We start from the raw sequence: 60948 nt of genomic DNA, 5'->3' as shown, positions 1-60948 counted from the left end.
TATGCAGAATGTGAATGCGTCAAATGCTCCACAGCAATAAATTTCACAGTATATAAATGAACCACAGAGTTACAAAGTAATACAACTCACCACACATTACTGTCTATGAATGTCTACTTTCTATTAAATTAATGGCTAGAGCAAATGTTTAATTTTCTACATAAATTCAATCAAGAACAAAGCATTTTATTTAGACAAATATATCTGTTCAAAGACCCGTCACTGCGATTTCCACTGAAGATGAAGCTTTGTGACACACTCACAAAATACATTTATGTTAATATTATTGATATGAACCTCTGTTATGGTATCACACCTAATATGTTTCTGTGTATCTCCGCAGCTATTAAATGTGAAACATGGAGGTGTGCCAGGTTACTTCTTAAACACTAGTAGACATGTATGTAAGTCATGTGAGAAACAGAAAAAAGCAACCTATAGCAAGATAATGATAGAACCTAAAGTTTTATTAGAAAAGGTATAAAAAAATAGTTTGGACCAAACACAATTAAAATCTTAGAGATTTATTGCCATTGATCTGTGTTGAATATGTATGCAAAGTTATTGCTGTGGAACTATTTTTCATGCACAAATAACTGTAAATTGTAAAATCTTGAACTTCATAAATGAACAACATTTTGGAATCATGATGGGATGAATGACTTTCTTCCAATGAAAAATGATCATTTATAAAGAGAAGCAGCATGCATGGTTTATAAGGTATAAGTGTGTCATTGTCCTAGGGCAGATACTAGCATGCCACAGCCTGCATAATCTATTACTTCAACAAGGATAGAATCAGGAGATCCTAACAGCTGTGAGGTCCATTTCTAGGACCAGTTGCTTACTCCAGAGTGGGAATGGAGTGAACCCTTCAAAAAAGTTGTTGAGCCCAGCATGTAGACTCTCCTCTATGTACACAAAGCAGATAATGCTTCCCCCAGTGGACAATTTCTTCACAGCCTCCTTTAACTGGTATAGTACATGTATTTTGGCAAAAGACAGGTCAGTTCCAAATAAGTCTATATCCAGGCGGTGCTTCCCTTCCCCTAAGGGCACTGGAAACATAGGGGATCCAAGGCTAAGAAACCCTAAAAAACTTTTGGATGATGCAGGAAAAGTAGAAGCAGTGATGTCATGTTTACTTATAGTTTCATTTGTTTGTTTGATACCATTATTGACATTAAAGCTAACTTTGACATCATGCAATTCGGAGGAGCCAGTGACATCACCTAATTCATCACATGGGTATGAGCAGAACCACTGGACCTTCCAGCGCTGCATTAAATCAAGATTGGCTTTATTGGTGGTAATTGGCAGCCAGGCTTGCATCAGGAAGCCTCCAGGAAGAAGATCCTCTTCTTTAAGACGTCCAGGAAACAAATTGTGCACCTCCGAATATTCAAGGAAGACAGGAGGAATGCAATTATCACATGTAGCGGATACTCGAGATTCCAAAATCTTGATTGTCTCCTCCAACTCCCCAGCAGAAATGAATACAGAAATAACAGCCTGGATAAGACATAAATTAGAGATCAGGACGAGTAGGACACCTTGAAAAAAAGCAATGAGACCAGGAATAATTCTAGTTAAATATACATCTTAGGCAACCCTCAGAAAAAATAAACAAAGCGGCTATAAATGAAAAGTTCCTTGTGATACAGTGTATCCTTAGGTATGTCCAGCTATTAATTGTGCTGATGCATTTTTAAATGGTGAGCTGCTAAGCATGCTTACAGAATACTCTGTAAAATTTGGAAAATATATTTAGCATTTAACAAGCGGCCATGTAGCCAAAAAACAAAACAAATCCACACATGATGCAGATATTGCAGTACTCCAGGTACACACAGTAGGATATTTGCTGTACTGACATGGACTCTTTCACCTGTGTGAAACATGGAGGTGTGCCAGGTTACTTCTTAAACACTAGTAGACATGTATGTGAGGCACAATGAGAAACAAAGAAAAGCAACCTATACCAGGAAAATGATAAAGCTTAAAGTTTTATTAGAAAAGGTATAAAAAAAAAAATAGTTCGGTCCAAACACAATAAAAATAACCTTGATCAGAAGGACTTAAAAATATGTTCATTGCCAACTTATCAATGTGATGCAAGATACAATTGATTACTGTGCAGCAATGTTACAAAAATTAAGTAAATGACTAGAGTTGAGTGAACCCGGACTGTAAAGTCCGGGTTCGTACTGAGCATTACGTTTTTTGGACCCCGGACCCGAACACGGACATTTCAGTGTATGTTCGGGTTGGTGTTCGGTGTCCGGCGATTTAATGGCGCATTTTGAAAGGCTGCAGGGCAGCCAATCAACAAGCGTTTGACTCGTGTGCCCTTAGAAGCCATCACAGCCATGCCTACTAATGGCATGGCTGAGATTGGCCAGTGCAGCATGTGACCAAGGCTCTATATATAAGCTGGAGTCGCGTAGCGCCGCATGTCACATGAGCCCTTATTAGTGTAGGGAGAGGATGCTGCCGCTTTCAGGGACAGATAAGGAAAGAATTCTGCAAACTAGTACATTAGTGGGGTGCACTTCATATCTAAGAGTCAAATAGAAGCGTCAAATACTGCTGTCACATTGCAGTTTTAAAACTTAAAATTGTTTGGGTGCTAAAAAGTACATTAGTGGGGTGCACTTCATATCTGAGAGTCAAATAGAAGCGTCAAATAGTCCGGTTACAGCGCAATTGTAAACATTCTTATTTTCTGGGTGCTAATCTGCTATATAGTAAATTTGGGGCATGCTCTTCATATCTGAGAGTCAAATAGAAGCGTCAAATAGTGCGGTTACAACGCAATTGTAGACATTCTTATTTTCTGGGTGCTAATCTGCTAAATAGTAAATTTGGGCCCTGCACTTCATATCTGAGAGTCAAATAGAAGCGTCAAATACTGCGGTTACAGCGCACTTTTAAAAATTCTAATTGTTTTGGTGCTAATGTGCTAAATAGTAAATTTGGGACGTGCTCTTCAAATCTGAGAGTCAAATAGAAGCGTCAAATACTGCGGTTACAGCGCACTTTTAAAAATTCTAATTGTTTTGGTGCTAATGTGCTAAATAGTAAATTTGGGGCGTGCTCTTCATATCTGAGAGTCAAATAGAAGTGTCAAATAGTGCAGTTACAGTGCAGTTGTAAAATGTCTAATTGTTTTGGTGCTAATCTGCTAAATAGTACATTTTGGGCGTGCTCTTCATATCTGAGAGTCAAATAGAGGCGTCAAATAGTGTAGTTACAGCGCAATTGTAAACATTCTTATTTTCTGGGTGCTAATCTGCTAAATAGTAAATTTGGGGCGTGCTCTTCATATCTGAGAGTCAAATAGAACCGTCAAATAGTGCTGTGACATAGCATTTTTAAACATTCAAATTTTTGGGCTGCTAAATAGTACATTTGCGGCCTGCGGTGCACTTCAGTTCTGAGAGTCAAATAGAACCGTCAGATACTGTGCTTACATTGCAGTTATAAAAATTCTAATTCTTTAGGTGCTAAAAAGTAAATTTGATGCCTGCACTTCATATCTGAGAGTCAAATAGAAGCGTCAAATACTGTGTTTACAGTGCACTTTGACAAATTCACATTTTTTTGCTCCTAAGAAGTGCTGTGACATAGCAGTTTTAAACATTCACATTTTTTTTTGCAGCTAAATAGTACATTTGCGGCCTGCGGTGCACTTCATTTCTGAGAGTCATATAGAACCGTCAAATACTGTGCTTACAGCGCACTTTGTAAAATGAAAAATATTTTGGGTGGTAAATAGTACATTTGCGGCCTGCACTTCATATCTGACAGTCAAATACAACCGTCAAATACCAATATAACAATATTGTAATTCGGGGGCAATACCCTCACAAGTCAAACTGAGAGGTCAGTTTATAGGGAAAACTGTTGCCTGGAAACAATTCTAAAACAATTTCCATATGTCCTTTGCAGAGTTTATATGCAGGAAAAACACAGGTGCCAACTGCTGTGGCTTTCTGCAGTGTGCAGAACGGCAAGGAGGGCAGGGTTGAGGAGTGGGTGGAAGATGATGTGGAGGATGATGAGGTCCTAGACCCCACATGGAATCAAGGTCATGCAAATAACGTGTGCAGTTTGGAGGAAGAGGCGCTGGTTGCACAGAGGCACCAGCACAGCATAAGAGGGAGCAGGGTGCAAAAGTGGAGCGGCTGTTCCCTAGCGCTCGTCGGCATGTATTATCTTTAGAATTCCCACAGTTATCCAAGTAACAGATGGAGCGATAAAAGGAACCATAACAGATTTAACAAGCCATTCACAGTTTCGCAGTCCGGTAACCGGGACCCAGACATTGTCTGGGCGGCTGTCGGACGACCGGGACCCAGCATGCCTGATGTTGAAGTTAGAAGTCACAGTGTGGAATGGATTAGCAGGGTCTGGTGCAGGGTAACCGCACGCCCCCTGGTGTTGAGCACCAGCAAATTGTGTGGCCACATATCAGGACCCTGATGCAGCTTCAGTAAAAAGAGTACTTGAGACCAGAAGCCATCATCAGACTGATCTGCAACATGGAACAGGATGTGACATTCACTGTAGCGGCTGTGCGCGCTTTCAGCGTTCTCACCCTGCTGCTGCTCGCCTGTCTGCGCTGCAGCATAACTTTGGCCTTCTCGCTCACCGCCTCATATGCGACGTGCCCACAAGGTGGAACTCCACCTTGCACATGCTGGAGAGACTGTGCGAGCAGCAGCAGGTGACAGTGGAGTTTCAGCTGCAGCACACACGGGTCAGTCGCTCTGCACCAGACTTGACCTCCAATTGATCAGAGTTAAAGGATTTCAAGTGGACTCATTACAATTACAGGGCCTCTAAAGAGTCCTGTATTGTTATTTGTCGTCACTACCTTCCCGCGTCGGGAGTGGGTCATTTGCGCGCTTGCTGCCTTCCTTGCATGTGGTAGCCGTTTCTCAGGCTCCCTCTCTGGAATCGAACCCTGATTCCCCCGTTACCCGTGGTCACCATGGTAGGTGCAGAAAGTGGCATCGAAAGTTGATATGGATGACATACGAATGCGTTGTCGACTTGTCGTTGGGGAGCCTATTGAAAAAGTGCTCTACCATGACGAGCTGGGTTGATCTCCTCCCGGAACTTGGCTTGATGGCAGTTGAGCCGATTCTGGGTAGCCCTTGTGATGTGGCATGCCCACTCCGCATGGGAGTCCTTCTCCCCTTTCCGAGTCTCCCTTAACTTTCAGCGGTATTGCTCGGGGGTGACCGCATACCGGGCCAGGAGGATTTGGGCAATAAAGGGATAGTCTCTGATCTGCTCTTCTGGTACAGCATGGTAAATATCCGCTGCCTTCCCACTAGTTTGCTGGCCAGGATGGTGACCCAGTCGCTGGGGTCAACGTCTTGGAGTAGGCACTGGTGCTCAAAGTCTTAAAAAGTCATCAATGCGTTCTTCTGCTTCCTTGAACTCATTGAAGGCATTGTATGGTAGCTTGTGGGCCAGGGTGGTTGTACTTCCCGGTGCCCTCTGCTCCCTTCCTCCTTCATCTGGGTTCATGGAGGTCTCCCTCTGTCTATTGGCAAGGACATAGGCTTGCACCTCCAAAAAGGTCCTGCTGACAATCTCCTCTGAGGGTGGCTCTCGGTAATATGCCAGGCGCCGTTCCACCTCCTTGTGCACTTCCTCCTCATCTCCGGCCCCTGGCTGGGGTTCGTTGCCTCACTGCGTGCCAGGTCGTCCTCCATGAGCGCAGTAGTCAATTCGACCTTGTTACGCCCACCAGTCGTTATTCCTCTGGTGCCACACAAGTCCTGCAGTGTAGGTCGCTTTAGAGCACTGTAGTCCATGGGTCTGTTGGCAGGGACATGGGATCCCGCCGCTTGCCACCAATTGAAGCGGGACCTGGGTAACCGATGGTTATCCCCTTTGATTAGAATAGGTCAGACCCATTTCCCCAGTAACCGGATGGGACACAGTTCCATGATACAATGTTTGACAATCTTTATTTGGGTACACAGCTTTGCCTCCTGTTGCCTCCTCCTCCTACTCGGCTTCTTCCTCCTCCTCCTCTACCACCTCCTCATCCGGTCAGCGTAACACCTTCACCACCAACTTCAGCACAGCCAGGGCGAAACAACAGCAGACTGTTTTCAAACTCATATGTTTGGGGGAAAAAACCCACACTGCACAGGAGCTGTGGACGGGCATGGAATAACAGACCGATGAGTGGTTGTTGCCACTGAGCCTCAAGCTCGGCCTGGTGGTGTGCGATAATGGGCGAAATCTCGTAGCAGCTTTGGGCCTAGCCGGTTTGCCGCACATCCCTTGGTGGTGCAAAAATTCCTGAAAAACTACCCAGGTATATCAGAGCTGCTGCAGAAAGTGCGGGCCGTCTGTGCTGCAGCGTAACTTCGGCCTTCCCGCTCACCGCCTCATGAGACTGTGCGAGCAGCAGCAGGCGATAGTGGAGTTTCAGCTGCAGCACGCAGGGGTCAGTCGCTCTGTGGAACAGAGTTTTCTTTCTTTATATGTCCCAATATTTTGGAGGCTACCCCAATTAAAATATATATATATATATATAAAAAACAATGTTGGCTACCTCCTCCTCCTCCACCGCTGCTTCCACGTACACCACCACGGTCAACTCCTCCTCAACCTATGGGTCACTTAGTATAAACTATGTACACAATAGCAGAGGCTTGTTGAGCATTTCTCCATGCATCAGGACTGCAGGAAATGCACCGCAGGCTGCAAATGTTTCTTTTTTTATATGTTCCAATATTTTGGGGGCTACCCCAATTAAAAAAAAAAAATATATATATATATATAGAGAGAGAGAGAGAGAGAGCGAGAGAGAGAGAGAGAGAGAGAGAGAGAGAGAGAGAGAGAGAGATTATTAACAAAGGCTTGCACTCACGGTCTGTTGTAAAAGTTTTTTCTTTCTGTATTCCATAAATTCGTTAAAAAAATCGACGTTTCAGCCATCGTCCATGGCTTTCAAACACTTTTTTGTTTAACTGATCCTGATGAAAGCCACGGACGATGGCTGAAACGTCGATTTTTTTAACGAATTTATGGAATAAAGAAAGAAAAAACTTTTACAAAAGACCGTGAGTGCAAGCCTTTGTTAATAATTTTTCACTCTGTTGTTTTTTGGCTGTGGCTGATATGAAAGTGTGTGTCCAGGGAACAGAAGAAAAGTATATATAGCTACCCCAATTAAAATATATATATATATATATATATAAAAAACAATGTTGGCTACCTCCTCCTCCTCCACCGCTGCTTCCACCTACACCGCCACGGTCACCACCTCCTCAACCTATGGGTCACTTAAGACAAACTATGTACACAATAGCAGAGGCTTGTGAAGGCCTTTTCTCCATTCATCAGGACTGCAAGAAATGCACCGCAGGCCGCAATTTTCTTTTTTTATATGTACCAATATTTTGGGGGCTACCCCAATAAAAATAAAAAATATATAAAAAACAATTGGCTGCCTCCTCTAAGGTCACCACCTCCTAAACCTATGGGTCACTTAGTATAAACTATGTACACAATAGCACAGGCTTGTGAAGGCCTTTTCTCCATGCATCAGGAGTTGAGCTCAGTTTGAACAATGAAAGAATACCCTGCACTCCAACCCTCTCTCAAATGGACATTTCTGGTGATCCTCCTATAACCATGTTTTAGATTTTGATTTATGTTCTTCCAAAGCTAAAATCAAAGATTCCATCTAGTGCTATTTTATGGCTCAGCTGTATTTTTAATTTGTATGCTATTTTAAGTGATTTCCCTATCCACATTTGTTCGCAGGGCACTTGTCCTACTCTTACCCTCATTTTACTTCCTTTTGCAGCCCTCTAGCCCTTTCCAGGACTTTTTTAGATGCATTTTTGTGCCCAAAAGTTCGGGTCCCTATTGACTTCAATGGGGTTTGGGTTCGGGGTCAAATTCAGGGTCAAGTTCGATCCCAAACCCGGACTTTTTTTTTCAAAGTTAGACCGAACCCGCAGGACCCGAACATCCAGGTGTCCGCTCAACTCTATAAATGACATTTAACAGTACTTATAATGTAACCAGCTAATGACACAGTGATACAGTTATCACTGTGTATCGGGGTGTGTAAAAAGGAAGCATAGTTAGATATCAGCAATAGTAAATAGTTAATTTGTTATATTCCCTCAATCCCAAGCATCTCTTTGATACTCTCAACTCCCTACTTCGTCCTGATGTGGTCAACCCCCAACTAACCTTTCAACTGATGCATCGTCTCTGTTATCCTTAAACATACTGACCAACCTAATGTTCATTCAGTGTCTCCTTTTTTAATGATACCTCTTCCCCTCGTCCTGTCTAAGTGCATTTCCCCTCTTTTGTTATCCTAGACTCTGTTTTTAGTCCCTTTTTGTTTTCTTTTTAATCTGCATGTCTTGGCAAACTTTTTCATTCCTTTGTATTTCACTACCACCTGTATCCCCTACTGTCCTAGAATGCATTATCAGTTGACTCTCTTCCATCCTTGTTTGGATATCCTCATACTTTCTAAAACTCAGTCTCTCTAAAACTGAGCTTCTTATCTTTCCTCCTCATTATACTAGTCCTCCCATTTCCCTCTCCTAGTTGATGGTAAGTGTATCAGGCCATCCTTGCAAGCTTGGTGTCTTGGTGTTATCTTTTTTTCTGGATTCACCTTTACACTTAATATCCACCTAGTCTTTTGCTAAATTCTGCCAGTTCCACGTAAAAAACATTGCCCTCATTCGCCCCTTCCTTACGCAAGGTCTTACTAAAAAACTTGTTCACGTCCTTGATATTTCTTGTATTGATTACTGTAAATCTGTCCTAATTGGTCTCTCCAAAAATCATATTGTTTTGCTACAATCTATTTTGAATGTTGCTTCAGTGCTGATTTTTATCTCCTGTTGCTTCTCTCACACCTTGCCCCTCTGTCTATCCTTATTAGGGATGTACATGAGCCAAAAATTTGGTTCGGTTCGGCACTTCCAAAATTCGGTAGGGATGTGCATGGGGAAAAGTTTCAGTTCGGTTCCGCTTTCCGTAATTCGGGACTTTGGCAATTCGGAACTTCGGCACTTCTGCACTTCGGAATTTCGGCACTTCGGAACTTCGGCACTTTGAAATTTAGGAATTTAGGAACTTCGTCATTTCTGAGTTTCGGGACTTTGGCACTTCGGGATTTCTCTTTCAGCCGCTTAGTAGATAACTACCTAATTCCATCGGTATTAGGGAGTTATCTACCAAAAGGCTGAAAGACCTAAATTGGTCTTTCAGACAAATTTACTAATACTAAGTAAAAATTACTTAGTATTAGTAAATTTTGCCCCTACGCGCTAAACTACGAGTAGGGGCATGTCTAGTAAACAGTGCGCAGTGTAAAAAAAAAAAAAATGCCCCCACCCCTGAACGGAGGGTGGGGGCCCTAAAGTAAAATAGGGGGGGGTGACCTATTGTCCTCCCCCCGGCTCCCACCCATGAGTGGCGGGTGGGGGCCCTAAGTTAGAATAAGGGGGGGACCTATTCTCCTCCCCCAGCCCCCACCCCTGAGCAGCGGGTGGGGGCCCCTAAAGAAGAATAAGGTGGTGAACCTATTGTCCTCCACCCCGCCCCCCACCCCTGCGCAGCGGGTGGGGGCTCTAAAGTAAACAAATGGGGGGACCTATTGTCCTTCCCCCGGCCCCCACCCATGAGTGGTGGGTGGTAACCCTAAATATCAATAAGGGGGGAGACCAATTGTCTCCCCCCTTATTGTCGCCACCCGTGAGCGGTGGCCCTAAAATAGAATAAGGGGGGCCTATTGTTCTCCCCCCTGGCCCCCACCCCTGAGCGGTGGGTGGGGGCCCTAAATACCAATGGGGGACTTATTGTCCTCCCCCCTGGCCCCCACCCCTGAGCGGTGGGTGGGGGCCCTAAGTTAGAATAGGGGGGAACCTATTGTCTTGACCCCCACCCCTGAGCGGTGGGTGGGGCCCCTAAATAAAAATTTTACCTCCCCAGGTGACTAGGGGTCCCCAAACCCCTAGTCACCCCCCTCCCAAAAATAAATAACCCCCTACCTACCCCCCTCACCCAAAAAATAATGAGGGGGAACCATTAACTAGATAACTGTAAAAAAATAAAAAATAAATAAACTTACAATTTGATGTCTTCTTTCTTCTAAAATCTTATTTTTTTCAGCCCCAAAAAAAGCCAAATAAAAATCCACAATAACCGAGGCACTGTGAGAAAAAAAAAAACCCGAGCACAAAAAAAAATTAATCCATGTTCACCCCTGGAGGGCTCCGCACAGACTAAGCAGGGCAGGGAAAGGCTTATAAAACCTTTTTCAAGGACTGACTCCTTTGCAGTATCTTTATGATTAGTGATCAATTATTCAATGTATTTGATGAATTTTCATGTATGATTAGTGATGTATTATTCAGTGTATTTGATGAATTTTCATGTATTGAATGAGATCATCAGACCTTTTTGTGTAGATATATGTATTTTGATTCCAAGAATTTACTCTATTAAACTATATATATTTTTTGAATATTGAATAGTATCTTATTCATCAATTTGCCTTACATATAACTATAATTTTGAGTGCGGTATTTTATTTATTTTTTGAAGGCTTATAAAGCCTTGCCCCACCCTGCAATTAGGCTCAGAGCACTCTGGTTGGTTGGTTTAAGCCAGCCACTCAGAGTGCTGTGACAGGTAAATGAAGAGACTGACATGTAAGTCTCTACATTTACCTGTCACAGCACTCTGATTGGTTAGCTTGAAATGCAGCCAAGTTCTTTGGAATTTTCCCACGCTGTGTAATTTGACTCATAACAACACTCTGATTGGTTACTTTCAATCCACCAATCAGAGAGTTATGAGTCAAATTACACAGCCGTTCAGGGGTGGGGTGGAAAGGCTTTTTTTTTTTTTATTGACATGCTAAGTAACTTACATTTTATATGAATGTGTGTTACTTGATTGTTGTAAGTGTTGCAAATGCTTACAGCTGAATCCTGGCTATGTTTGTAAATGTTTTATTTAAACGTGTATACAGTGTAACATTCTTCATTCTTCCACTGGGTAGGTATATTAGTACTTCGACAATACTGTGCTTCGGCACTTCAGCACTTCGACACTTCAGAACTTCGGCACTTCGGAACTTTGGTACTTCGGAACTTCGACACTTCGGAAATTCTGCAATTTCGGAAATTCAGCAATTTCAAAACTTCGGTACTTCGGCAATTCGGTAGTTCGGCAATCCGGCAATTCAGCTTTTCGGACATTCGGATGTATCTGAATGCCTGAATTGCCCAAAATTCGTCCAAATTGCAATTCTGAACGAAACAAATTGCACATGTCTAAAATTCGGGACTTTGGCAATTCGGCACTTTGGCTCGGTTCAGCACTTCTGAAATTCAGAACTTCAGCAATTCCCTAACCCCTACCTCTCCTTCTAACCCTACACCTTACCCTACAACTACCCCTAACCCTAACCTAACCCTACCCCAAACCCCTACCCCAAACCCCTACCCCTAACCCCTACTCCTAACCCTTCCCCTAATCCTACCCCTAATCCTAACCGCAATCCCTACCGCAATCCCTAACCCTACCCCAACCCCTAACCCCAACCCCTAACCCTACACCCTAACCCTACCCCAATAATAATAATAATAATAAGAAGAAGAAGAAGAAGTCAAATAACACTCCAATCAATTTATCCCAGAATGTGCTTTTGTGGGCACCTAAGCTATGATCCTGATCAAGACCTGTGGTTTCCATGGCCCACCAACAATCCAGGATTTATTTATTTCTCTTTTTTATTTGAATGGAGATACTAACAAAACCTGTACTGTTGATGAGCCTACCATAAGGACTGGTTTGGGAATGACTGATCTATTCTGTATTGGGCTCTGATGCTGATGGTCTGTATTTTCAGCAAATATGGATCTAGGAATTTGTAGTGGACCCCAGGTAACCCGACTGGTTACCTCTGCTAATACCCTTTCTTCAGCTGCTCAGGAACCTCTTAAAGTCTAAAGAGACCCATTTGCCCCCATTAACTGGACGATACACAATGCTGGAGTTACAACACAATTTTATTGAGCCACACTCGGCTTTTATGCATATCCCCGTGCAATGGGTTTTCATCCCAAACCAACAGGGGTCACATCCCAGAAGCCTCTGGAAGCCAAAGCGTGGGAAAGGGGTCATTGTCTCTATGTCTCCCAGGTACGGAAACCCCGCCACACATACAAGGGGTCTCCGCCCCAACGGACAGGGGTCTTCATCCCAGGATCCTCTGTGTCTGTAAGCCAAGGCTCGGGAAAATAAACTGTTCCTTTGTCTATCAGGCACAGAAAAGCCTGTCCAAGTAGCCAGTGCCCCAAAAGTGTCACCACCAATGTCAGGCATCTCCACACTGGCACATTCCCTAACCACTCTCCGGTCGCAAGGTTCCAGTGCAGAAACCTTCAAGGGAGGCATCTCCTTTCGGGGTATGGTTGGCATTCAGCTATACGAAATGGCGGCCACCCAGGGGAGCACTCATTAATTACCTACCATGCGGTTTCACACTTATGTTGCCAGTGCGAACGTTGTGGTTCCACACTTATGTTGCCAGTGCGATCATTGAGGTTTCACATTTATGTTGCCAGTGCGAACGTTGCGCTTTTTGACACCGACAATCGAGGTGAGAACGTTCTATCTAAACGTTCTGACTCGCGTTCTAAATGGGATATTGGGGTGGCCCCCGTTCAGCAGATGAAAGTTTTTTTCGTGGGAGCACTCTCGAATGGGGAGTGACGCACAGTATATGAAAATTACAGGGGAACACACACAATATAGAAGGAACTCAACAAATAGGCGGTTGTTCTGCCACAGTATTGTTACATCATGTTTGGTTGGAACCCAGCTTACCTGATTGTAGACCATGGTCAATTTATCCAGATATATCAAAGATGAATCCTGGCACCCATGACATCAGGTGGATGTTAAATGACTGCACACCAATTTATTTAAGAGTAATGTACATTTAAAAAAAAAGTGATTTCAATGCCTTTGGAAATATAATTAAAATTGTATTAATCTTCAATAAAGTGATGTGCTGCCTTTTAGATTTCTTCCAGGTGCCGGGATGCATGGTCTGCAATCAGGCAAATGTAGCTTTCATCCAAAGAGGACTAACGGCCACCCCCAAAAGGTTAAACCAGTAGATAGAAAATAGGTCTTTACTTACATGTGGTGTACATTACAAAATAATACATATTATGATATTTAAAAAAAAAAAACATGTAAAATGTACCTGCCCCTTTTTATTTTTTTTAAAGTTTGTTTGGCAGTTTTTGTATAGTGGCTACTATTAAACATGATCAGCATAGACAATTATGAAAATGTTTAGTTTTGGAAATTGGAAAAATACAAAATAAATTACATATAAGCTTATTCTTTGTAAGAAGAAGAAAAAAGATATCGAAAGCCCTGAGCAATATCGAGAGGTTTGATAGTTCTAGTACTAAAGAGTACCAATACATGAACAAAAAATGTGAAATAAATAAATGTGTGTTCTAGACCCCGTATGGCAGCAGGGCTGTGGTGTTTAGGCATAGGAGTCATAAATTGTTCATACACACATCTCATGCTCCCCTCGTTTTATATCTCCTGATGACACCTGATGACTGGAACACTTCATGAATATTTTGTTTAGAATATATATCTATATTGCCTTTAATTTCCTGTTTACACTTCTAGTATTTGTACAGTTATATTTAAGAGTGGTCAACAAAGGATGAACACCTTAAAATATGTAGCATTTGAGAGATCCCTCTCTACATACCTAAAAACAGAATGCACCTGTTATGGTTGGTTATATATTTCCTACCTGTTCTATATTAAATTTTATATTTATTGTGTATTCATATTGTTTTGTATTTTATTGTACCCTATTGTATCAATGCAATGATTTGTGGACCCAGGACATACTTGAAAACGAGAGAAATCTCAATGTATCTTTCCTGGTAAAATATTTTATAAATAAATAAATTTGAAAGAAAAGATAGAAAAAATGTTAAAGAGAGATAATGGATTAGATGCAGTGAGTTTACCTTGGAGAGAATAATGTGGTACGTATTCAACATGGTGGCAGGTGGGTTTTGTACCATAGTCAGACGAATTCTGGTGACATTGGGATGGTCTGAACGTAAGGTTTTAAAGCAAAACCTTTGAAGTACTCCAGCCACTCCACAACCTCTCATCCAATCGGCAACACGAAGTCCCTGCACGACAGCTGTAACACCACCATCAACCAATAAGAAGGAGTCAAATCCCACCTAAAATCAGAGACCACAATCATGTCAAGAAAGTTTCTCCTTACATCGCAAATCAATCACTTCTATTGATTTGATATCCAGTAAGTTCAATCAGGTGTCAATCTTTAACCCCTTAAGGACACATGACACGTGTGACATGTCATGATTCCCTTTTATTCCAGAAGTTTGGTCCTTAAGGGGTTAATTAATGTAATCCCTCACACTCACCACTTTGCCCTCTGATTTGGCAACGAACATCCTCCTCTGAGGGTCCTTCAGCCATATGTGGTATCGGTATGGCAAGTAATCCACTCCAGTGTAGATCCCTTCTGAGATTGCCATGACCCCTTCATAATCTCCAGCAGTGGCCAGAAAGATCTGTACATCAGAGGTTAAAAGAGAAGACATGATAAGAAGAGGACCTTTATCAGCTTGCTTTATAACGGAGAACCTTTATCAGCTTGCTTTATACCGCTGAAAACACTGAAACAATGTCTAAAATATGAGGACAGAGTCCAAAACTGAAAACCTCCCCCTTGGCCTGAAATGCTCTGCAAGCAACTCCTCCTTATACTCTGAACTCATACAGACCCATCCCCTCTGAGATTGCCAAGATCCCTTCATTATCTCATCTGTATATCAGGCGTTAAAATGAAACATATATGATAAGAAGACAATTATTCTCATTGATACAGCTGAAAGCACTGAAATATCAAGTGGACAAAGTCAAATCTCAAGACAGAGTTGCAAATCTCTCCGTAGCCCCCTGAATCCTCTTATTCATCCTAATACACAGGTATCAGGATTTATATCTTTCATCATCTCATCCTAATACAGAGAACTCAGAAAAAATACCTCTCACCTACTAATGCAAAGACACCGGGAAACATCCCTCCCACCTTCTCCTAGTACACAGACTCAGCGATCCCTCTCACCCAGGGTTCGAGTCCTGTAGGAACGTAGCATTAAGGCACTTTTTCCACAGCAGGAATGTTGTTTCTGCTTGTAAAAAGTCTCTTTAATGGGCCGGTGGTGAGATCAAAGATCTTTGTAACTGACCCAGCAAACGTTTATGTTGTGCAGGGTGGAGACCTGAGAGGTCTATGCCTGCCTGGCAAGGCTGCACCTCCTGCAGACTCCAGCTCTTGCAGTGTCTGAGCGTTACCATTGTGGCAAATATCCATATAGTTATGTAACACTAAAGTGCAAACCAGTATAATCCAATCTGACATCTGATAACCGAAGGGTTAACGTGCAAAAGTGTATGCTCAGCAGTATAATTGCTTAGCAGTATTATGTAACAAAACTTTCACTTTTTGTGACTAATGCTTTCTAGGCCAGGAGACGTACGAGGAGTTCTCCCAATGTGAAGAGTTTACCCTCCTTCTTATTAGAAGAGTCTTCTTTCCTTTTAGGAGAACAGACAAAGAATGGTGCATGCTAAGCCTGACAAGATAATCATCTTTTCTTTTTTATTCTCTTTCACTGATATGTACCGTATATATTGAAAATTTTAATTTGTATGCTCTCATAACCAGGTTTGACTGCTTCGACTCTATTGCAATAAAGACTTGATTCTATACTTCCACAACTCTGGCCTCTGACTGGTTAATTGGAAAAGACTTTGTAGAGGGTAATCGACTAACATTCTGGTAACCCATGGCAACACTCTGACAATAAATAAGTGCCCGGCAGAGAGAAAGAGCATGGCAGGAATAGACTAAGTTTCACCCAGTGGACAGGCAGCTCACTGGACCACCAGGGACCTGAAGGACTCCCATCCCTCCTGCCTAACAACCCTATATATATATTTTTTCCCCTAACTCTTTATTTCATAGTTAGAAATGTTTGTCTGCTGATTTGATCATTGTTAATAACTTTTAATCTTGATACACCTGTATAGCTCACAGTTACACTGATTAACCACAACATTAAAACCATCTGGGGGGCCGGAGTCTAGCCACAGAGCAGAGCAGACATGTGGTGCCTGATGATTTGGGAGCTCAGGCACCACATGTCTGCTCTGCTCTGTGGCTAGACTCCGGCCCCCCAGATGGTTTTAATGTTGTGGTTAATTAGTGTAAAATCCTGGGATGATTGTGGGCTATTTACCCCAGTTATTAAGCAGCTACACCTCACCCCAGCTACCTCATAAGCTGGGGGAACACTTCTGTGCACATCGACATCTCTTGGGGGCACTTCTGTGCACATAGACATCTCACTTGAAGAGGCATTTAGCTGGAGACCTAAGGCGCCCTGCTGCGGCCTACTATAGACGGAACTGGGGAGAGGTGGCCGATCTCCCTTGACTCCTGTCCTGTAACCTATCAAGGCTGCTCCCTTACCTCCGCCCCCCCCCCCCCTTCTAGACTGGCGGGTGTTATCCCGGTCCCCACTGGGCTAATTGGTACCCCTCATCCTGCACTCCCTTGCAGCACACCGCAGGGATCTGCGCATAAGATGGAGACCTCTCTTCTATCAGCCGCACAAGGCCTAAGCCCACCTCGTAAGCCTCCCCATGACAAAGCAGCAAGTATCCTGCTTCACGTAGATTAAATATTTGTGACCTCCTGAGAAAGGATTCAGCAATGTCACCGAGCGGGACTGCCACATCACAATTTTTGAGTGGATAGTGAGCTGCATGGGAAAATTAAGATCTCTCAAGGTGATCATGTCACCACAATGCCTCCCAACACTGTCACTCACCTTCTTAGGCCAAGAGCCACCCAAGGCACTGCTTCGCTGCATCACCCACGTGTGCAGAGGATCCCACGCCACCGTTGGATTACCCCAACTAGGTTCCCCACTTCCCCCGGATGGAGAAAGGGCTTGATCCCTGAGAGGGTCAGAGTCCGTGGATACGTGATGCAGGCCCTCATACAGGCCTAGGGTCAGAAGAGTGCCCTATTCTCGTGTGAATATGCAGATCATCACCTGCACCTCCTGGGCTGCATGAGTTCTATACAGGACTTTCCGGTATCTACTCTGAGCTTCAACACTGGAAGCCAGCTGACTTTCCCATCAGGCCTACTACTCTAGATCTGAATCATTCCTGAATGAAGCAGACGCTGTTTAACTTACTTACCTCCTTTTGTTCCATCGCAATTTGATTTATTATCTTCTAATTTTAATTTTGCTTTTGTGCTTACGACTCGAGGGATTGACTGACTTCCTGCTCTCCCCCCAGCATGACAACCTAATGACTAGGCTCTTCGCTCCTACAGTTTGGTAGATGCCATCTTGTATCACGCTGTTTGTTATACTTTGTGATGAGTTTTGTCCCAGTGGCTACAGCCTGTAATTCTAGCTTGACTATAATTGTTGTTTAAATATATTACACTCTTCATGTGTATTCCATTTTCTTGCTCTGACACAGCCTTTTACTTATCCTGGTTTTAGACATGACTGACTAGATAAGATTACAACAAAATCGTGCAACTATTTCTCATGCCATACCAATGTTACTATATCATTGTGCCTATGTGTACTTCAAAAATTTCAAAAAACATTAAAACCATCTGCCTAATATTGTGTAGGTCCTCTGCCAAAGCAGCTCTGATGCTTCAAGGCAGCAACTCCACAAGACCTCTGCACATGTCCTGTGGTATCAACAGATGCTTTAAGTCCTGCAAGTTGCTAGGTGGAGACTCCATAGGTTAGATTTGTTGTTGGAGTATGTGGCGAAACCAACCTCGCCACTGGGCCCTGGAGAAGCCTGTTTGCTAGCCTCCTACCTGCTGACTATGGCCCCTGGGTTATTTGGGGGATATTGTACTTTATATTGCTGCAACTGGCCCTTTTAAAATCATCGATGGACATATTGGGACTTTTTGGGATTGTGGCGAAACCGACCTCGCCACGTGTCCTTGGAGGGGGCCGATTGCCGCCTCTTGCCTTTGGACTATGGACCAGACTTTATGGGAATGTGATACCCCAGATAGCTATACCATGGAGCCTATTCATAATGAAAGACTATGGGAAAGACTTTAGCTCCATGGCAATTGTACTGTGTGAGTAGGATCTGCGCGCTATTCGGTAGTTTTGTGCGCGCAGATCCCAGCTATCTGGGGATAGGTGAAATGTCTGTGTGTTATGTGTAAAAGGTGAATTTATGTATTTTAAATTGTTTTACTGTCTTTGTGTCCCCATGTGCTTAATGGAGTCTGTCTCTGTGCTGTGAGATAATTGGATTACTTCTCCAGCACAGAGAAGGCCCTGGAAAGCTAGGGGTTTTAAAAGATACTTTTAGTAACTTTTGAACCCCTGGTCTGATCCATGCCATTTTTTAATATGTTGTTCCCCTGAATGGATTGATTGTGGATATGTAATTTTGTGTGAATGTGATGTATGGTTTTGAAGTTATAAATATTGTGTAAAAAGTATATTTTAAACTGTATGAATAATGGGATTATGTGTCACACTAAGGGGAGGGGATGTGTGGGAGGTAACATCTATGTCATTGGTTCTTTTATGCCTCCCCCTGGGTGTGGCCTGTATGTGTGAGTTGGAAATAAAAGCCAGGCTGGATGAGCCAGTCCAGAGTTCCTGTTTTACCCTCAAAGTGATGTGTCGTCTCATTATTGGGGGAAGGATTTATTGCATGCTGTTCCAGTTGACTGCTAGGAGTACAAGCCTATTCGTATGGTTCCTATTCAATGGTCTACAGCATTCATATGCTTGGGAGAATTTAAAGGTTTCTCGGATTCGGTGATTGTGGTGTCTGCCAGAGTGTTTGGAGTCCTCAGGAAGCACTAGGAGCATCCATTAACGGAGGTACTCAGTCGGGGTGGCAGGTGATCCGTTACATTGGTGGCAAGCGGTGGGATGGCGTCCTAGTGTGAGGTAAAGCAGCTCAGAGACACTGTTTGGATTTACAAATTGAGGGCAACGCTAGCAGTCGTGCAGCGCCCCTGGGAGCAGACAAGTATGGAAGGTTCTGGCTCTGGAGATGATTGGCTGGCCGAGGTGAGGCAGCGAGTGGCCGAGTATGGGGATGATATACCCATGGAGACACGCCGGGTGATCTGGAACCAGGTCATGGCCGAGCGAAACACAAGGCTGGACCGAGAATTCCGGCTGGCGACAGAGAGGAAGTATGCTCAACAGCAGGAGCGTTACAGCAGCCGAGTAGAGGCTGCATCCGAGGAGGTTAGCCGTCTTTCCCTGAGGCGGCGGGAGGAACCCGAAGTGGGGGTCCTCATAGACTGGTCCTGTGAGGAACCACAACAGGCAGGTAGAGATGGGACCAAGGTCTCTCCACCGGGCCCACCGGGATGCTGGGCAGCCGGCACAGATCCCCAGCAGCAGCCAGAGTTGCCAGGTGGGGAAGCAGGTGGCCCTTACTCACAAATGTTGAGGGGCCTCACGGATTGGTCCTGGGAAGACCCACAGATGGCAGGTGGAGATGGGACTGCGGTCTCTCTACCGGCCCTACAGGGATGCTGGGCAGTCGGCCCAGATCCCCAGCGGCAGTGTGCGTTACAGGGAGCTGATGGTGCCGTTCTTGCTCCCCAGCGGCAGTCTACGGTGCAGGGAGAGGAGCCTGTTATCCCCTCTCCCCAGCGGCTGAAGGTGTGTAAGGGAGAGGAGTTTGTTATTCCCTCTCCCCAGCGGCAGCACAGCTCACCAAGGGGAGACAGTAAGCCCCACACCAGCGCAGATGGGACCGTGGTCTCTGCGCCCAAGTTACAGGGAGCTGAAGGGGCCGTCCTCCCTCCCCAGCGGCAGTGTGATTTGTTGGGAATTGGGAGCCCAGTCTCCATTCCCCAGCGGCAGAGTATCCAGCAGGGAATGGAGAGCCCAGCCCCCTTTCCCCCACAGCAGGACTCTGTGCTGGGAGGAGAGACAGTCGGTCTCCCTCCGCAGAGATGGGAAGTATGTATGGGAGAGGAGATTGTTACCACCTCTCCCCAGCGGCGGATCATTCATGTACAGGGAATAGAAAGCCCAGTCTCCTTTCCCCAGCAGCAGGACACTGCATTGGGAGGAGAGACAGTCGGTCTCCCTCCACAAAGACTGAAAGTATGCATGGGAGAGGAGATTGTTACCACCTCTCCCCAGCGGCAGAGTGTTCTAATGGGAGAGGAGCTGGTTACCACCTCTCCCCAGCGGCAGCTTAATGTACCAGGGGGAGACTGTAAGCCCCACAACTGTGCAGATGGGACTGTGGTCTCTGCACCTACAGCACAGGGGGTAAGGACAGTCAGTCCTGTCCCCCAGCAACAAGGCTGCTTAGCCAAAGGGGAGACAGTCGGTCTCCCCCTCCAACAGCGGAGCTATGTATCCAAAGGGGAGACAGTCGGTCTCCAGCAGCAGAGCTGTGCAGCTAAAGAGGAGACAGTCGGTCTCCAGCAACCAGGCTCCAACCAGACTACTCCCGTGGTAGTGCTGGCACCAGGACAGAGTACCGCTGGTCTCTGCCCCCTCAGCAACCCACCAAGGCAGCCTACCAGTCCCCCACACAGCCGTGGTAAGGCACCTGGACATGGACAAGATTCTCCCTTACCCAGGTGTAGCAACCATTTATTGCGGGTGGGCTGTACTGCTGTTTCTGTCTTGTGGGTGGGCTGCTGGACTAACAAGGGCACTGACCGGCAAGAAGTCAGGTACCCTGTTAGTCTGTTTGGAAAAGGGGAGAAATGTGGCGAAACCAACCTCGCCACTGGGCCCTGGAGAAGCCTGTTTGCTAGCCTCCTACCTGCTGACTATGGCCCCTGGGTTATTTGGGGGATATTGTACTTTATATTGCTGCAACTGGCCCTTTTAAAATCATCGATGGACATATTGGGACTTTTTGGGATTGTGGCGAAACCGACCTCGCCACGTGTCCTTGGAGGGGGCCGATTGCCGCCTCTTGCCTTTGGACTATGGACCAGACTTTATGGGAATGTGATACCCCAGATAGCTATACCATGGAGCCTATTCATAATGAAAGACTATGGGAAAGACTTTAGCTCCATGGCAATTGTACTGTGTGAGTAGGATCTGCGCGCTATTCGGTAGTTTTGTGCGTGCAGATCCCAGCTATCTGGGGATAGGTGAAATGTCTGTGTGTTATGTGTAAAAGGTGAATTTATGTATTTTAAATTGTTTTACTGTCTTTGTGTCCCCATGTGCTTAATGGAGTCTGTCTCTGTGCTGGGAGATAATTGGATTACTTCTCCAGCACAGAGAAGGCCCTGGAAAGCTAGGGGTTTTAAAAGATACTTTTAGTAACTTTTGAACCCCTGGTCTGATCCATGCCATTTTTTAATATGTTGTTCCCCTGAATGGATTGATTGTGGATATGTAATTTTGTGTGAATGTGATGTATGGTTTTGAAGTTATAAATATTGTGTAAAAAGTATATTTTAAACTGTATGAATAATGGGATTATGTGTCACACTAAGGGGAGGGGATGTGTGGGAGGTAACATCTATGTCATTGGTTCTTTTATGCCTCCCCCTGGGTGTGGCCTGTATGTGTGAGTTGGAAATAAAAGCCAGGCTGGATGAGCCAGTCCAGAGTTCCTGTTTTACCCTCAAAGTGATGTGTCGTCTCATTATTGGGGGAAGGATTTATTGCATGCTGTTCCAGTTGACTGCTAGGAGTACAAGCCTATTCGTATGGTTCCTATTCAATGGTCTACAGCATTCATATGCTTGGGAGATCTTAAAGGTTTCTCGGATTCGGTGATTGTGGTGTCTGCCAGAGTGCTTGGAGTCCTCAGGAAGCACTAGGAGCATCTATTAACGGAGGTACTCAGTCGGGGTGCCAGGTGATCCGTTACAGAGTACATCCCACAGATGAGATCTGGTGAATTCGTAGGCCAAAGCAACATCTTGAACACCTTGTTATGTTCCTCAAACCATCCCTGAACAATTTTTGCAGTGTGTCATGTGCATTGTTATGTCAAAACAGGTCACTGCCATTAGGGAACACCATTACTATGACAGGGTGTATGTGGCTTGCAACAATCTCTGGTATGTGTCAAAGTAACATCCACATGAATTTCAGGACCCAATGTTTCCCAGCAGAACATTGCCCAAAGTCTCACCATCCTGCTTTCTTTCCATAGTGCTTTCTTCTGCCATCTCTTGCCCAGGTAAATGATGCATATACATCCAGCCATCAACCTGATCTAAAGGAACACATGATTCATCAGACCAGGCAACCTTCTTCCATTCCTTCATGGTCCAGTTATGACAACTCACATCCCCATTAAAGGCACTTTCGGCAGGGTACAGGGGTCATCATGGGCAATCTGACTGGTTTGCAGCTACACACCACCATATGCAGCAAACTACAATGCACTGTGTGTTCTGACACCTTTCAATCATGGTCAGTATTAAGTTTTTTTTAGCAATTTGAGCTACGGTACCTCTTCTGTTTGATCGAACCAGATTACCTGGTTTTTGCTCTCAACATGCACGGGCGGAATAGCCCACCGGGATATTGGGAAAATTCCCAGTGGACCAGCATACCTTCAAGCCAGTGTGCGGCTGCCAAGGGTGCACGGGCCAGGGGTCACACATGACCGGTGTATAGTCGCCAACTCGCCTACTCGCCAAACAATCTTGAATAATAATAATATATTAATTATAAATTAATAATAATAATCACAATAATAACTTAACAAATAAACATTGCCCCCCATACTCTGCCTTCGCATCCGAATCCTTCTGTTAATATAAAAGGCAATGACCCCCATATAAATAACACATATATATAACATATACCAACATTATTCCAACATACCAACTTAAAGTGCAAAACATAAATTAACCATGGCAGTAGTATACCCGGATACCCCTACCCCGCCAGGTTCTGAGCCACCGACAGGACTCGAAACCTACCAACCACCAATGACCACAGTTTTCCGTTTCTGTCACGTTCATCCTAGGGAGCCTATTCCTTCTCCTTCAGCTGTCTGAGCTTCGCCACCCCGAAGAAATAGTGCCTTGAGCATTCCGTCCTGCCAACCTAGTTTCAGCAGGTCCCATCCTACTGCTGAAAGATGAACGCCGTCCGAGCGGTAGTACCCCGGCAGCGCGCCCTCCAACTCGCTGTGCCGCACTACCACTCCCCCCAATTTCCTCACGAAGCTTCGCATCAAGCTATTCACTTTCTTCCTGCACTTATCGATGGCCACCAGGTCCCTAGCATGCCGCCACCACCTCCTTGGGATAATCTCAGACCACACTAACATCCCCCCAGAAGCAGGTCCCTCAATTTGTTGAGGTCCTGCTTCATCCACTTCACCAGCCGCCGCTGCGGCGTTAGGCCCAAATCATTGCCTCCCGCATGGAGTACCAGCAGGTCCGGCCTCTGCCCACCTGCCACCATCCGGAACAGTTTCCCGCAGACTTCCCCCCAACGAAAACCTCTGTACCCAAACCATTGCACTGCCTTGGAAAGCCCAGATGCTGGCCCTGAGCTCGAGCTGCGGCCTTCCTCTCGGCCCAGAAGACAAAGGAATGGCCCACGATCCACGCGACATGGCCTGGGGAAGAAAGAAAGCACAGATTGTGAAACACCCCCCTATTGCCCCTCGGGATCCCCCGAAAAGGCCCGCCATATCAATCTAATCATCCCAGCCGCACATATGACGGGAACCGTACTGACTCCCATCTCCCAATCCGTTTAACTATGTTGTCCCCCAAACCCAACTGTGTGGCCTCTATGGCCGCCCCAATGCGAAAGGAATGTGTACCAAATCTATCCGCCCGTAGCCCCAATTTTCCCAGGCCCACCTGAAAAACCTTAGTGAATTGGAAACGGGAAACCCGTCTGTGTGCACCAGCAGGGATCCCCCAACCACCGGTCACCAGGCCAAATACTCCGCCACCGAGACCACCGGGCACAGGGCCCGTAGTGTCATATATATGACCCGCCCCCAGGACATCCGTCTTGGATTTGGCCAGGTGAACCACCAATTTCCCCTCCCGAACCCGAACTCCCGAGACCTGTAGGCCACCCAATTGGCACTCACCAACTTGTCACCCAATTGGCACTCACCAACTCGCCAATCCTGAAAGCCCCGAAGAAGGCCAACAGAAACGCCGCCCGGAACAGGGACACCTCAAACTCGTCGAAGCACATTTCGGGCAGACCCGCTACCAGGTCCCCCAACACCCGCACCGACACCGGGCGCCTAGTGTCCGGAAGCCTGCTCCCCTTCTGATACCCCTTAAGTGCCTGCCTAACGACGACGGTTTTAGTAAGGTCCTCCCTCCTATGCAGCTTAAACCAGAAAGCCAACACCGCCATGGACCTGTCAACCATCACCGGGGAGGCCCCTTTAGCCAGCAATGGACAGGTGTACCACAGAAACGCGTCCAGGAGCGATTCCCCGTCAGGCACGCAGCCCAGCCCATGACAGTTCCCACGAACCCCAGACCTTACTGTAAGCGGCCCATGTGGCCGGTGCCAGAGAAGCCTTCACAAGTCCCCCAAGCAGGACGCTCCCAGACACCAAATCTCGTCCGGGCATGCCTGACCCGCCTCCTGTGCCTCTGGTGCCACCGTCCGGAATTGGGACCACTGCAAATGAGAGAGAGCATCAGCGACTTCGTTCAGGTACCCGGGCACATGGCGCGCGCGAAAGACTACTTTTAGGGACATGTACATTAGGACAAAGCGCCGCAGCAGTCTGACCACCGGTTTTGACGCCGCCGACTGATTATCATCCGTGTGCACCACAGCCATGTGTCTGAGAAAATGACCACCTTCCGGTTCCGCAGCCCTTCACCCCACAGAGCCAACGCGACCACCAGCGGGACCAGCTCCAGGAAAGCCAGGTTCCGCCTGAGGGTGCTCGACCCCCACACCTCCGGACACCTCTCCGTACACCATCTCCCACCGAAGTAGGCCCCGAAGCCCACACTACCCGACGCGTCAGTGAACAGCTCCAGCTCTGCCGCCGACACTCCCTCCTGCCGAAAGAACACCGTCCCATTAAAATCCCGCAAGAAGGTATCCCACACGACCAGGTCAGCCCTCATGGAGGACGACACCCGGATGAAATGGCGTGGGGATCGCACCCCCACCGTAGCCGCCGACAAACTGCGGCTAAAGACCCTCCCCATTGGGATCACCCGACACGCAAAATTGAGCATCCCGATCAATGACTGCAGTTGCCGCAGGGTGACTTTGCGCACGTGCGCTACCACTGCCACCGCCCTGTAGCTTTGTCAGCGGCAGTCGACACTCACCCCGCACCGAGTCTATCTCGACCCTCCACCCCCCCCCACCCGTAGCAGTGACTCCGGCAGTCCCCGACCTTCCTTTCTTGAAACATCGGTTAAGCCCGTGGGTGCCCCCGCAGCCTGAGCACTCGTGCTTAAAGCGACAGGTGGTCCCCCATTTGCACTGGCCCTCGATGAAGAGCCAGCATAAGCCTTTTTGTGAGGCGGCCGACGAGGCGGACTGCCCCTTTGCGCCGGCCGTGTGCTGAAAGGGCTGCGCCTTTTGCGCCATCATCAATTTCATCCAGCGAGGTAGGTCCATTTGGTCCCACCTCATACCCGGATTGGCCGCCAAACGTTGCCGGAACTGCTCGTCATACCGCCACCATGCCAGCCCGCCATAGGTGCGGTACGCCTCCAAAATTCCGTCCAAATAGCAGAACAGGGAGGAGCATAAGCCAGGCGATTTTTTGCCTAGGACGCTGGCCAGCACGCAGAACGCCCTCAGCCACTTGAGGAAAGATTTTCGGTATCTTACGATACCGCTTCTTTTTCTCCTCCTCCTCCTTTTCCTCGTCCTTCTTATCCTCCTCCCTGAGGTCGATAAAATCTTCCAAAGGGAGGAGGGAAAAGATTTCACAGAATTCGCCTTTCCATATCTTTTCCTTCACCACCTGCTTGAGGTGTACCCCCAGCGGACCCGCAAACGACACATATGCGTGCTGCCTGGCCGCATCGGGGAACCCCCCCCCGCCAACTCCGCCCGCTCACTCAGTCCATGATCCCCGCTCGAGCCCGGTTCCGTGGAGACAGCACCCATGACCCCTGTCCCCCCGCTCGAGCCCGGTTCCGCTGAGACAGCACCTGTGACCCCTGTCCCCTGTGCCCATACCTGACCTACACCGCCCACAGTGTCACCCCCCACTCACAGCGAGTGGAGAAGTGCTTGTAGTGTGTGAACCAGCGTACTGGATTGCAATAATGCACAGGACTCACCGGCCAAGCCCCCTGTCCTACGAGTGCCCGGGGCTGCATCGTCAACCGCTATCCGCCTGGGATGAGCGATATCCGTGAACCTCTCGCCACCCGGGGAGCCAACCCGGTGCCCAGCCAGTACAGAGGAAGAACGGCTCTGAGACCTGTAACGAGGAGAAGATGTCCTGGGTAGGGTGCACCGACCACCCACTACCCTCCCTTCCCGTCCCAGGGAGCGCCTGCTAGTCTCCAAAGCCTCCCGCGGTGTGGCCCCATGCACTCTGTGCTCCCGAGGCCCGGACGGCCCCGCCCCGAGGACTACGGCTCCTCCCGTCCCAGCGTGAGGTCCGCCCCCGCCGACCATGCCTGGGGGCCCTGACCCCGTCCCCTTCTGATCCCCCCGAGGTAGACCTGTCCCGCCTAGACCCACCCCTCGCCCCCCCAGACCCCTGAGCCCGAACTGGGGAAGTGCTGGTACAGCTGGACCCCGAACTGGACCCCCCCACCTACCACTGTGCCCCAGCAACTGCTCGCCTGTGCGAACAGACCTCCCTCCGACACCAGGGCAGGCCCCCTGGCTCCCAGAACCCCCTCCTACCTGGCCGCCCCACCTAGCCACTGCCTGAGTATCCACCCCACCCACCCCCAGGAGCCCTGACTGCCCCACGGGTCCAGGCCTACCCCTAATCCTAGAGGAGGACCCCCCTCCCCTCCCGTCGAGCCCAGAGACCCCAACCCCTTCCTCCTTGCTGCCCGTTCCCCACTCAACGTCCCTGAGCTACTTAGAGCCCCCCAGGAACCCCCTCCCCACCCCCTGTAACTCTAGAGGGCCCGGCCTGTTCCCCCCCCGCCCCACCGTTCCCACTACCCGCAGGAAACCCTCACCCCTTCCCTTGCACGCCAAGAGGGCCCCTGCACTTGCCTGTCCGTCCAGAGGCCTCCCTGTTGGCCTCATGGCTCCGGCCCCTCCAGCTGCATCCGCAGATCGAGGGGGTGCCCTCCTGGGCCGCGACCCCACGCCGTCCGTCACTCCAGGGGGCCCGACCGATGCCGCAACCCCCACTCCTGATGCGGCCCCCTCCGACCAGGGAGCCGGACCGCCGCCGTCCCGGGCAGCCGCCCGCCGCTCAGCACGTCCCCGAGGCCCCAGTAGCGCGATGGGAGGCGGGGCCTTGACCACGCGGCCACCGGGCCTGCTGCGGCCTCCTGCCGCCGCCATGCATCCAACGGCTCCATCTTCACCGGCCCCGCACCCAGGCTCAGCCCCTCGGTGGCCTTCTGGCCCGAACCGGAGGGTCCCGTTCGCCCGCCTGGGCCGCCATCCCCGCCAGGGCCGGTCCAAGTTGGGCCCGCAGCCAGTCTGCTCTACGACCTCGCGCCGCCGACCGGATCCCCTCCAGCAGCCTCTCCACATCGTCCATGGCCCTGCAGAAATGAAAGAAAAGACCCTACCAGACCCAATCCGCGCGCACAGAAGTGCACACAAACTCGGTCAGGTAGGAAATTAAAAGTGAATTCACTCAAAACTCAAAAAAGTTAATTCACCCATCCCACTTACCCATAACTCCATACTTCCTTTCCTCCTCCTATGCCCGCCTCCTAACTCCTGTCAAGGCCCTTTTCCGCTTAGCTGCGCTTTGGCTACATGGGGCTACAGCACAATTGCAGTGTGACCAGCAAGAGGGGACTTATTCCCTTCATGTCGGTTACTGAGCCGCAAACCACAGTGTAAGAGCTTCTATCCCTACTCAGTCTGGGGAGAGGAACAAAAGCTCCTCCACTGTAGTCTGTGGCTTGGCCACACTATATGAAGATACATACAGGAGAGGCTAGAGACTCATGGAGGGACTGAGAGGAATTGAGACACATGGAGAGGCTGGGCAGGGAATGGGATGAGACATATGGAGGGGCTGTGTGGGGTGAATGAGACACATGAAGGGGCTGGGTGGAAATGGGACACATGGAGGGTCTGGGGGTAAATGAGAAATTCTGGAAGGATCTGGAAGGAAATGAGGAAATTAGACACATGGAGAGCTTGGGGGATGAGATACATGGAGGGCCTGGGTGCTGAATGAGACACATAGTAGGGCTGGATGAGAAAATTAGATACATGGGGGGCTGTGGGGAAATGGTACACCTGGAGAGACTAGAGGGACTGAGAATCATGGAGGGCTGGGGGGGGGGGGAATAAGACACATGAAGGTGCCTTGGAATGAATAAGACACATGGAGAGAGAAAAATACACACAGATGGGCTGAGGGAGAGAAAAAGTCGCACAGAAGAGTGGGGGGGGGGGGGGACAAAAGTGCTTGGGGAGAAAGAGACACACAGGGAGCTAGAGAAGGGGAACACCAGACACACAAAGGGTCTGAGAAATCAACCAAGAAACACACAGAAGGGCTGGGGAAAAGGAGTATAAGACACACATAGAGGCTGTGGGGAAAGAGACACACAGAGGTGCTGGGGCAGAGGAAGGATCACAAAGAAAGGTTGGGGAAAGGGAAAGGAAAAATGAGACAATGGGGCTGGAGCTGAGAGACACATGAAAGGGCTTCGAAGAGAAATACACATAAAAGGGACTGGAGGAAAGAGACATAGAGAGGAGCTGGAAAAGGGGAAAACGAGACATACAAAAGGGATGACATGAAGCAAAAGATACATAAAGAGGGTTGTAAGAAACACACAAGGGGGAAAAGATACACCAAAGTGGGTAAGAGAATCAAAAGAGTCATAAAAACACAAAAGAGAGGTTAAGGGGGCGTGGCCTGACCGCGGACGCGAATGGACGTGTGAGAGACGGGCTCCGAGTCAAACTCCCCTAATACAGCAAATAAACGAGCATTTACCGAGAGACTAACCCTCAAAACTGCAACACACACCGGAGTAAGCACCCGTCAGCATGTCGCAGCGTTCATCCGCTAAAAGGAAGGTAAAAGAAACACCTACCCTCCAGATCGCAGCTATGGCCTCAACGCAGCGCGACCTCAAAGATGGCGGCGGTAGGCCTCAATCACCGGCCTCGAGTTCCGGCAGGAGTGACCTTACCTCCATCTCACGCAGGGAAACGCCAGCCACTGAAGCCTCTATCCAAAAAATGCTTAATGCCCTGCAATCATCCCTACAAGCGGATTTTGACAAATTAGCCAGAGAGATTAGAGCAGAGGTACAATCAATGGGAGAACGCACTGACTGTCTGGAGAATAAGACAGAGGAGATAATCACAGCACACAACAATGCTGTAGCATCATTTGAAAGCGTGGATTCTAAACTGTCATATATCCTCACTAAGTTAACAGATCAAGAAGATAGGGATAGGAGGAATAATATTCGAATACGTGGGATTCCAGAAGAGGTCAGCCCTGGAGAATTAGGCACCTATGTTACTACTCTCTTTAGACACTTATTGCCGAATATACCCGAGTCAAATCTGCTGCTGGACAGAACACATCGCTTGCCCAGACCTCGACACTTGCCAGCTTCCACACCCCGCGACACCATCACAAGGGTGCATTATTATACCACCAAAGAATCGATAATGCTGGCCTCCAGGAAGAATCCTACTCTCCCTGAAGCTTTCCACAAGATTCAACTTTACACAGATCTATCAGCAAACACCCTAGCTGCAAGAAGGTCCCTCACGCCCATCACTCGAGCGCTGAGAGCAGCGGAGATTCCATATAAGTGGGGATTCCCGACACGTCTCATTGTGAAGAAAGATGGAGCAGAAACACACATCCTTACAACGGCAGATGGACATCGCGCCCTAGCAGAATGGAACATACCGATACCAGAAGACCCGAGAGCACCGACAGGGAGCCAGTTAGCAGCTAAAACACCCCAGAAAATAACCCCAGGATGGGAGAAACACAGATTACCTAATTGACTTTGAGGGTTCATAGTTATACAAAGCCCTTTAGCTTGAACCTTTGGCCGTGCAACATAGAGATCGGTGGCCTCGGAGGTTGACAATAAAGGTGGTAATGTATTTACTGTGCATGCTGTAATAGCCAGAATAATACTAGGAGCACAGATAGAGGTGGGATATATGATCCATATGCGATATTGAAGCAATTGCGAAATCACCCAAGCGGTGGCTTTAATGGGAATGTTTAATGTTTAAAGCTTATCTATTAAATTTACACTAAGAAAAAAAAAAAAAAAAAAAAAAAATTCGACCTAATTTGTTACACCCTATCTGTCTACCACCTTAGTAGATCACCACCACTGCAAATCAGCACTTCAAAAGTTATACTAGTTCAGGTACCTAACTGACCGTAGTAATGTATGAAGCAAAGGATAGTCTCTCTTTATGCAACTTGGGGAGTCTATACCCCCACTGTGGGCCTCAACGCCCAGGTAATCGAGTTTTTTAGAGGTCCCACTCTGGAGACCTTACCTATGTATATAGTCGGCGCAAGCCGAAATTATTTTCAGCCTCTCCTTAGAGGCTTACTGTTTAATGTATATAGTTTGTTTCTAGTTCCTTGTTTTCCCTCCTTCCCCCCTCCATTTCTCTCAGGACCACAATCCCAGAATCAGAACATCCTCCAGAACGCACATATGAAAATGAAGAAACTCAACTGCGAAATCGATACTCGTAACTACAGACAGACCGCAACTCTAAGACAACGAACCATAGCAAGAAGATCTTGGGCCTACATCACTGGTTTCAATAAACCCGTATCCTCTATGACGCCGAAAAATTCTACTGCGTCCCAACACAGACACCATGGCGCTTAACATCCTCTCCCTAAACACCAAAGGGTTGAATACACCCCATAAACGAAGATTAGCTCTTGCGGAAGCGAGAAAACAGAACGCCCATATTGCATTCTACCAAGAGACTCACTTTCAAACAAACAAGAAACCAAAATTTATTTCCAAATACTTCCCCTTGGGATTCCATAGCACATACAAAGCAAAAAAAAGGGGAGTGTCAATTTTAATAAGCAAGACGGTGTCCTTTCAACTAATCAAACTAATCAAAGACAAACAAGGCAGATATCTTCTTATACAATGCATTATAAACAACATTCAAATGACTTTAGTTAACATATACGGCCCTCACAATGACCAACACGCATTTCTAGATAAAATTTTCACCATCACCGAGGCACACAAATATGGAGATATCATCATAGGGGGAGACACTAACTGTCTACTAGACCCCACCTTAGACACTACATCCACAGACACAGTAGACTCACGAACTAATAAGACAAGACTAAGGTCCGCATCATTGATAGACCAGACACTCACAAACCATGGCATCCTAGATGTGTGGAGAACACTAAACCCGTCAGCTAGAGATTATACGTTCCACTCAGCAAGTCACATTTCATACTCTCGTATAGATAGATTCTTTCTACCAACCACATTAATGTCAAAAGTAGCAACGACCAGCATTGGAGATATAACGTGGTCTGACCACGTTCCCATTACCCTAGCAATCTTGACACAGCACCCTACCCAGGGCAATAGAACATGGCGCCTCAACGACACTTTGCTGACAGACCACAATTTAGTAGCACAAATCCAAGAAGAACTACAAACCTACTTTGAAATAAATAACGATGGAGAAGTCGGGGCCGAAAGCCTGTGGCAAGCACATAAAGCCGTTCTTAGAGGCCAATTCATCAAACACTCAAGCTACAACAAGAAACAAAGACTCCTGTTATATACAAATATACTCACAGAACTCCATAACCTAACACGCACAAACAAACATACCCCATCCTACGAAACAACCTCGAAGATCCTACAATTACAAACACAACTGAACGACCTAGAAACAGCCAAGACCACTTTCTACCTCACGAGAATGAAACACAAATTTTTTAAAGAAGGCAACAGAGCTGGGAAGATTTTGGCTGCACAACTCAAGACTAGAATGGCAGCCACAAGAATAGCCTATCTTCAATCAACTAGCGGTCACAAAATAACGAACCCACAGAACATAGTTGATGAATTTAGCAACTACTATAGCAAGCTGTACAATCTAGGCACAGAAGATCCCTCTTCCCAACCTAGGAAAGAAGACATTGATGACTTTTTACGAGATGTCGACTTACCCCAGATAACAAGAGAGGAATGCCTGAGCCTAACCAAGCCCTTCACAGTAGATGAAACTCTCCGCACCATAGCTCAACTCCCAAAGCACAAATCACCAGGGCCAGATGGTTTCTCAAACATGTACTACCGCACCTTTGGTCACATCCTAGCTCCATATATGACTAAACTATACAACCATTGCTTTTGCACGGGCAAGATGCCAGCTGATATGCTCCAAGCGCATATATCGACACTCCCGAAACCAGGAAAATCCCCCACCCAATGCTCTAACTTCCGGCCTATGTCTCTGCTTAATTGTGATACGAAGATCTACGCGAAACTCTTAGCTAACAGACTAGCGCCAATCCTCCCCAGAATTGTACACACAGACCAATCAGGTTTTATTCGAGGCCGTCAGGGCTGCGACAATACAAGGAAAATAATAAACATTCTGTCACACATGGAATCACACAATACCGAAGGCCTACTATTGGCGTTAGACGCCGAGAAGGCCTTCGACCGTCTGAATTGGTCCTATATGACAACTGTCCTAGAAAAGTACGACTTCCCCCAAGAATTCATACAAGGTGTAATGGCACTCTATGGCTCACCATCCGCTCAAGTTTCAAATGGGGGGTTTATATCCACCCCTTTCAACCTTACCAATGGCACACGGCAAGGTTGCCCGTTATCACCACTATTGTTTATTTTATCACTAGAACCCCTGGCACATAAAATCAGAGAAGATCCGCTGATCGAAGGCATCCAGATTCACAAGCATAACTACCGCTTAGCAATGTTTGCGGATGACATCTTTCTATCCCTCAGTCAACCAGAATCCTCGTTACCTAGACTCATGAGTCTGTTACACAAATACGGCTTAGTCTCGTTCTATAAATTAAACACAGCAAAAACACAAGCATTACCGATTAACATACCAATACACCGCCTACAAGCTCTACAGTCCGCTTACCAATACGAATGGAGGCGCGAATATGTCACCTACTTGGGAATCAAATTGGCACTCCACGCCCAGAAAATGATCTCATTGAACTATACACCGCTGATCAATATGTGCATCTCGAGTTTCCAAGCATGGAAGGCAGTCCACATCTCTTGGTTAGGTAGAATACAAACCATTAAGATGATGATACTGCCGAAAATACTCTACGTATTCAGGATGTTACAGTTACAAGTTCCACTAATGTGGTTTAGGAATTTGCAAAGTACGCTGAACAGATTCATTTGGTGCAAATCGAAACCGCGCTTGCCACTATCCCTACTGCAAACGACTCCCAGGGAAGGAGGGGTGGGATTACCCAAGTTGCTCACATACTATAGAGCAGCCATACTGGAATCAGCAGTCCGACTCCATGCACAGCAAAACACATACCAATGGGTGGATATGGAAAGTGAGAGGATGTACCCACACTCTCCAAAAAATCTTCTATGGACCCCCAAGCCATATCGCCCACAGGGAATTTCACTATACCCCACAACTGCACTGACAGTGAGAGTCTGGGACCTGATCCACAGAGACTCGACCGAACTCAACCACTTCGATTCTCGCGCTCCCCTATTGGCGTTGAAGGCAATTTCTCCCTGGCTGTCGCTGAAGCTTTGGTCTGAAAAGGGCATACAATCTATCGATGACCTATGCGAGAAGGCCCAAATATTACCATTCTCAGACCTCCAAGAGAAATACAAAATTCCGAACTCCTTTATCTTCTCATATCTACAATTGAAGAGTATAATTAACACTAAAGTAGAGTTCCCGCACACAGGGCTTAACTCTAGTCAGATATGTAAGGCGAATCTTATTACCAGATGCCAAAAGAACCCGATAAAACCAAAAACTTTATCAATATGTTACCGAACGCTGCTAGATTGCCGTTCACCGCAACTCTTCAAATATACTTCCCAATGGGAAAGGGAGGGCATCCCTAAGCTTCCAGATGACCAATGGCTCAAATCGCTAGATGCCTTGAGAGGTATAACAACCTGCTTCACACACATTGAAGCTCACAAGAAAATCGTGTACCGATGGTACCTCACACCACAACGTTTGCACAAGATCTACCCAACAATCGGAGCTAATTGCTGGAGATGCCAGAAAGCCTTAGGACACATGACCCACATATGGTGGGAGTGCGAGTTGATTAAGCCGTTATGGACACATGTCGAAACCCTGATAACTTTAGGCATCGGGAGATGTCCTACTCTCACCCCCAAAACCGGTTTGCTGCTCCTATTCTCAGATTAATGGCCAAGAAACTCCAAACAAGTGGCTACTATAGTTATTTTAGCAGCTAGAAACCTTCTGGCACTCAATTGGAAATCCACATACTGTCCGACAAACAAAGAGCTAACACGGAAAGTACACCAATACTATAGGTATGAAATACTCTCCTCGGAGTCCTATCTTAGAACTGCAAGACTAGAATCCATGTGGAAACCATGGTTGATAGCTACACACATGACCAATTGCGAGACGAAGACAAGACCGAAAGATCCAAAAACGCTCTGTAAGATACTTTGAGGCACTTTGGAACATCTCGGTACAACCGTTGAAAGACATACAAAGCGAACATACGAATCTGATGTCTCCAACTTCAAACCATATATATATATCCAATACACCAACATGTACCTCCGGGTCAACTCACGACGACGCCGACAAATTATGAATTGTGGTCCTTCTCTCCTTCTCCCCTTCTCCCCCCCCCCCTCTATCCCGATTGACAAATGGACTCCTTAGTCCTATACCAGAGACAGAGGCGACTAACTGGTAATTGTAATTCAAATTCAGGCTTGAATTGAGATTGTCATCGATTGATTGTACCATGTAAAGCGATTTGTCATACTATGTTCCCCTCCCATTTCCTTTCTGTATCCCATCCTTTGCCTTACAGAAAATAAAACAATATATTTCAAAAAAAAAGAGAGGTTAAGAGAAAGAGGTGAAGATTCATTTTATTATGCAGTGTGGGGGGGGGAGGGGCTTATTGCATCTTCACCTGTGTCTCCTGCTCTCCATGTAACACAGTTCTCAGAATTGGAGTATGTGCCAAAGAATTGATTGACAGGTGAGGGAAAGACATATTATTAAAGGGACACTATAGTCCTACAGTTTAGTGGTTTGGTATCTATAGCCTGTCCCTGCTGGTTGTGCACTGTGAATGCTGCATTTTCGGGGGAAAGGCAGTGTTTACATTGCTGCCTTGGGACACCTCCATTGGCAATCACTCAGATGCCACTAGAGGTGCTTACTGTGTCAGTGCTGCATAGTGTGCATCACCTACGTTGAGCATTTCCCCACTATGCATGGAGACGCTGAATGCTCCCCTTAGAGATGCATTGATTCAATGCTTCTCTAAGATTAGATGCTGACTGGCATGGCATAGCGTTTTGCAACACATGCACAATAGCCTTCCAATGCATTCTTATGAGAAACAATGGATTGGCAGAGATCATCAGTTTGATAATCTCAGCGAAAATGAAGAGCACACTCCTATTATTTCAAAATAAATAAGATAACTTCATTTTTTACAGCAGTGCAATGGCATACATTCACCATTCCAGTCCCATTGTTTGGGGGAGTGACTGTGATTTAGTATTTACAGAAATGATTGGCAGCTTGTGTTTAGGGTAATAACTGGTACTAGAAGTGTACTAATAGGCGGGGCAGGGGGTAAGTTTGCCCTGGGCTCCTGTAACTACCTACGGAGAGGGTGGTGATGGAGTTGCTGGAATATCTCTCTACTGATTTCAAAGCACCCTCATGCACCCTGTACTGATGCAGGGAGCCGGGATGCAACATTACCCCAACATCAGTGCAGAGCAGAAGTGAGCTGGGCACGCAGGTACAGAGACTGATGTGAGAGCTGAATACCACTGGAACCCTGGGATTAGGGGCTACTCCAGTTCTCTATTTCTAGGTAATAAAAGGTGGCTGGTTGGACCTCATTGTGAACCCCCAACTCCTCCCCAAAAAAAGAAAATTAAATGTGTGTATATGAAAGTGTGTTTGTGTATTTGAATGTGTGTGTATATGGAAGTGTATTTGTGTATATGAATGTGTGTGTATAGGACTCTGTGCATGTATGAGCAGCAGTTCCAGGACTTCAGCATCCACAGATACCTACACATCGCCTTGGTCCATAAAGTCAGCTTTAATATCTGTGCATGTATGAGCAGCAGTTCCAGGACTTCAGCATCCACAGATACCTACACATCGCCTTGGTCCATAAAGTCAGCTTTAATATCTTCAGTGATCGTGCCCACATCACAGCCCTCCAACCTCTTTCCAGCTCAGACACAATGTGCTTCATAGACCATTCTACTGAATTCTACGTTCCTTCTTCCACTTGGTTGCAGTTCTTTTGTGTGTAGAACCTAGTAATTGTAAAATTTACAATCCTGGTCTGGCTTGAGGATTAGAATATATGAAGAATATATATATATGCATTTTCAATGGCCAGGGTATTTGAACACAAAGGATGCTATTATTTTGGTTCAGAAAATTCTAAATTATTCCAACAAGCCAGTGGAATAAAAAGTATCCTGTCTCCTCTGTTCCTCTCATGCAAGTGATGCAGTTATGCCAACACTTTTCCCCCACTATTTGAAAAAATATATACTTTTTAATTTTTGTTTTTTTTTATGCTGTTATTCTCAAGTGGAGCTTATATTCTGAATGCATTGTGCCATACGCTGGTGGGTAATGCAATCTGAGAGCAATGTTAGAGTAACAAAATATGTCAGACAAAAAAATAGGTAATATGATTGGCACCCACTTATTAGCTAGGAGATGAGTTGTACACCATTTACACTGTAAGTGAACATGAGGGAGTTAAAAAAAAACTGAAATAGAGTCATACAAATGTTGAATATAACAATTAAACTTTGTTTTTCTGTGTTTTTCAGTGAACATGCATGTTAGTTCAATCCCATCCCTTCAAGACTAGATATTGATTGTTTGAATTGTACATAGTATGGACCTTGGAAATCATTGGTCCTGAAAGCCGATAGTTGTGTACCAAAGGACTAAGATCAGTGTACATTTGGAGTGAGTACAACCGTGATAAATACAAACCTCCCAAGCTGGGTAAAGGCAACAGTATCAATAAAAAGAAGCAGTGTGTTGCCACACATCATGAAAGGTTTCAATAGATCACTTAATCATAGGGGTACAACACCTAAATGTTGCAAAATCAGAATGTCTGTAAAACCCATTATCTATAAGATATTACAAACATATAAAGAACAACGCGATATCTTGGGTCAAAAAACCTTTCTATAGAGGAGAAATAAACATAAGAATGACAAATATAAATAACACATATATGTGCTGTAAACTCCAAGTTCCAATTCCATTCAATCTGAAGCACTATTGAGAAAGTACCCGACCTCGGTGTGGGCCCCAACCTGAGGTATAAATCCGGACAACAGAGGCTTAATTGTAGCTTAGCAGTCCGGTAGATTCTTATAACTGTCACTATGCACTCAGTTGCTGTAAGATGCTTGCTCACGCCAAAGAGTCACGGACTGGATACTAAGTGAACTTGTTCGGAATCTTTGCAAAAGACCATGGCTAGGTACGGCACAAGCACTTAGGATCAAAGGTAACACAAGAAACAGCTGATACACTTACGCGTTTCGTTCCTCTCACGGAACTTTATCAAGACTGCATTCAAGATGGAATATAGGGCTTATATACCCTAAAGAAAACCAGTGATTAAAAACTACTTCAAATACAATGGTGTACCTTAAATGTATAAATAACTGGGTGATTTAAAACCCCAGAAACTGGGAGAAAGACCATAAGCGATCTCATAGTTTTCATTCACAAAATCATAAAAGTACCTATCCTAAAACACATTATTCTTGCCCTTGATAATCACTTCAACTAAAGGATTGATGTACACTTTGTTTGGTTACAGACTGAAAAAGCTAACTTATTCATTAAACGATCAGAATCATGATAACATGCTAACAAGCACGCCATTGATCAGGGAGTATCGTGAGCATAAAACATAGAGCAAGTGGCATATTTACTCGTAAATGCTATGAGAATGAAAGAATAAATGAATAAAAATCTGATGTGTATTTCAATCTCATTATATTTAAGGTGGAATATATATGAGACGAGTAAAGAACTGGATACCTCTACTTCCAAAGCAGACAAGGGCTAGCCAGAATCTTAAAAATAGCTATATGGGGTGCAGCTGCAAAAAGGCAGAGGGAGGAAAACCTAAACTCAAGAACAGGGCCTCCCAATAGAACATCAAATGAGTAGAGCAGTTATAAAAACATTAGTTAGAATCTAGTGGGCGAGTCGCTCCATCCAATACAGGTTATCCAGGATCATCGTCTTCTCCCAAAACCCCGTAAACGGATTAGCATAGGGTGGAGGGAAACTCGTCCCCATCGCGGGGGAGTTTCATTCCATCCTATGCTAATCTGTTTATGGGCTTTTGGGAGAAGACAATGACTCTCCTGGTTGATTATGAAAGAGAATCTTTTTGCAGCTGCACCCCATATAGATCTTTTTGGGATGTTGGCTAGCCCTTGTCGGCTCTGGAAGTAGAGGTATCCAGTTCTTTACTCGTCTTATATATTCCACCTTAAATATAATGAGATTGAAATATACATCAGATTTTTATTTTTATGTATTCTTTAATTATCATAGCATTTCCGAGTAACTATTCCACCTGCTATTATTTTATGCTCACGATGCTCCCTGATCAATGGCTTGCTTGTTACCGTGTTATCATGATTCTGATCGTTTAATGAATGTTAGCTTTTTCAGTCTGTAACCAAACAAAGTGGACTTCAATCCTTTGGTTGAAGTGATTATCAAGGTCAAAAATAATGTTTTTTAGGATAGGTACTCTTATGATTTTGTGAATGAAAACTATGAGATCACTTATGGTCTTTCTCAAAGTTGTCTATCCATGTATTCTTTAACCCCTTAAGGACCAAACTTCTGGAATAAAAGGGAATCATGACATGTCACACATGTCATGTGTCCTTAAGGGGTTAAGCGGGGATTATACAGCTGTATGCCATTCATACTAGAGCTGGTTCAAGCTCTACTACACGTGAGTAGGATTACATTAGATCCTGTTGTTCAATTATTTATCCATCTGTACTAGACGTATTGCATCATAATTTCTCTCTCTTTTCCACATAAGGATCAAAAGACCACTACCTCTCTATGTATCCTATAAGCGGGGATTGTACCGCTGTATGCCATCCACACTAGAGCTAGTTTAAGCTCTACTGCACGTGAGTAGGATTACTATAGACTGTTTCTTCCTGTTATCCACTTTCTGCACTAGACGTATTGCTCTATTATCTTCTCCTCTCTTCACATACGGATCCAAAGAAGCCGTCTCCATTTGGTCCATACAGAGAATATTCCCCTACACAGGCCATTGGCGGTCCATCAGGCATAACTAAGGACTTTGTTTTGGTATCTCTCTTTTTTGAAAGGTTTTTTCTTAAGACTCACCACAATATTTTGGACTCTGTTCACAATTAGCTGTACTATAGTCATCTTTGGCGCAACCTTTATTTGTCTTGTCTTTTGTACTATCCTTGTTAATAGGGCTTAGAGGGAACCCTATCTTTAGGTTTGCTGCCTCCTATTCTCCCTATTTATAGTATTGGTTTATTTTAGCGCTGTTTCCTTTGTTTGTTTATTCCTATTTGGTAATTAATGTTTTAATTCTTAGTCCAGTTTTTTGATCCGAACCCGGCTTTTGAAGTAGTTTTTAATCACTGGTTTTCTTTAGGGTATATAAGCCCTATATTCCCTCCTGAATGCAGTCTTGATAAAGTTCCGTGAGATGAACGAAACCCGTAAACGTATCAGCTGTTCACTGTCTTACCTTTCATCCTAAGTGCTTGTGCCGTACCTAGCTGCGGTCTTTTTCAAAGAATCCGACTGCGGCATCAAGTTCAGTTAGTATCCAGTCCGTAACTCTTTGGTGTGAGCAAGCATCTTACAGCAAGTGAGTGCATAGTGATGGTTATAAGAATCTACCGTACTTCTAAGCTACAATTAAGCCTCTGTTGTCCGGATTTATACCTCAGGTGAGGGCTCACACCGAGGTCGGGTACTTTCTCAATAGTGCTTCAGATTGAATGGAATTGGAACTTGGAGTTTGCAGCTCATATCCTTATGTTATTTATATTTATCATTCTTATGTTTATTTCTCCTCTATAGAAAGGTTTTTTGACCCAAGATATCACGCTGTTCTTTATATGTTTGTAATATGTTATAGATACGGGGTTTTACAGATATTCTGATTTTGCAACATTTAGGTGTTGTACCCCTATGATTAAGTGATCTATTGAAACCTTTCATGATGTGTAGCAACACACTGCTTCTTTTTATTGATACTGTTGCCTTGGGAGGTTTGTATTACCTAGCTTGGGAGGTTTGTATTTATCACGGTTGTACTCACTTTTAGAACTTTATTGATATTTTATTGGATAGTCATTAACTTTTTCATTTATTCCTTTAACCCCTTAAGACCGGAGGGCGTACTATTACGCCCTATTTTAATCGGCTCCAAACGCCGCCGGGCGTAATGTCTGTCCTCCTGGGGGCCCCCCCGGCCATGTGAGAGTGAGGTCTTTGCGAGGACCTCACAATCACATGGCCGGGTTAGCTGGCTGAGGCATTGCCAGCAGGGGGACTGCCTGTAATGACAGTTAGTCCCCCTGCTGGCTGGAAATCAAATAAATAAATGTTAAAACAGTGTAAAAAAAAAATACATATACACACATACACATGATGTAGAATTATTAAAAACCTTTATTGATCATGTATTGAATTTTTGTACTAACTTAATTTCTAACTACATTACGTGACAGATTTTCCTAACAGCATTTAGAACAATGAATAGAGACTGTATTTTCTAGAAAGACATGACTAACACCGGAATTATCAAGTTCCTGTAATATGAAACAAAGTATACTATAGCTAGGCCATGAGAAACAGCCTGTATGAAATGTTCTTTCATAAAAAAGACCCTGAACCTGACCCAGAGTCTGACATCACTAACTACCCAAAATGACGCCCAAGCCCCCCTTCCCACCGAGTAAGCCTCGTGCTGGGTAAGATGGCGCTTGAGCCATCTGTCCACACCCGTGTCCAGAATGACGCCACCTCCCGGTGGGAGGACACCTAGCCAGCTACTTAGTACTCGAGCCAATTAATAATATTGATGGGTGGACATTGACATAACCACTTAACACTTAATCCAATTAATGATGTTTATTTGTTGTTATCTTGATATTCAATGATGATGCAATTTCGCTCTTATAAGGGCCTGCGAGCCCGCTTTTTAACCAGATGCCATTAAATTTTCTCGAAGTGCTTTTAACCTGAACTCCGTGTGTCAGTGTGAACTTACTTCTGCGTATACGCAATTTAATCATCTCAGATTTGGACAGGAACAGATAGACATTTAAACATATTTTGTAGCGGAACGCAGTAAGCCTGTCCTGCAAAATGCCTGTGTGACTGTAATTGTTATATTTTTACCTATGTTGAAATTGCTATTCGCCTATTTAATATGTGAATTGTATGTTATTCGGTAGTTTCCATCCGTATTATATACTTATGGAAACTACCGAACGGAGAGACCACCCCGGAGAGAAGTGTGCCAGCAATTAAGGTTCACATTCTCTCCAAACCGCAAGTTAACCGGCTCATTAACAGTGTGTCTGGGTGGCCGCCATTCGGCATGCGTACACGTGGCGGCGGCCATCTTACGCATGAAAATCTCAGCGGTGTTTTGTCGTCGAGTGTCTGGAACTCAAATCGGACACTCAAACAACCAAACACCGCTGAGACCTCCAGAGCTCCGTAACTGCCGAACGGAGAGACTTAACGAATCCCCATTCGGTAGTTACAAAGTACCGAATGAGTGAATCACTATCTAGGTGAATTAAAGTATGGATGGCAATTATAAATGTCTAAAGAAAAGAAAATGTTACTTGCGCTTTTTCCTTAATCCCTATGTATATTTAGACAATTATAAATGTCTGTTTTAACTGCCGAACGGAGACCGACCGCAGGGCCCATTCTCATGGAACCCTTTTCGGATACCAACTCGTGTGCGGTCGGTCAAACTTCACCTTCCTGTAACTGCCGAACCACTGGTCCGATCTGGGTGAATTTTGGATATTATATTCACCCAGATCAGGGCTACCTAGCGGTACCCTAATATTAAGGATATGTGATGGTTTAGGGGTACATCCAAGTTTGGGGTAAAGTACTGTACAAGTTAAGGGGATTATGACTCACTCTGAGGGGAGGAGATGTGTGGGAGGTAACAAGTACTACATTGGTTACTGTCATAATTACTGTAGTTCCCTCCCTTGCATGGGAGCAGGCTTTATAAGAAACCTTGGAATAAACGATTGTCAGTTCTACTCCTGAAACTGTGTGTCGTCCAGTTATTGGGAGTGCTGTGGGGATTTCGCTGTACCTTTTTACCTGCTGGAAACTCTGCTGTGGATTTACTAATGACTTGTTCCTGAGCCTTCCTTGGATCTAAAGTGGAGAATAGCTGCGAGAAATTAGCTCTCCGCTACATTGGTTGGCAGCGCTGGGATCCAGACTCACAGAGGAACAAGGATTAATGGAGATTGACCTTTCTACGCTAAAGAGAACCACATTGAAAGACCTTCTGGAAGCGAAAGGTGTTTCTGCCAGCAGCAAATCCAAAGCAACGCTTATCACCGAAGTAATGGCAGAGTACAGAGCAGAAGAGGTCCAGGCCACGGAACAAAGACCTGAAACAGAACAGGAGGAGTTCCAAAGGCATTTACAATTCAGACTGGCCTTTTATGGGGAAAACCCACCAACAGAGATCATCTCTAAAACAATGACAGAGGTGCAGGAGTTTGTGATGAGAAACAGGAGACCACAAACACCGGAAAGAAGTGCAGCAGGAGCTGTGGCACAAGAGGGTAAGCCTAAAATTCCCTATCAAGCGTTTAAAACGTATGTGGAAGCAGAGGAGGATATAGATGCCTTCCTCCAAGATTTTGAGAGACTGTGTACGCTGCATAACATACCAAGGGAAGAGTGGGTACCCATATTAGCAGGACGGCTGTCAGGAAGGGCAGCTGAAGCTTACCGCACTGTGCCTGATATTGAAATTAGGAACTATAGCCGGGTAAAAGAAATTATCCTGGCCCGGTATGCAATAACAGCAGAGGCATACCGGAGGCGCTTCAGGGAATTGAAAAAGGCGGACAAAGATTCGCACGCAGAGTGGGCTTGCCGACTAGAAAGGGCAGCTCTTGGGTGGATGCAGTCGAGTAAAGCGCGGTCCATGGAGGACTTGTTACAAATGCTGCTGTTGGAGCAGTTTTATGAGGGGATATCCTCAGAACTACAGGAATGGGTGAGGGATCGTAACCCCACCACCCTCACCGAGGCTGCCAAAAAGGCAGATGATTTTATGGACGCTCGCAGACAAACCAAGGCAGTGAGTACCAAACCTGTCATGCGACCACTAGGGGGGAATTCCTTCTCTCCTAACCCTCAACCCCCACCAAGACAACTCCCTCCACCAGCACCAGCAGCAGCGCAGCAGAGATACCGCACACCTGCTTCTGTGCAATGCCACCGATGCCAGAAGTGGGGACATTTCCAACGAGATTGTCCGCAGTCTAGAGACCGCACCACCTGGATCCGACCAGGGCCTCCACCACCACCACCGAGAGCAGCAGCGCATCACTACCAGGACGAGGTACCACTTCCCTACAGCTCTGCCGTCCCAGTCACGACTGTAGAACAGTGGGAAGTGCTGCATGAGGCCAACCCCTTACAAGCACAGGCAGATAATCGGCAACACCATAGGCAGACCGCGTATCTGGAAGGGAAGCCTATGCAGGGGCTCAGAGACTCGGGGGCCACCATCACCCTGGTGCAAAGCCATTTGGTTTCGGACAAAGCTAAACTGAATAAGACTGTGGCTGTCAGGGTTGCAGGGGGAGCCGTGTATCGGCTGGACACAGCCAGGGTACACTTGCATTGGGGTGCGGGGTTTGGGAATGTGGAAGTGGGGCTAATGCCGCAATTACCTGCTGAGGTCGTCCTAGGGAATGATCTGGGCAAACTCACCTCCGCATTTGAACCACAAACTACTGAGGAAGCACACCCAGTAGTCACCAGGCAACAGGCCCGCACCCAACACAACAACGCACTGCCGGAGGTCCAGGTAAGAGATTCCTCCCCTTCCCTAGACTGTATCCCTTGGGCCCCTCCTGACGAGTTTGTAGCCGAGGTGATCACTGACCCTACCTTACAAGTATACCGAGACAAGGTCACCTCTATCCAACCGGGGGCAGAGGGGGAAAGATTTGTATGGGACAGGCAGTTATTATACCGGGAAACGAGTAAAGAGATAGCTGGGTCAGACCCCATTACTGCAAGACAGCTGGTGGTACCTCAGAGGTACCGAACCGAATTACTCCGGATAGCGCACGATATTCCGCTATCCGGACATTTGGGGGTCAGCCGTACCAGATATCGGCTGACCCAAAGTTTCTTCTGGCCAGGGATTAGCCAGGAGGTGCGCAGGTATTGTAATACCTGCGATACGTGCCAGAGGGTAGGAAAGAGAGGGGATAAGCGTAAGGCGAAGCTGCACCCCCTTTCATAGGGTTGCAGTAGACATTGTAGGCCCCTTCCGGAAGCCTAGCCCATCAGGCAAACGGTACATTTTGACCGTAGTGGACTACGCCACTCGCTACCCCGAGGCGGTAGCCTTAACTAATATACATGCAGAGACGGTGGCTGAGGCGCTGATGCAGATTTTCTCCCGGATGGGGTTACCCAGGGAGATCATCTCGGATCAGGGCACTCAGTTCACGGCAGAGGTCACCCAACAGCTCTGGAAGTTTTGTAAAATTAAGCCCATAATTAGTGCTCCGTACCACCCCCAGACGAATGGGCTCTGCGAACGGTTCAATGGCACCTTAAAACAGATGCTCCAAACCTTCGCAGAGACTCACCGAGACTGGGAAAAATTCCTGCCGCACTTACTGTTTGCTTACAGGGAGGTGCCGCAGGAATCTACGGGATTTTCCCCCTTTGAACTGCTATTCGGGAGGAGAGTAAGGGGGCCCCTGGACTTGATTAGAGAACACTGGGAGGGAGACCGTAGCGCTGACGGCACCCCTATTGTACCATATGTGTTGGCCCTCCGAGATCGCCTGGAAGCCCTCACAAAGACGGTAAAGGAAAACCTACAGGCAGCTCAGACACGTCAGCGCACCTGGTACGATAGAGGCGCCAGGGACCGCAGTTTTCAGGTCGGACAGAAAGTTTTAATTTTAAAACCTGTCAGACACGATAAGCTACAGGCCGCCTGGCAAGGCCCTTATAAAGTGGTAGAACAAAGGTGTGACACCACTTATATAATTGGCCACTGCGCAGGGAATGGGGGGCGACGCATGATCCATGTGAACATGCTGAAGCCTTACCAAGAACGATCAGAGGAGGTGACAGCTATCTGCGCCCCCACCTCTGAAGAAGGCGATAGCCTACCTCTCCCCGATCTGTTAGAAGACGGACAGCTGGCTGGGGATTTAGGAGCGGTTGTACTGGGGGATCGGTTGAGCCCACAGGAGCGTATCGAGGTACAACAACTACTGCAAGAAAAGCAGGAGACCTTTTCTAATGTACCTGGATACACCCCTCTGGCTACCCACCGAGTAGAAACCCCTGGTCAACTTCCCATGCGCCAGACTCCGTACCGCATCCCTGAAGCGGTACGGGAGAATATGCGCAAAGAGATTGAAGAGATGATACAGTTAGGAGTCATTGAGCCCTCAGATAGCCCCTGGGCCTCTCCAGTAGTCCTCGTACCAAAGCGGGACGGCACGACCCGTTTTTGCGTGGACTACAGGAGATTGAATGAGAAGACCGTATCCGACGCATACCCGATGCCTAGGATAGATGAGTTGCTGGACCGGATGGCCAGGGGTCAATACCTTACCACTATTGATTTGTGTAAAGGGTATTGGCAGATTCCCCTGGCCCCGGACGCCATCCCTAAGTCCGCCTTTGTCACCCCATTCGGCCTGTACCAATTTAAGGTCATGCCGTTTGGGATGAAAAACGCGCCGGCTACCTTCCAGCGGATGGTGGACCGCCTCCTAGATGGGTTCCAAGACTATACCTGCGCATATCTCGATGATATTGCCATATTTAGCGATACCTGGCAGGAACACTTGGCCCATATAGGAGCGGTTCTAGACAGGATCAGGGAGGCTGGTTTGACCCTAAAACCAGCGAAATGTAGCATTGGGATGGCCGAGGTACAGTACCTGGGCCACAGAGTAGGCTGTGGTAAACAAAAGCCGGAACCAGCCAAAGTAGAGGCAGTATCACAGTGGCCTACCCCGAAAACTAAAACCCAGGTGTTAGCCTTCCTAGGGACAGCAGGGTATTACCGGAAGTTTGTGCCCAACTATAGTACCCTGGCCAAACCCCTCACTGACCTGACACGTAAAAACCTTCCCCGCCAAGTAACCTGGACCCCGGAGTGTGAGCAGGCATTCCAACACTTGAAAGATGCACTTGTTAATGCCCCTGTCTTGGCCGCTCCCAATCCAACTAAACGTTTTCTTGTTCACACAGACGCTTCTATGTTTGGATTGGGGGCAGTATTGAGCCAAGTCGGGGCCGATGGCGGAGAACATCCAGTGGCTTACATCAGTCGCAAACTTTTACCCCGGGAAGTAAGCTACGCCGCCATCGAGAAGGAATGCCTGGCTGTGGTGTGGGCCTTGAAGAAATTACAACCCTATTTGTATGGACAGGCTTTTTCTTTGCTCACGGATCACAACCCGTTGGTCTGGCTGAACCGGGTGGCTGGGGACAATGCCAGGCTGCTGCGCTGGAGTTTGGCGCTGCAGCCCTTTGACTTTAACATTCAATACCGCCCGGGTAAGCAAAATGGAAACGCCGACGGGTTGTCACGACAAACTGATCTGGAGAAATAATCCGTGAGCACCCCGGTCATCCCCAAGCCGATCCGTGTGGGATCAGACTGTGTATGCCGGCTTGTGGGCAAGGGGGAGCAGTGTAGCGGAACGCAGTAAGCCTGTCCTGCAAAATGCCTGTGTGACTGTAATTGTTATATTTTTACCTATGTTGAAATTGCTATTCGCCTATTTAATATGTGAATTGTATGTTATTCGGTAGTTTCCATCCGTATTATATACTTATGGAAACTACCGAACGGAGAGACCACCCCGGAGAGAAGTGTGCCAGCAATTAAGGTTCACATTCTCTCCAAACCGCAAGTTAACCGGCTCATTAACAGTGTGTCTGGGTGGCCGCCATTCGGCATGCGTACACGTGGCGGCGGCCATCTTACGCATGAAAATCTCAGCGGTGTTTTGTCGTCGAGTGTCTGGAACTCAAATCGGACACTCAAACAACCAAACACCGCTGAGACCTCCAGAGCTCCGTAACTGCCGAACGGAGAGACTTAACGAATCCCCATTCGGTAGTTACAAAGTACCGAATGAGTGAATCACTATCTAGGTGAATTAAAGTATGGATGGCAATTATAAATGTCTGTTTTAACTGCCGAATGGAGACCGACCGCAGGGCCCATTCTCATGGAACCCTTTTCGGATACCAACTCGTGTGCGGTCGGTCAAACTTCACCTTCCTGTAACTGCCGAACCACTGGTCCGATCTGGGTGAATTTTGGATATTATATTCACCCAGATCAGGGCTACCTAGCGGTACCCTAATATTAAGGATATGTGATGGTTTAGGGGTACATCCAAGTTTGGGGTAAAGTACTGTACAAGTTAAGGGGATTATGACTCACTCTGAGGGGAGGAGATGTGTGGGAGGTAACAAGTACTACATTGGTTACTGTCATAATTACTGTAGTTCCCTCCCTTGCATGGGAGCAGGCTTTATAAGAAACCTTGGAATAAACGATTGTCAGTTCTACTCCTGAAACTGTGTGTCGTCCAGTTATTGGGAGTGCTGTGGGGATTTCGCTGTACCTTTTTACCTGCTGGAAACTCTGCTGTGGATTTACTAATGACTTGTTCCTGAGCCTTCCTTGGATCTAAAGTGGAGAATAGCTGCGAGAAATCAGCTCTCCGCTACATATTTGTTTATTTAAAATAATCTAGAACAATTTGGCGCCCATACGTGGGGCACCGGGCTATGGCCTCTGGCCGGTAAGCCGTCCTAAGGAAGACGCTGTTGGACGGAGGAATCCGGGGGCAAGGATAAGAGACTGATCACCTCTGAATACACGGTAGAGACTACTGCAGAGCCTAGCTGGTATGTTCCAGCCCCTTTGATTGACCCGTCCAAGTGTCTGTGACTGCTACCGGGAGGACATCAAAGACAGGTAATATCTTGCCCGGTGCCTTATTGTTGTTACCCACTGTTTACCTGCATTTAGTCTATCTGTTGCCTGGGTGTGTTTGTATTGGCCTGTCTTTAGCTTAATTGCCCGGGTAGAGTGTTTATCTGTGTACCCCCTTTTGGGATAAGGGGGGGTGGGCCTGTGGTAGTTTGCCTGGGGGTCCTCTGTTTGTCTGTTTACCCCTTTTGGGATAAAGGGGGGTGGACCTGTGGGTGTGTGCCTGGGGGTCCTCTGTTGCCTGTTTACTCCTTTTAGGAGCCACGTGGCTGTGGCTGTAGGGAAAAAGGGGGGTGGACCTGTGGAAGTTTTCCTGGGGGTCTTCTTTGCCTGTTTACCTCTTTTAGGTTCTGGGTAGCTGCAGCAGTAAGGAAAAAGAGGGTGGGGAATCTGTGGAGGGGTGTAGACTCATTGCTTCCTGGGGATTCCCCTGGTGTCACTTTGATAGCCTAGCTAGCCTCATTGTGCACATAGCTCTGCTTGCAGAGAGGTGGTACCCTCCAGCCTCGAGCGCTGAGGCTGGTGGCATTCCAATTTTATTTGTGGTGCGTGGATTCGGGCAGGCATTGCTGTCTCCATCACCACGGGGTAGTGAGACTTACAGGTGGGTCCGTAGGGGCGCTACGAGGGTGAGGATAGTGGTAGCCACACTTGGTGGGCTGCTGTAACGGGGAGGCATATGGATTTTGGGCCGGTGTTAGCTGTTATCCTTGGCTGCTGGTAGTGAGACTTACGAAAGTCATTCTCCGAGCGGGGACACTGCGGGGTTGAGGGAGGTGGCTTTGGTCACATGAGTAAAGGAAAGGGATTACTGTTGAATTTATTTGAACTGTGATGCATGCACTGTATTTCAATTGAATTGTTGTTTTAATTGTGAGTCATTCAAACTCCTGTGTCTGTCTCTACTTTCACTTTACTTTTACTTTTTTTTTACTCTACTTCCTGTGTTATTTACACTATCCACTCCTATTTCTCTTGTGAGAGAAGTGATTGGTCACACACTTCTCACCTCGCTCCAATCCGTGGCTACCTCGGGTAGGCGGAATTAGTGACTAGTCTACGTTTTGGGAAGACGCACTTGGGGGGGACCCACCCTTCCGAGTGGCAGTCGAGCATTGCAGACACTCTGTTTAAAACCTTCTTTCCTCTATATCTGGGACGCCTTTTATAGGGGGAATGGGTCAGGGATTAGAAAAGCCCGGTAAGGGCTGGTTAGCGTGTGATCTAGTTGAAGACAGAGAGGGTGAAGAGATGGTTAAGGGAGTTGAAAAGATTGCTAAAGTGTGTAAAATTGCTGTGCCTTCATGTGGTAGATTGCAGCCAGAAAGCTGGCGTAGATTACTGACAGAGAAGAAAGGCAAGCTTACAGATAATGATTTATTACGTACTGCAGAAGCATGGTATAGAGTAGCAAAGGCTATTCAGCAGGAAGGTTGGGTTGAGGAAGAAATAGATCACAAAGGTGTGAAATTGTATGTATATCATAATAATTATGTTGCTGGGGCATTCCCTCAGCCAGCGCCCCAAAATGGCGCCCAGGGGACGTCCATCCCCAAGGTTCAGTCAGCAATAAATGACAGCCAGCTGACCATGTTCCCCTCTCCCAATCCTCCCATCACCCATCCCGTCATTTCCCCTGTTTGTCCGGTCCTGAATTCTGATGGATCTTTATTTTCCCCCTCATCATCCCTAACATTCCCATCATCCTCATGCATCCCTGCACTACCTTCTCTGTCTAATCTAAACATTTCATCCACCATTCCTTCTCTACGCTCTCTCTCCGTCAATAATCCTACCCTCCCACTTGCATCCACCCAGTTCTCTGACCCCTCCTCACCCGCTACTGTCAATCCCACTACACCCACTCTAGCTCCTCCTACTACACCCGCCTCTACTAATCTCTCTCCGTCCTCTCTCCTGCCCACTCCTCCCACAGCCCAAGTCCCCACCCCTTCAGTTTCATTTCCGTACCCCGGATGTCCCACCTCCTTCCCTAATCCCTGCCCAGCTATCCTGCCCTCCCCAGGTTCCGCCCTAGCCCCCACCCAGATGGCCTGGCCATACCCCTTCCCCTACCCCATGGCCCTGCCCTATCCAAATTATCCCTACTTCCTTCCCCAAGCCACTCCCCAGACCCCGGTCACGCCCAATCCGACACAGTCTACCCCGGATGTGCCCACATCCAACATGGCCACCACTACCTCCCTTGACCCTAACGCAGCTTCCTTTCACACCTCCAATATGGCGGCCCCCAGTCATCCAGCACCCCTAATGCCGGTACTTCCCGGTGACTACTCATCCCAAGGTTATAATCCACTGGCCACCCCAGCATCCGGGATCCCCGCCTATCCCCCGGCTCTGACACCCCAAGTGGCCCCACTGTCCAGAGGGGTCTTGGTCACGGACGAAGATGAGTATGAGGAAACCGGCTCCCATGGATACCGAGGCTCACCGGATGCCGCAGGGCCTCCGCCTCGCTGTTCCCTCGATGATCCCTTCGGACATACGGGCCGAGGGGATCAGGCCCCTCCTAAATATGTTTCTTTTAACCCTACTCAGGCTAGCTCTCTGATGAAATCACTCCCTGACCCAGAAAAGCAACCTATGCCTTTTTACCGAGGGATAGTTCAAATTCAAAAGACTTATTCCGCTGCATGGCGTGATTTACTGAGCATTTGTGCCATCAAAGCCGGAGATGCATACTGGCCCAGCATTGCCCGCCACCTCAGTACAGATTTGCTTATAAGTGACATTGATTACCCCTCCGGATTATCATTCTGCAACCAGCTAAAGGAATGGCCTAAGGACAAACTTGCTAATCAGGCTGCTGGCCTTACTGATGTTATACAGGAAAAAGGAGAATCAGTGGAAAGGTTTCATGCAAGACTGTTTCAACTGTTTACGGATTTGGGATTTGATCTCACAGACAAGATCCATTCTCAAATGCTGTCTGGTGCATTTGTCCAAGGTGTTAAAGACTCCATACGAAAGGGAATCATTGCTGCACGCCCTGAATATAAGGTAGTCCCTCTGGATACCTTACTCTTAGTTGCTAGAGGTCTGGAATCTGCCCAGACTCCTAGAAGGCCCACTTCAGCTCCTCTCATGGTGTCTCGCCCCGGACCTGTCCCAAAAGGCACCAAACCCAAGGATGGATTTTGCTTCAATTGCAAAGCTAAAGGACACTTCAAAAATGATTGCCCAGAACCCAAGAGAGTGTTCAAGCCTGCTCCTGGCCCCAAGGCCACAAAAACAGTTCCAATAGTTGAAGAACCTGAAGATTAGGAAATTGGCAAGCCTGTGTCATCTACCCCTGTCATGGCAGTGTCTTCAGGGGATAAGGGGGGGCCACTTGCCACTGTGACTCTACCCATTGAAGGACAACCTACTACGTTTCTTGTTGACACAGGTGCAGCCCGAAGTGTTCTACGAGAACATGACCTGCCAGACCCGTCATTTCTATCAAATATAGATGTCTCTTGTGTAGGAGTGGATGGCCAACCAAGACACAATCCTTTAACAGCTCCATTACGGGTTGGCAACTACCCTAGCTTGCTTGCTCGTTTTGTGGTTTCCTCCACATCCCCATTAACCTGTTAGGCGCTGATGTCCTCTCATGCCTGCAGGCATCTATCCACCTCTATCTGTGTCAGACACCTCAGCCTTGTGCTCCCTGCCTTTGATGCTCCATTTAGAAGAACCCCATGGGGAAGCAAAGGAACTGAGGTCCAATTTCTCTGATTCACTGAAGACACAAGTACCTGCAAAACTGTGGTCCTCAGGCCCAGAAGACATAGGTCACCTAAAAGTTCCACCTGTGGTGGTGAAACTCATTCCAGGAGCAAAGCTACCAAGGAAAGCACAATATCCTTTGAAACCAGCTCAAGCTGCAGCTATTTCAATTCAAATCAAAGCACTCTTGGAGAAGGGTGCTCTCGTGAAATGTGAATCAAAATGCAATACCCCATTGTTTCCTGTGAAGAAGAAGACTCCAAAAGGTGAACCAGAGAAATACAGAATGGTCCAGGATCTCCGTGCAGTAAATGAAGCAACTGTCCTGGACACCCCTATTGTACCAAACCCACACACTCTGCTCTCTGGGGTCCCACCTTCTGCAAAATACTTCACAGCCATTGATCTGGCCAATGCCTTCTTCAGTGTACCCCTGGATCCAATTTGTCAATACCTGTTCGCCTTCACACATGAAATGCAGCAGTATACATGGACTGTCATGCCCCAAGGGGCACAAAACTCTGCAAGTCAATTTGCAAAGGCCATGTGCTCTATCCTTGATCCATGGCAATCAGACCACCCACAAGTTGTCCTACTCCAGTATGTGGATGATTTGCTGCTCTGTGGAGATGACATACCTACAACTGAAGAATGTTCAATTAGTCTCCTTTGCTATTTAGCAGACCAAGGATGTAAAGCTTCACTTCTCAAGCTTCAATTCTGTCAGCCTGCTGTAATCTTCCTTGGACATTGCCTATCTCAGGGTACCAGACATCTCACTCGTGACCGAGTCAAAGCAGTACTGGATATTCCACCTCCAAGGACTTCAAAATCTCTACATGCCTTCTTAGGCCTTGTAACGGACCGTTTCACTTACAAGAGGATAAAACCCAGTTTAGGCGATAATCCCCTTTCCAGATGCACAGGCAGCTACTGCAAACACCATTCTCCCGACTGGAACCACACGAACACTGGAACAGCTGAACAAGAAAAGCAGACATCGGCTTACACTCTTGGCAGTCAGCATACAATCCCATTCCCCCAAAGACCGAGACGACACATCGCTTTGAGGGTTAAGCAAGAACTCTAGACTGGGACACCCAGTCTGGCTTTTATTACCAACAAGTACATACAGGACACTCCCAGGGGGAGGATGAAATTAACCAATCACATGGATGTACCTCCCACACATTTCCTCCCCTTAGATTAACACTTAACACAATTATACTGTACACCTTTTTCCCCAATTCCTGGATGTACCCCAAATACCTATGCTACACCTCCAAAACATCCCCTGATAGCCCTTATTCAGGGGGACAACATATCCAAGAAGCAGGTCATTCGGATGAATGGTTCGGGAGATATGAAGTTCCAAAGATTTGACCGACCGCATGGGTAAAGTATCCGAAAACAGCTCCATGCATTTTGGCCCTGCGGTCGGTCACAAACAAGGGAATGAAAACAGGCGAATTGCCTATGTTATAGAGCCTGGAGAGGGTTTGAATGAATTCCCTTGTTTGTGGGGTTCTTTCTACCGAACGGCGGGTCATTCGGTAGTTTCCATACGAATTTCTGGAAGTATGGAGGTCTCAGCGGTGTTTGCCTAGTCAAGTGTCCGATTTTAGTTCCAGACACTCGACGGCAAAACACCGCTGTTCGGTAGTTTAAGATGGCCGCCGCCACGTGGTTGTTTCCTGAATGGCGGCCACCCAGAGGACACAGAACACATTACATGATTGCCAATTACCCGTTTGCAACATTGTTGCAAACGGTAATTGGAGGCACACTTAATCCTGGGTGGTCTGGTTGTTCGGTAGTTTCCTCAATACAATGAATGGAGTGATTCTACCGAACAATCAGATGAAGGCTGCATATATATATATAACCCAGGTTAACTGCATACAAAAATACATACATGACATGAAAGTATTAAAGGCAGGATTACTGTACTACGCTCCACAGTCTTAAAGGTACAGTAGTCCCAAAAGTTCCAATATGTCCATCGCTGCTTTTAAAGGGCCAGCAGCAGCAATACAAATTATTACATGCCCAAATATAGTTTCTAAAGTGCAATATGTCCAGGGGCCATAGTCAGCGGGCAGGAGGCTAGCAGCCAGGCCTCTCCAGTTCACAGTGGCGAAGCTGGTTTCGCCACATTTCTCCCCTTGGCCAATTAGACTAACAGGGTACCTGACTTTCTGCCGGTCAGTGCCCTGGTTAGTCCAGCAACCCACCCACAAAACAGAAATAACAGAGCAGCCCACCCACACTAACCGGTTACTACATCTGGGTGAGGAAGGATTTTGTCCAAGTTCTGGTGTTTCACCACCGCTGGGTGGGAGACGGGTAGGCTGCCTTGGTGGGTTGCTGAGGGGGCAGAGACCAGCGGTACTCTGTCCTGTTGCCAGCACTACCACGGGAGTAGTCTGGTGGGCGTCTGGTTGCTGGAGACTGGCTGTCTCCCCGTTAGGTGCGCAGCTCGACTGCCGGAGGGGGAGACCGACTGTCTCCCCTTTGGATCCATCACACTGAGGCTGGGGAACAGGACCGACCGTCCCTATCCCTTGTGCTGTAAGTGCAGAGACTACGGTCCCATCTGCACAGTTGTGGGGCTTAACATCTCCCCTTGGTGAGTTAGGCTGCCGCTGGAGAGAGGGTGTAACAAGCTCCTCTCTCTGGACGGTAAACTGCCGCTGGGGAGGGGGGTTAGCAGGCTCCTCTCCCTGCCACTCTCTCTGCTGGTGGAAAGGGGGACCAGCTGTCTCCCCTTTCATTCTCTTGTCCGGCTGCTGGGGTGCGAGACTGACTGTCTCTGCTCCCTGCAGGACACACTGCCGCTGGGGAGGATGGACGACACCATCAGCTCCCTGGGGCACACACTGCCGCTGGGGAGGGAGGACGCTGCTCTCCTCTCCCTTCGCTTCACACTGCCGTCTTGGCATCTCACTTTGCTGCTGGGGGGCAGGAACAACAACCTCTGCCCCCTGTAACTCAGCCTGCCGCTGGGGAGGAAGGACTGCACCTTCGGCTCCCTTGGGCACACACGGCTGCTGGGGAGGATGGACGACACCATCAGCTCCCTGGGGCACACATTGCCACTGGGGAGGGAGGACGCTGCTCTCCTCTCCCTTCCCTTCACACTGCCTTCTTGGCATATCACTTTGCTGCTGGGGGGCAGGAACAACAACCTCTGCCCCCTGTAACTCAGCCTGCCGCTGGGGAGGAAGGACTGCACCTTCGGCTCCTTTGGACACACACGGCTGCTGGGGAGGATGGACGACACCATCAGCTCCCTGGGGCACACATTGCCGCTGGGGAGGGAGGACGCTGCTCTCCTCTCCCTTCCCTTCACCCTGCCTTCTTGGCATCTCACTTTGCTGCTGGGGGGCAGGAACAACAACCTCTGCCCCCTGTAACTCAGCCTGCCGCTGGGGAGGAAGGATGACACCTTCATCTCCCTGGGGTTGCTCACAGGACCAGTCTAGGAACTCTGCTACCTCGGGTACTGCTGGTTGCTGTTGGGCGGGAGGGCCGGTTGTCTCTTCCCAGGCCTCATTGATGAGTCGCAGGTAATCCCCCTCCAGGTTCCATTCCTGGTTAACTAAATATCGTAGGTCTGCCTCGAGGTCAATAGCGCCAAAGAGACCCAGCATGTTCTCTCGGATGCCGTACAGGTCCCAAAAACGATAGTCGGTATCTTCCCCAAAGTCCTCGTCACCACTATTATCCCAAAATAGACCGGGGCCAGTGTAATCTCCGCCTTCTGGGAACTCATACTCTGCCATCCTGGGGACACACTGAGCCGCGTACCACTGTAGCGCCTGGTATGCGTCGTCGAGCACCAGTTCTGCGTATACTAGAATCTCGAGTCTAGTCACCCACTTTTCTGTGGTCTGAGTTCTCAGGAGGGGCATCCGCTCTGCCATTCTAGCCAGAATTCGCTGCCTTCTGCTGCGGCGCTGATCCCCTCGTGAATACTGTACTTCCTCTAGGGCTTCGTCCCACAATTCGGCTCTGACAGTCTCTCTGTACATCAACATGTCCTCTTCTGACATTGCTCTAGACCTCCGGAGTACGGAACCGTACAATCTATCCTGCAACTTCTCCTCCATTTTCTGAGTTCCTTTGTAGATAGGGTCGCTGTACGGATACTAGCGTTGCCCTCAATTTGTAATCCAGAAATGGTGTTGTCTGTAGCTGTCCCTCTGGTTGTAGGAACGATCCCGCCGCTTGCCACCAATTGTAACGGACCGTTTCACTTACAAGAGGATAAAACCCAGTTTAGGCGATAATCCCCTTTCCAGATGCACAGGCAGCTACTGCAAACACCATTCTCCCGACTGGAACCACACGAACACTGGAACAGCTGAACAAGAAAAGCAGACATCGGCTTACACTCTTGGCAGTCAGCATACAATCCCATTCCCCCAAAGACCGAGACGACACATCGCTTTGAGGGTTAAGCAAGAACTCTAGACTGGGACACCCAGTCTGGCTTTTATTACCAACAAGTACATACAGGACACTCCCAGGGGGAGGATGAAATTAACCAATCACATGGATGTACCTCCCACACATTTCCTCCCCTTAGATTAACACTTAACACAATTATACTGTACACCTTTTTCCCCAATTCCTGGATGTACCCCAAATACCTATGCTACACCTCCAAAACAGGTATCCCCTGATAGCCCTTATTCAGGGGGACAACATATCCAAGAAGCAGGTCATTCGGATGAATGGTTCGGGAGATATGAAGTTCCAAAGATTTGACCGACCGCATGGGTAAAGTATCCGAAAACAGCTCCATGCATTTTGGCCCTGCGGTCGGTCACAAACAAGGGAATGAAAACAGGCGAATTGCCTGTGTTATAGAGCCTGGAGAGGGTTTGAATGAATTCCCTTGTTTGTGGGGTTCTTTCTACCGAACGGCGGGTCATTCGGTAGTTTCCATACGAATTTCTGGAAGTATGGAGGTCTCAGCGGTGTTTGCCTAGTCAAGTGTCCGATTTTAGTTCCAGACACTCGACGGCAAAACACCGCTGTTCGGTAGTTTAAGATGGCCGCCGCCACGTGGTTGTTTCCTGAATGGCGGCCACCCAGAGGACACAGAACACATTACATGATTGCCAATTACCCGTTTGCAACATTGTTGCAAACGGTAATTGGAGGCACACTTAATCCTGGGTGGTCTGGTTGTTCGGTAGTTTCCTCAATACAATGAATGGAGTGATTCTACCGAACAATCAGATGAAGGCTGCATATATATATATAACCCAGGTTAACTGCATACAAAAATACATACATGACATGAAAGTATTAAAGGCAGGATTACTGTACTACGCTCCACAGTCTTAAAGGTACAGTAGTCCCAAAAGTTCCAATATGTCCATCGCTGCTTTTAAAGGGCCAGCAGCAGCAATACAAATTATTACATGCCCAAATATAGTTTCTAAAGTGCAATATGTCCAGGGGCCATAGTCAGCGGGCAGGAGGCTAGCAGCCAGGCCTCTCCAGTTCACAGTGGCGAAGCTGGTTTCGCCACAGGCCTCATTTCCTACTGCCGAGCATGGATCCCAGAAGCGTCTCTGCTCATGCAACCACTCTATGATGCACTCAAGTCAGACCCATTCTGCCTGACCAATGAAGCACAAGACAACTTCTGCACACTACAACGTGCCATTGCACCTGCTCCTGCTCTAGGCCTACCAGACTATACCAAACCCTTCAAGTTGTTTGTCTCTGAAAGACAAGGCCACGCAACAGGAGTCCTTACTCAAACAAATGACTTAAGAGGCCGTCAAAGGCCTATTGGATTTTTCTCCTGCCAGCTGGATATTGTGGCCAGAGGGACCCCGTCTTGCCTTCGGGCCGTTTTTGCAGCAAGAGAACTAATTGAAAGAACTGCGGACCTGGTCCTTGGCCACCCTCTAGTTGTCTTGGCCCCTCATGACATTTCTGCCATCATCAACCAAGTACAACTCAAGCACGTGTCTCCTGCAAGACACCTACGCCTTCAATGTCACCTCCTATTACCTGACAACATCACCATACAAAGATGTCAGGTTCTCAACCCATCCACTCTTCTCCCACTTCCTGAGGGGGGTATCCACTATGGGTTTATCATGGATGAAACCTACATCTACCTTCTCACTGGTACCATCAAGAGAATGCATCCTGATTTATCCTTTCATGATGGACAAACACCTCTCTGCGAGGGAGCAGGATATGCCTTCTGTACCATGTGGTACAAACCAAACATCACTCCTGAACCTTGCTATGAAGATGAGCTCTATCATCGGGTGGAGGTGAAACTCACTGCTCAAGACTTCTACTGTGACTCTGAAGGCAACAGCATGGTCCTGGTTCAACTACCTTCAGAACTCAAATACTTGTACCGTCATTGGGACACTGCCATTCCACATGTCCCTGTCACCAAGTTGAAAACAAAATCATGGAATGATCTTGGGCCCATGGCAAAATTATGGGCCACCATGGATGAACCGCAGCTACAGGAAAATGGCATTGCCAAATACGCAACAACTGACCATCTTGAAGCATGGCCACGCCACTTCCTGGAAAATGAATTTCAAGATCTAGTCATAGTGAATGATTATGACCCAGAGACACCTCATGACTGTTTTGAACAGATGAAAATGGAGACAATACATCTACCAACTGTACATGAGAATCCATTGACAGATCCTGATCTCACTCTGTTTGTGGACGGGTCAAGGTATGCTGATGAAGAAGGAAAATACCACACAGGATATGCCTTAACCACAACAGATGAAGTTATCAAATCATCATCTTTACCACCAGCAATGTCTGCACAAGAAGCTGAATTGCAAGCCCTGACTTCAGCATGCAAGATCTCCGAAGGAAAACGTGCCAACATCTACACAGATTCAAGATATGCTCTGGGTGTGGCACATGACTTCGGACTAATTTGGAAAACAAGAGGATTTCTTACCACTGCCGGTACACCAGTCAAACACAGCTCTGCAATCAAGGAACTAATGGATGCCCTCCTACTCCCGGAAGAAGTGGCCATTTTGAAAGTAAAGGCACATGGCAAATTGGATACAGATGAAGCAAAGGGCAACCATTTAGCTGATCAGGCTGCTAAGCAAGCAGCAAGACAATTGCAGGAAGTGGATGAAGAAGTGTCCGGACACGAAGAAATTCCTATTTTTACCTTGCAGACTCTTCCTACTGACCTAAGAATCCTGCGGGAACAACAAGCTACTACTGCCCCTGAAGAAATAAAGAAATGGCAGAAGAAAGAAGCAGTCCTAAAAGATGGAGTATATTACAACAACCTTAGATTCTGCCTCCCTAAGAACCTATATCCAGCGGTTGTCCAATGGGCACATGGACCTGCACATCTGTCAAAAGACTTAATGGCTGCCCTCATACAGAAGTACTATGAAGCACCTGGAATCACAACATTGATCAACAGCTTCTGTAAGGCCTGTGTCATTTGCGCAAAATGCAACCCAGGAAAACCAGTCAAAGTGCCCTTGAAACACCTGGCTAAGCCTACCTACCCATTCCAGAGAATCCAGATTGACCACATACAAATGCCCAAGAGTGGGCCTCATGAATATGCACTAGTAATAGTGGACATGTTTTCAGGCTGGCCAGAAGCCTATCCAGTAACCAACATTACTGCCAAGACAACAGCAAAACGTCTACTTGCAGATATTGTATGCAGATTTGGACTTCCAGGAGTCATTGAAAGTGACCAGGGCCCAGCTTTTACAGCAACAGTGACTAAAGAAATGTGGACTGCTCTGGGAGTAACCCTAGCCTTTCACACCCCTTACCACCCACAAAGTAGTGGCAAAGTGGAACGCATGAATGGCACCCTAAAAGCCAGAATGTTAAAAATGTTACAAGAAACAAAGATGCCCTGGCCAGAAAGCTTGTCAATAGCTTTATTCAGCGTTAGGCACACACCTAGAGGGAAGCACTCACTATCTCCATATGAGATTCTATTTGGGACTGCACCCAGACTAGGTTGTTATTACCCGCAACAGTTGCAGCTTCAAACTGATGTTTTAGTAGACTATGTAACTGAACTTGCAAGTGCCTTGAACAAAATACATGCCCAAGTTTTCTCTTCAATTCCAGATCCCGATTTTGATACGGGTACCCACAACCTGCTTCCCGGCGATTGGGTTCTGGTCAAGAGATTTGTGCGGAAACACACCCTGGAACCAAGATTTGACGGACCATTCCAAGTTCTCCTGATCACTTCAACCTCCGTCAAGTTGGCCGGCAGGC

General features: G+C 47.1%; 1 protein-coding gene across 1 annotated transcript; it reads right to left on the bottom strand.

Annotated features, from left to right (window-relative positions):
• Positions 1-662: 662 nt before the first annotated feature.
• On the bottom strand, positions 663-14705 carry LOC134601504 (histidine N-acetyltransferase-like). Its single transcript, XM_063446004.1, has 3 exons — positions 14526-14705; positions 14094-14318; positions 663-1512 (listed from the first exon to the last, which is right to left on the bottom strand). The coding sequence occupies exons 1-3, from the start codon at positions 14703-14705 to the stop codon at positions 799-801; spliced, it is 1119 nt and encodes a 372-aa protein (XP_063302074.1). The 3' UTR covers positions 663-798.
• Positions 14706-60948: the final 46243 nt, after the last annotated feature.

This window comes from Pelobates fuscus, chromosome 3 (assembly GCF_036172605.1).
Source record: "Pelobates fuscus isolate aPelFus1 chromosome 3, aPelFus1.pri, whole genome shotgun sequence".
Classification (NCBI taxonomy): Eukaryota; Metazoa; Chordata; class Amphibia; order Anura; family Pelobatidae; genus Pelobates; species Pelobates fuscus.
The sequence above is the reverse complement of the archived record's forward strand: the minus strand, read 5'-3'. Positions and strand labels throughout refer to the sequence as shown.

What these genes read in the sequence shown, in the direction of transcription:
- LOC134601504 (XM_063446004.1), bottom strand. Translation starts at nt 14,705, where the DNA reads ATGTCTTCTCTTTTAACCTCTGATGTACAGATCTTTCTGGCCACTGCT. An exon ending in CCAAATCAGAGGGCAAAGTG is followed by an intron (nt 14,319 to 14,525) that starts GTGAGTGTGAGG and finishes CTCTGATTTTAG; the next exon opens with GTGGGATTTGACTCCTTCTT. An exon ending in ACCACATTATTCTCTCCAAG is followed by an intron (nt 1,513 to 14,093) that starts GTAAACTCACTG and finishes TGTCTTATCCAG; the next exon opens with GCTGTTATTTCTGTATTCAT.